This window comes from Cricetulus griseus, chromosome 5 (assembly GCF_003668045.3).
Source record: "Cricetulus griseus strain 17A/GY chromosome 5, alternate assembly CriGri-PICRH-1.0, whole genome shotgun sequence".
Classification (NCBI taxonomy): domain Eukaryota; kingdom Metazoa; phylum Chordata; class Mammalia; order Rodentia; family Cricetidae; genus Cricetulus; species Cricetulus griseus.
Genome location: NC_048598.1, coordinates 150,769,262 through 150,841,350, shown reverse-complemented (window position 1 = coordinate 150,841,350; position 72,089 = coordinate 150,769,262). Strand labels below are relative to the sequence as shown.

At 41.7% G+C, this 72,089-nt stretch overlaps 1 long non-coding RNA gene across 1 annotated transcript; it reads left to right on the top strand.

Annotated features, from left to right (window-relative positions):
* Positions 1-40,555: 40,555 nt before the first annotated feature.
* LOC103160811 lies at positions 40,556-46,547 on the top strand. The gene is made up of 2 exons (XR_003485391.2): positions 40,556-41,822; positions 44,778-46,547. It is a non-coding gene; the product is annotated as an uncharacterized LOC103160811 (long non-coding RNA).
* The last annotated feature ends 25,542 nt before the right edge of the window (positions 46,548-72,089 follow it).

The following is a 72,089-nucleotide window of genomic DNA, read 5'->3' as shown; positions in this document are numbered from 1 at the left end:
TGCCCCCACTTCTGCGTCAGATGACAGTATAGCTAGAAATCATTAGTCTTTCTTATTGAGGCAGTTCTGGGAGTCAAGAGAAACAGGGATGGCCATACCACCCATAGCAGAGAGAAGAGCTGCATAACTCGAGTTGAACAGAAGCATGTCTTACTCAGCATAGGACTTTGTGTGTCAGGGAAGAAAGCATTTGACTACACGAACACTCACAACAGTGCTGGGAGCTGACCTTGAGTCCTTTGCAAGAGCAGAGCCCACATAAACGCTTTTCAAGAACATTTACTAAAACATACCAGTTGTGGGACTTTCTTTCATTGTTTTGTCTTATTTATTGAAATTTTTAAAAAATGTAGAATAGCTGAAGCATAAAAACAAGATACAAGTATTGTTTTCTACAAGAAACAAAGACTTCACTGACAAAGACACACAGACTAAAAGCGGCATGATGGAAAACAATATATTCCAACAAGTGTGGTCCATAAGACTAGCAGGACTAGCTCAACTCATATGATAAAGTTGATTTCAAAGCAAATTACAGGCCAGCAAGATATTACCATGGGTAAGAGTACTTGCCACAAGCCTGATGAACTGATTCCAATCTCCAGAACCCACATGGTAGAAGGAGAAAATCAACACCTACAAGTTGTCCTCTGATCTCCATACATACCATGGCACTCGTGTGAGCGTATGCACACCCATAAATAAATATATAAAAAATAAAATTACTCAGTAAAGAAACATTAAATATTAACAAAAACAAACAATCAATCAAGAAGATATAATAAACTAATTAAAGGTGACTCACGCCTTTAATCCCAGCACTTGGGAGACAGAGGCAGGCAGATTTCTGAGTTCAAGTCTAGCCTTGGTCTATATAATGAGTACAATACAGCCAGAGTTTCATAGTAAGACCCTGGAGAGAGAGAGGAGAGAGAGAGAGAGAGAGAGAGAGAGAGAGAGAGAGAGAGAGAGAGAGAGAGAGGTGGAGGAGGAGATTATGACAATGAAAATGATGATGATGACTTAACAATTAGAGGGACTGGACAGTTAAAAGAGTATATTACTCTCAGCATTGAACGTGAGTCCAGTTCCCAGCATCCACATCAGTGAGCTCACACCTGCCTATAACTCCAATTCTTCTGGATTCAATATCTCTGGACTCCTCAGACACCTGCACACATATACACATACACACATACACATGGTTAAAATTAAAAGTGAATATAACAACTGTAAATGTGTGTGTATTGAATGTTAACCTGGATTTCATAAGAAGGGGCAGAGAGGTCCAGAAGTATAATGGTAGATGAATTCAACATCCCACTCTCATGAGTAGATAGCTCATCCAGACAAAAACAAAATTAACAAAGAAACATCAGTTGGGTCAAATGAAATTAACAGATATCCACAGAATATTAAATTCAGCATATCCACCAAACACATTCTTCTCACCAACCCATGGAACATTTTCTTAAATCACATTTTGACCATGAAGCATATCTTAACAAATATAAAAAAATAATTATTTCAACTTTATCAGAATACTATGAACAAAACTAGAAATCAATAGCAAATACAAATATATGAATACTTATATATAGTGTACTCTTAATTAGTATATTATTCAGTTATTTCAATAATTATTCAATGATTCACCTAAAAATTAGAATTTTTAAGTTCCTAGAAATGAGAATGAAAGCGCAACTTACAGGAACTTTGGGACACAGCTTGGATACTTAAAGGTGAGTTTACAGGTATGGGTCCTGTCACTAAGGTCTCAGGGGTCTCTAACAGCCTAAGAATGTGCCACAAGGTCATAAAAATAAAAAAGCAATAAGCCAAACCCCAAAGAAGAAGTCATCCAGAAATAAAGACCATGGCAGAAAGTAATGAAATAAAGAGGAAGAAACTCAACATAGGGACCTTGGGGGTGGGGGAGGCTTTAGTCTGCCCTCCCCTGCAAGCATGAGAACCTGAGTGTAACCCCAGAACCCATCTTATATATAATTAGGCAGCACCTGGGGGATAGAACACAGATTTAAAGGTGTGTGTGTGTGTGTGTACAACATACATGTATGTGTGAATGTTATATTGTGTATATACTAACATATTAGTATATACTAAATAGTGTGTGTGTGTGTGTGTGTGTGTGTGTGTGTGTGTGTGTGTGCACTGAGCTGAACTCTGGAATCCAGTTGCAGAGAGGGAGCAGTGATGAGCAAAGGGGTCAAGACCAGGCTGGAGAAACCCACAGAAACAGCTGACCTGAACAAGGGGGAGCTCATGGACCCCAGACTGATTGCTGGAAAACCAGCATAGGACCGACCCAGACCCCCTGAATGAGAATGTCAGTTTGCAGGTCTGGTTAATCTATGGGACCTCTGGTAGTGGATCAGTATTTATCCCTAGTACATGATTGGACTTTGGGAGCCCATTCCCCATAGAGGGATATTCTATCAGCCTAGACACATGGGGGAGGATCTAGGCCCTGCTCCAAATGATATGACATACTTTAAAGATTCCTCATGGAAGGCCTTACCCTCCCTGGGGAGCAGAAAGGGGATGGGATAAGGGGTCAGTGGGGGGCAGGGGAGGACGGGAGGGAGAGGGAACTGAGATTGACATGTAAAACAAGCTTGTTTCTAATTTAAAGAAAAAAAATTTTAAAAAGAGCAGGTCTGGTGTCAAGCTACATGTTATGATAGTGCCTTGGAAGTGAAGGCAGAAGGATCATGGGTTTGAGGCCAGCTTGGGCTACAAAGTGAGTCTGAAGCAAATCTAGCTGACCCAGGGAGACTCTGTCTCAAAATAATAGTTGGGGCTGCAAAGACATTTCAGCAGTGAAAAGCACTCACTGCTCCTATGAGGATGTAGGTTTGGTTCCCAGAAGCCACACTGGTGGCTCAACCAATTATTCCAGGGAATCCAACACCAGCATCTTGTCTCCATGGGCACCTACACACACATGGTACACATGCATTACACATAGCCACACACTCTTATAGCTAAAGTTAAAACTATATTTTTAAAAATCAAAAAAGCAATGCTATTTAAAGTAGATATAACTTCAGGCTACAAAATTTCTCCCCTAATAACAAATTTTTAAACTCAATTTTGATAGTATGAATGTGATCAAGAGGTGACCTTAAAGAGGTTATGAATAAATCCATTAATGAAACTTATGAAAATGCATATAAGCAAGGGAAGGAAATAAAGAAAAAAGTTAAAGATTTAAAAGTAGAAATAGTATTAATAAAGAAAACTCAAAGTGAGGTGTAACAATGTAATCTTTATGCCAACTGCCTGAGTTCCACCCACCATGTTAGGGCCCCAATAACAGACAGAGACATATATTAGGTACAATGCTGCTGGCCAATAACTAGGATTTCTAACTGTATATATTTTATAAGACTTATCTTATGCAGGACTCTAGCAGAATGCATCCTGTCTTCCTGGGATCACATGGCAGTTCCAGAGCAGAGAGCAGGAGGAAGAGGAAGAGAGAGACTTCCTGTATCTTCCTGCTTATATTCTGAGTCTGCTTGCTATGTCACTTCCTGCCTGGATCACAAGACTTTACTACATTTCCCAGAATCCTCCTCGACTCCTAGTCCCACCTATCTTGCTTTCCTATTGGCCAACAGTACTTTATTTATCAACCAATAAGACAAACGTATACACAGAAGGACCTCCCCCATCAGTGAGGTAAAGCTGGAAATGAAAACTTTAGGAATCCAAACAAAAACTTTGCAGGTAAGCCTCATGTACAGTGTATAAGATATAAGAGAGAGAATTTTAGTCACTGAAGACAAGATAAAAGCAGATAGAGTGACCCTAAAACTTCCACTGGGAGATCCCCAGCAACCTCAGCAGCTACCTGGGACACAGACATCTACTGCACAGAGAGGACTGAGAGGCAAGTGACCGGCTTGCCATATGAACCACACAGCCTCTATGTCCTAGGCCATGGGCCCTTCCCCCATCCATATCAGCCACACTAGCAGGTCAGCAGAAAAGACTCCTATAGGCAGGCTATACCAACAGCCTCCCACCAAACCCTGCATCCTACAAGGCCCACTCCACCAAACCCACCTATCCTCTGTGACCTTGGTGGCCCAATGGGACAAAGACATCTGCTGCACAGAGAGGGCTGAGAGAGAGGACTAAGAGAATTGGATCAAGAGGCAAAAACACCTATACCAACAGGAAGAAGAGATGGGTAGACATCAATACAAGAATACATTAAACAACCTAAAGAGCAATATGGCAATACCAGAACCTAGTGGTACTACATGAGGAATACCTGAACATCCCAATGCAGAAAAAGCAGAAGATGATCTTAAGAATAACTTGATGAAGATGATGGAGGCCCTTAAAGAAGAAATGAAGAATTCCCTTAAAGAAATTGAGGGAAAGACAAACAAAAAATGGAATAAATCCCTTAAGGAAAACCAAGAAAAAAAAACACTTAAACAAGTCCAAAACTTGAAAATTGAAATGGAGGCAATAAAGAAAACACAAATGGAGAGAATTCTGGAAGTGGAAAATCTGGGTAAAAGAACAGGAACTACAGATGCAAGCATAACCAACAGAATGCAAGAGATAGAAGAGAGAATCTCAGGCATTGAAGATACGATAGAGGAAATAGATTGATCAGTCCAAGAAATCATTAAAGCCAATGAAGTAATAATACAAAATGTCCAGGAAATCTGGGACACCATGAAAAGACCAATCCTAAGAATAATAGGGATAGAAGAATGAAAAGAATACCAGCTCAAAGGCACAGAAAATATATTCAACAAAATCATAGAAGAAAAGTTTCCCAACCTAAAGAAGGAAATGCCTATGAAGATACAAGAAGCTTACAGAACACTAAATAGACAGGACAAAAAAAAAATTCTTTTACCAAATAATAATCAAAACACAAAATACACAGAATAAGGAAGGAATATTAAGAGCTGCAAAGGGAAAAGGTCAAGTAACATATAAAGGCAGACCCATCAGAATAACACCCAACTTCTCAATGGAGACTCTCAGAGCCAGAAGGTCCTGGACAGACATTATGCAGACTCTAAGAAACTGTGATGCCAACCCAGACTACTATACCCAGCAAAACTTTCAATCATCATAGATGGAGAAAAAAGATACTCTATGACAAAACCAGATTTAAATAATAACTATCCACAAATCCAGCTCTACAGAAATATCTAGAAGGAAAACTCCAATGCAAGGAGGTTAGACGTACCCAGGAAAGCATAGGTAATCTGACACCAGTAAATTCTAAAGAAAGGAAACACACACACCACCACCACCACGAAAAAAATAACAGGAGTCAACAATCAGTGGTCATTGATATCCCTCAATATCAATGGACTCAACTTGCCTATAAAAAGACATAGGCTAACAGAATGATATGAAAACAGGATCTGCTGCATACAATAACCCACCTCAAATTCAAAGACAGAAATTTCCTCAGAGTAAAGGGTTGAGAAAAGACTTTCCAATCAAATGTACCTAAGAAGCAAGCTGGTGTAGCTATCCTAATATCTAACAAAATAGACTTGAAACTAAAATTAACCAAAAGATATGATGAAGGACGTTTCATATTCATCACAGGAAAAAAATCCATCAAAAACAAGTCTCAATTCTGAACATACCTGCCTCAAATACAAAGACACCCATATTTGTAAAAGAAACATTACTAAAGCTTAAATCATATATCAAACCCCACACACTAATAGTGAGAGGCTTTAATACCCACTTGAAACAACAACACAAATTCTAGAAAGCCTACAAACTAATGGAAACTGAATAATGTCCAACTTAATCACCCCTGGGTCAAGGAAGAAATAAGAAAGAAATTAAAGATTTCCTAGAATTCAATGAAAATAAATGTATGACATACCCCAAATTATAGGACACTATGAAAGCTAAGAGGAAAGTTCATAGTACTAAACACCTACATAAAGAAGTTAGAGAAACCCCACACTATCTAATTAACAAAACACCTGAAAGCTCTAGAAGAAAAAGAAGCAAACTCACCCAGGAGGATTAGATGACAAGAAATAGTGAAATTGAGGGCTGAAATCAATAAAATAGAATCAAAACAATAGAAAGAATCAATAAAATGAAGAGTTGGTTCTTTGAAAAAATCAACAAGATAAACAAACCCTTATCCTAATTAACCAAAAGGCAGAGAGAGAATATTCAAATTAACCAAGTCAGAAATGGAAAGGGGGCATAACAACAGACACTGAGGAAATCCAGATAATCATCAGGTCATACTTCAAAAACCTATACTTCCCAAAACTGGAACATTTAAAAGAAATGGAACAGTTTTCTAGATAGGTTCTACATACCAAAATTAGACCAAGACCAGATAAACAATTTATTTTTTTATTTAAATTCTTTAATTACTACTCATATTTACATATCCATCCCCCATTCCCTCACCCTCCCATCTTCCCATGTTCCTCACCAACCCACCCCCAACCCTGACTCCTCCCCAGGGATAGTGAGACCCTCCACCAGGGACCTTCAAAGTCTGTCATATCATTTGGGGGAGGGCCTAGGCCCTCTTGCTGTATCTAGGCTACAATAGTATCCCTCCATAGGGAATGGGCTTCTAAAGTCCATTTGTTCTCTAGGGATAAAGGCTGGCTCCACTGTTACAGGTCCCATAGACTGTCTTGGCCTCCTAGCTGGCACCCACATTCAGAGGGCTTGGTTTGGTCCAATGCTGTTTCCCCAGCTTTATGACTAGGGTCTCCATACTATCAGTAGGTCAGGTCCACTGTTTCTGCAGGCTTCTCCAGCCCCGTCTTGGCTCCTTTGCTCATCCCTCCTCCCTCTCCACAACTGGATTCCAGTAGTATGGTTTAGTGCTTACCTGTGGGTGCCTGTTTCTGCTTCGATAATTTAAATAGACCTACAACCCCTAAGAAGTCATTAAAAGTCTCTCAACCAAAAAAAGCCCAGGACCAGATGACTTCAGTGCAGAATTCTATCAGAATTTCAAAGAGCTAACTCCAATACTCCTCAAAATAGAAACAGGAGGAACATTGCCAAACTCCTTTTATGAGACTACAGCAACCCTGATACCCAAACCACACAAAGCTGTAACAAAGAAAGAGAACTACAAACCAATCTCCCTCGTGAACATTGATGCAAAAATGCTCAATAAAATACTGCCAAACCAAATCTAAGAACACATCAAAAAAAAAAAAATCACCCACCATGACCAAGTAGGCTTCATCCCAGAAATGCAGGGTTGATTCAACATATGGAAATCTGTCAATATAATCTACCATATAAGCAAACTAAAAGATAAAAAAACCACATGATCATTTCATTAGATACTGAAAAAGCCTTTGGCAAATCCAACACCCCTTCATGATAAAGGTCTTGGAGAAAATAGGCATGCAAAGAACATTCCTAAACATAATAAAGGCAATATCCAACATCAAACTAAATGGAGAGAAACTCAAAGTGATCCACTAAAATCAGGAACAAGACAAGGCTGTCCACTCTCTCCATATCTACTCATCATAGTATTCAGAAGTTCTAGCTAGAGCAATAAAACAACAAAAGGAAGTCAAGGGGATACAAATTGGAAAGGAAGAAGTCAAACTTTCACTATTCACAGATGATACAATAGTTTACATAAGTGACCCCCAAAACTGCCCAGGGACTCATATAGCTGTTTAAAAAAAAGCCTTCAGTAATGTGGTGGGATACAAGACTAACTCAAAGAAAGAAAGAAAGAAAGAAAGAAAGAAAGAAAGAAAGAAAGAAAGAAAGAAAGAAAAAAAAAAAGAAAGAAAGCAATCAGAGCTCCTATATACAAAGGGGCCATACATATAAAGGGGCCAAGAAAGAAATCAGAGAAACATCACTCTTTACAAGAGCCACAAATATAAAATATCTTGGGGTAATACTAACCAAACAATTGAAAGACCTGTATGACAAGAACTTGAAGTCTCTATAGAAAGAAATCAAAGAGGATACCAGAAAATGGAAAGATCTTCCATGCTCTTGGATAGGTAGGATCAACATAATAAAAATGACAATCCTACCAAAAGCAATGTACAGATTCAATGCAATCCCCATCAAAATCCCAGCACAATTCTTCACAGACCTGGAAAGAATAACACTCAAATTCATATGAAAAAAACAAAAAGCCCAGAATAACCAAAATAACCCTGTACAATAAAGGAACTTCCAGAGGCATAACCATCCCTGACTTCAAACTCTACTATAGAGCTATAGTAATAAAAACAACTTGGTATTGGCATAAAAGCAGACAGGTGGATCAATGGAATCGAATCAAAGACCCTGATATCAATCCACACATGTATGCACACCTGATTTTTGACAAAGAAGTCAAAATGGTACAATGAAAAAAGGAAAACCTCTTTAACAAATGGTGCTGGCATAACTGGATGTCCACATGTAAAAGATTGCAAATAGATCCCTATCTATCACCATGCACAAAACTCAAATACAAGGGGATTAAGAACCTCAACATAAATCCAGCTACATTGAACCTGACAGAAGAGAAAGTGGGAAGTATCCTGGAACAAATTGGCACAAGGGACCACTTCCTAAATATAACAAGAGTAGCACAGACACTGAAAGTAACAATCAATAAATGGTACCTCCTGACACTGAAAAGCTTCCGTAAGGCAAATGACATAGTCAATAAGACAAACAGCAGCCTATAGAATGGGAAAAGATCTTCAACCCCATGTCTGACAGAGGGCTGATTTCTAAAATATATAAAGATCTCAAGAAACTAAACATCAAAATATAACATAACCCAATTCAAAATGGAGTACAGAGCTAAACAGAGAATTCTCACCAGAAGAATATCAAATGACCAAAAGACATTTAAGGAAGCACTCAACATCCTTAATCATCAGGGAAATCCAAATTAAAATGACTCTGAGATACCATTTTACACCAGTCAGAATGGCTAAGATCAAAAATGCCGAGGACAGCTAATGTTGGAGAAGATGTGTGGTCAGGGAAACATGCCTCCACTGCTGGTGGAAGTGCAAACTTGTATAGTCATTTTGGAAATCAGTATGGTGGTTTCTAAGAAAATTGGATATCAATCTACCTCAAGACCCAGCAATACCACTCTTGGTCATTTACCCAAAGGACGTGCAATCATGTCACAAGGACATTTGCTCAACAATATTCATAGCATCATTTGTAATATCCAGAGCCTGGAAACAACCTAGATGTCCCTCAGCTGAAGAATGGATAAGGAAAATGTGGTACATTTACACAATGGAATACTACTTGGCAGTAAAAATGATGACCTCATGAAATTTTCAGGCAAATAGATGGAACTAGGAAAAAAAAAACATCCTGAGTGAGGTAACCAAGAATCAGAAAGACAAACACAGTATGTATTCACTCATAAGTGGATATTAGATGTAAAGCAAAGGACAGAGTACAATCCACAGCTTCAGAGAAGCTAGGTAACAAGGAGGACCCGAAGAGGGACACATGGATTACCCTGGGAAGAGAAATTAGAGGAGATCTACAGAGCAAACTGGGGGAGGGAATGATAAGATGGGGAGTGAAGATGAGAACAGGAGGGAATAAGATGGCCTAGGTGGGGAGGAATGCATTGGAAGAGCAATGAAAGGGATATCTTAATAGAGAGAGCCACTATGGGCTTGGGGAGAAACCTGGCGCTAGCATAATTCCCAAGAATCCACAAAGAGGACCCCAGATAAGACTCCTAGCAATAGTAGAGAGGATGCCTGAACTGATCTATCCCTGTAATCAGATGGATGAATACCCCAACTAAAATCATAGAGCCCTCATTCAGAAATTGATAGAACCAGATGCAAAGATCCACACCAAGAACCAAGCCAAGCTCTGGGAATCCAGTCGAAGAGAGGGAAGAGGGGAATATATGAACAAGAGAGATCAAGATGATGATGGAGAAATCAACAGAGACAGCTGAACCAAGCCTATAGAAACTCATGAACTCCAGACCTCCAACTCTGGAGACTCCAAGGGACCAAACTATGCCCTCTGTATATGGAAGACAGTTGTGAAGCTTGAACTAGCTGAGGGGCCCCTGGTAGTAGGACCACTATACAAACCTGGTACATGAACTGGCTTATTGGAGCCCATTCCTTAGTGTGGGATGCCATGTTCAGTGGCAGAAGAACCACAATATTGTATCAGCACATGAGCTAGCTTGTTGTAGCCCACTCCCCATGGTGGGATGCCACGCTCAGTCTTAAAGCATGGGAGAGGGGCCTGGCCCTGTACCAACCTATTGTGCCAGACTATGTTGACTCCTCATGGGAGCGCTTGCCCATGAGGAGGAGTGGACTGGTGGTGGGCTAAGGAGGAGTCGAGGGAGGGATGGGAGGAGTGGTGAGAGAGAGAACTGTGGTTGGAATATGAAATCAAAAAATAAAGAAATGAAAAATTACACTGGGAACTCCTACAACTTATCAATACTTTCAGCAAAGTAACTGGATACAAAATTAACTCACAAAAATCAATAGCCCTCCTACATACAAACAACAAACAGTCTGAGAAAGAAATCAGGGAAACAACACCCTTCACAATAGCCTTAAATAATATATAACATATTGGGGTAACTCTATCCATGCAAGTGAAAGACTTATATGATTAAAAACTTCAAGTCTTTGAAGAAGGAATTTGAAGAAAATATTAGAAGATGGAAAGATCACTCATGCTCATGGATCAGTAGGATTAACCTTGTAAAAATGGCCATCCTACGAAAATCAATCTACAGATTCAATGCAATCCCCATCAAAATTTCAATACAATTCTTCAGAAAAAAAAAAAGAATCGCTAAAACAATCATGAGTAGTAAAAGAACTGCTGGAGGTATCACCATTTCTGATTTCATGTTGTACTACGAAGATATAGTAGTAATAAAACTGAATAGTACTGACATAAAGACACTCATTGATCAATGAAATTGAAACTTAATTGAAAACCCAGAAATAAATCAACATAAATGGAGATATGATTTTTATAAAGAATCCAGAAATAAACACTGGAAAACAGACAGCATCTTCAATAAATGGTTCTGGTCAAACTGGATGTGCATGCAGAACAATGCCTGACCTTGCCTTGGTCACTAGGAGGTCAGATGCCTGCCTCGTAGCAAGGAACCAATCAGAAATTAGCTGGTGGTATTATGCTCTATGACTCTGGGTGTGCTTTACAGACAAGTACACAGCAATGATGCACAGACCATAGCAATGGCCCTGGGAGGGCCTATGGGCCATAACAACCAGTTGACCAATCAACACAGGGCAAGCCCTCCAAGCCTGGAGGCACAGCAATCCTGAGCCTGTGTGTACCCCTAGACACTCCCCTTAGGCTGCACTATAAGATCTCTATACCGTGGCTTTGCAGCGTCTTTCCTAGCCATCTGCCATGGTGGATGGATGAGAGGCCCGAGCTAACACGGGGTTAGCTCGTTAAACAACTACAATAAAACCCTTTGCTGTTTGCAATAAATAAATAAAACATGGAGGTTAAATATAGAGTAAGGGAGAGACTCATAACCCTCAATCCTAATGGGGATGTCTCCACCAAATTCCTCTCCTCAGGGCTCAGGGAACCCTGGAAAAGGATGCAGAGGGGATGGAGGACACAGGAAACTAGCTCTTCTAAACACAGCTAGACCAACACACCCAAGGAGTCACACTGTGGCAGCATGCACAGGACCTACATGGGCCTAAGCCAGATGGGGTCCCAGCACTGAGAGGGAAAATGGGCACAGCCCATTTTCTAAGTTGATAACCACTTGCAAAGGAAAAATTAGTTTTCCCCAAGGGGTATACAAAGCACACTGAAGTGCAGGCCCATGCCCAGCAGTAGAGGGCCAACACAAAATGAACTCAGTGGTGTTTTTGAAGGGTTTGTTTGTTTGTTTTACATTACATGTCTTTTGTGTGTATATTGTGGTTTCTGCATTTGTGTTTCTTGTGGGATCCCTGTGTGTGAACATATGTCTCTGCATTTATATGTGTACACTGTGCTTTTCCTTTGGCTCTTTTCCTTGTTTGTTTTTCATATTCCTATTTGTTTTTATTTTATTATTATTTTAGAGGCCTATTTTTCTTTCTGTAATGAGAGAAAGAAAAGTGTAGATTTGTGTAGAAGGACTTGGGAGGAGTTGGGGGATGGAAAAACACTACACGGGATATATCACATGAAAAATGTATTTTCAAAAAAGAAACAGAAAAACAAGTAAAACTTACAAAAATAAAATAGAATTTTTTTAACATTTTAGCATAGGAGTCGATAAATATATTTATATTCATTTTAACACTGCAGAATGTAAACATATATCAAAATGTTATAGCCCACGGTACCTCACAGGCTAAGAAACTGGACACCTCAGCAGTCTCAGTCAGATACTGAAAGCCTGCGAGTTTCTTGGAGCATTGGCAAGCACAAAGAACCTGGCGTGTGATGGAGACAGCGGCAGCAGACCCCTCCCTCATGAAGCAGCAGCCAAGGCAACCATGTACACATTGCCTTTTCCTCAGACTTTTTTCTCTTGGCTGCCCATATTGAGTGTGGATCTTTCCCTCTATCACCGTCCCAAATGTCAAGCCTCTGAAAATGTCCCTACAGACACGCAGATCTACTTCACATCTCTTAAGCCTGCCAAGTTAGCAACCAAGCCCACCACATACTTCAGAGGTTCCTCTTTTTTTTTTTTTTCTTTTTTGTCTTAGGACAAAAGATTTTCCATTAAAAAAGTCTTTAAGTAATTGTCATTCTCCTTCACAAAACTAAGTGGTACGTTGTTTATCTATCCATATAAGTGTAGGAAATTTTCAATGAATACAAAGTATTTTTAAAAGATACAACTATAAGAATAAAAGCTACCACTCAACAACATGTTCACAAGTTAAACATTAAAATGGTTACTTTTAAAAATTATATCTGATCAATTATTTATGAGCCTTTCTCAGAATAATTAGTGCTTTTAAATCACCTGTGTGTAATGCTAAAATGGTTTGAATTCAATTCTATTAACTTTTTAATGTGTTTACTTTATGTGCATGTCCGTGTGTATGAATGTATGCCTGTGTGTGCAGGAGGCTGAGAATGTCAGGGGAGAACATCTGTGATCTTCTGGAACTGGAGTTACAAGCATTTGGAAGATGCCATGTGCTGGGAACCTAACCCAGGTCTCTGCAAGAACCACCAAGTGCTTTTAACCCCTAAGCCATCTCCCAGCCCCCAGTTCTGTTAACTTTTTAATTTTATAATTATACACAAACAAATGTTGATTATGTATCTTTGACTTTAGGAAAAGCTTGGGTAAGGTGACCCTTATCATGCTAGGATCACAAGCAAAGTCACAGGAATCTGATTTCCACACTGGCATCCCTGTTAGTAATTAACATGTACTCAAAAGTCATCAACTACATGGGTCAACCTTACAAGAGAAAGATGAGGAGTGTGACTGATGCTTCTGTTGTGTCATGGTCTCTGCTAGGTCCTCCCCATGTAAGTTCATTTAAGCCTAATACAAACACTAAGGAGCTAGAGTATGTCTTCCCTCCTTTACAAATGAAGAAATTCAAGTGCAGAATTCAGACCCTGTCTAAAGTTACTCAGAAAGTAGTGGCAGTTGAACTGAACATATTCAAGTCTACAATCTTCCATTGGACATGAGAAATTAGAGTACAAAACACTGGGTGACTAAGACACCTCTTCCTCTACCAGGGGACATAAGACTGAGGTCTTGTTCCGCTGCATGGCTTAACGGGCTCTGGTCCTACAAAACATGCGTCATGGAAAAACTGATGCGGGTAAAGGCAGTCTGAGCCATACCCCTCCTTTTACTTTGCTTCGAAGTGCCCATGTACTTACATTCATTCATTCATTCATTCATTCATTCATTCATACAAATAAGCATGTATTAAACATCACTACTTTAGGATACTCAGGACACTAGAGTTACAGAGATGGAAAAACGGATTTATAACTTCCCAAAGATTGGAGCCAGTTCCATGCTTATCCATGACAGATGAGATAAACCATTGTCAGAAATAGAGTTCTAAATCATAAGAGTTGCAGTTGCGAGAAGATTTTTGTCAACAATGGGATCTTTCTTAGGTTCAGTTAGGTCAGTCAATATCATAACAGAAAGTTGTAGGCCCTAAGAAAATGCTTTGGCAATAATGGAACACAGTTTGACCTCCCAGTGTTTAATTGGCCCTGAGTCCAATCTTCCAGTGGTTACCCTGCCAACTCTGAGAGGAGCTACCAAGAGGCAGCACTTGTTCTGAGCATCTTTCTTCAGTCTAACACTCTCCAGATGAACTGTGTCAGTCCCATGCAGTTCCTTCCATTGATGGTAGTGCTTCTGTTGTGTCAGCTCAAGACAACCCATCATTAGATAAATCATCACACAACCATCCTGTGGAACCCTGTGCCATCACCAAAAGTAACAATCACCTTTGCTACCTTGTTCTGTGATGGTATCATTGCAGCTTCTTAAACTGATGGTTGTGGCCCCAACTGAATATGGAGGGTGTGAAAAAATTGGCCACAGAAAAGGGGGATCTGAATGCACAACAGACAAAAATGTGCAGCCAAATACATAATGAGTCCAAGGTATGACTGGGAAGCTTGCCAGGGTGGCATCACACAATTTCACTGCAGCCTTGACTCTGAACGGTCAACATGTGTACATTGCACTATACACCATCATGCCACACACTACCAATGTCCACTGCCTGAAACACCTCAGTTCAGATACAAGACTACTGTATGTTCTTAACTACCATGTTTTCATTACACATACAAAGTCTCCTGTTCTTATAGAACATGATAGAAAACAAAGAAAATATTTCCTACCTTCATGTCGTCCTTCACATTGTGTATCAAATTGGTATAGTTTGGATTGTATCGGATTAAAATATTTGCTGGCTTCAGTTTAATTAAAAAAAATAAATCACTGAATGAATTTGGTCTTAGCATTCCTGCTAATGGAGGATAAAGAGCCTGAACCAACCATCTTCTGTAACCAGGCAACTTCCAGTGGTGGGACTGGGATACCAATGCAGTCCCAAAACTTTACACCAACAACCTATCCTGCATGCAAGATGTGCTGGGATAATGCCAGTGCGGTGCTTGTAGGAGAGGCCAATCAATGACTGATCTATTTTGAGGCTCATGACTCAGAGAGGAAGCCCATGCCTGGATGACCAGGAACTGCCTGGATGACCAGGAACCAGAGGCTAGATAGTCCCAAGACCTAGAATAGAAAAAAATAATCAATAAAATGATTCCTAATGATATACTATATTATACTCATAGATAGGTGCCTAGTCCAGTTGTCATCAGAGAGGCTTCCTCCAGCAGCCGATGGGAGCAGATGCAGAGACTCACAGCCAAACATTAGATGGACAAAGATCCCAAACTGGAGATCCATCAGGTCCCTCTCCTTGGAGCTCAGGGAACCCCATGTAAGAAGGAGAGGAAAAATTATAGGAACAAAAGGGATCTAGGACACCAGGAGAACAAGGCCTACACATTCAACTAAGCAGGGCTCATAGGGCTCAGAGACGGAAGTGACAATCACAGAGCCTGTATGGGTCTCTGCTAGGTCCTCTCATATGTCTTATGGTTGTGTAGCATGGTGTTTTTTAGTACTCCTAACAGTTGGAGTGGGTATCTCTGACTCTTCTACCCACATGGGACCCTTTCCTTCCTACTGGGTTGCCTCGTCCTGCCCTGATATGAGGGTTTGTACCTAGTTTCATTGTAACTTGTTATGCTATGTTCAGTTGATATTTCTGGGGTGCCTGCTCTGTTTTTTTTTTAAGGGAAATAGAAGAGGAGTGAATCTGGGAGAGAGGGAAACGAGAAGAGTGGAGGGAGTGGAGACTGCAGTCAGGATGTATCAGTTGGGTTGTACTGTATGAGAGAAAACTAAATTTGAGCAAAATCACTGAATGAATTTGGGCTTGGAATTAAGATAGAATTCCCAACAATTTATAAAGTGCCCCTAAATGTACTGCTTCCATTTTATACTTCACATTTATGCAAAGTGGCACTTTCAGCACTAGCAACTATAAAATCAAAATATTGATGCTGGATGGCCCACAGCATGAAACATTCAGCCAAAATTTAACTCTTTGTGTACTTATACAAGTTTGCTTTTGCCTTTAATAAGCTAAAATTGTGGATATACCAAAGAATTAGTTTAAAATAAATTTCTTCATGGTTTATCATCAGTAAATGGTTGATTTCTATAACTATGATACATACTCAGGTTCACTTAAAAGTTTCTTAGGCAGAAAGGACTCACCATCCTGGTCTACATGACTAAGACACGTGGCTAATTTTAACCATAGAGGAGAGGTGCAGAACACTAAATATGGTGTATTTTGGTGTGTGCATACAAGTTAGTAATATTCTTTACTTCCTAAAAAGGGAACCAGGTGCCAGGGGCACATGGATACATAAGGAAAAGGAACCTTAGCACACTAAGTTGACTTGTTAATCTGATGGACCACTGATGATGCTTATCTTATCTCTCAGAAGCATCTATCATTGTCATCTGCTCTTGACCTCATTCTATGGCCTTCTTGACTGCAAAGTACCAATAGAGTCATTTGATCTATTGATCTATACTCTATTCCCACCAATTTCCAAGGCTTCAACATTGTGGATAAAAATCATGATAAGAAAATGCCATGGCAGGTATAAGTGAGAAAATGACACAAAATTAAATTAAAAAAAGAAATCATTAGATTTTTTTTCTGTAACACCATTTAGAAACACACAATTCTACTGTGTATTGCCATTAGTGAAAAAATAAAAAGGGATTGCCTAGCACTCATAAAGTACTGAGTTTAAGCTCCGGCATCACACACATACATACACACACGCATACATACATACATACACACACACACACACACACACACACACACACACACACACACACACACACCAGTTAATTGCCAGCTGATCATCTGCTGAGCATCTGAAAGTAGGCCACCTGAATTCAATTCCAGCCTCATCCCCTATTAGCTGTGTTGTCTTGAGAAGGCTACTTATCCCCAAATAAGGAAGGGAATGCCCCCACACCTTGCTAGTTGTATGTGGATTGGAGAACTCCTCCGTGAACTATGCTAGGTCCCATATCTGAAGTTCAGAATCTGTTCACTGCTGTTCCTACGTCCCGTTCCACACTTGCCATGAGAAAAGAACACTGCCACCCACCTGAGCATCTGGTAACAGTGCCCAGCACAGGTCTATAGACCTGATATGAGGTGGCTCCTTTGGAATGGTTCCTACCAAGAATCAGAAGTCAGATTCTTTGTCATTGCCACCTTTGACCTCTGTGTTCAGACTCCTGCCTAAGACTTTTATAGAGACACAGAGACTTGACATTCCTGTTGTTCAAGTTGCCCACGATAGTGTGTGTGACACATGGCCCAGACAGCGAGGCAAGATTCTGTGTCCTATTCTGAACCTCTCTCAAGATGCCACCAGTGGGGTCCATGGAGCAGCCTTTGTGTTTACACAGCATGCTGCTCCAGCTGAAAAGACACGGCTCCTTCACAAGCCCTCCTGAAGGCAGTGGTTCGGACATCTGAGTAGGAGGAGGCATTCCAAGTCATCTGAGAGCTGCTGTAACAGGAAGGGAGCAAACAAGCTGGTCGCTTTTCTCATTCCTCAGTTGTCATGTGTGACTTGCTCTGATTCCCTTCTGGCAGGGCAAATGATGTGACCACTCTCCTGTGGTCTACTTGCAGAATGCATGCCAGCTGTCACCTTTCTTCTGGCTGCCCTTGGGACCACATCTGCCAAAGTCTACACCCCACACATCTGCCTTGGCCCACTCTGCATCCTGACACATCAAGGCATGCTCCAGGCTCAGCAAGGCCAGCAGTCAGCCTCACCAGCCCTGGCGCACCACATCCTTAGTTGGGGGAAATGGTCAGTGACCAGTGACCCTGCTGCTACTTCGGTGGGATCCAGCCGGAGACAATCTTCTGGCTCCAGAAGCTTGTTTGCAAGGGTTTCTAATGAAACGCTTGTGATAGGAAGGAAAGCAATTCAAAGACAAAATGGACCTGAAGCTTCTGAAAACAACAAATTTTTCCCCCAAAAGTAAAAATAAACTTCCACATCAAAGGGACCTTTGTCCGTTGTTTCTCAGGCGAGCACCCTTCTTGCCTAATACTTTCTCCTCCTCTACCTCTGCAAGATTGCTCCCTTCCCCACCTTTCAGATTTACAGGGTATCCTAGTTAAAGTGTCAACTTGCCACAGCCTAATCATCAGAGAGATAGTGTTAATTGAAGGATTACCCAGGTGAGATGGGCATTTGGGGATGTCTGATTGTTAATTGATGTAGAAGGGCCCAGCACACTGTAGACAGCTCCAGTCCCTAGGCAGGTCCTGAGCTATATAAGAAAGCTCCCTAAGCATCAACCGGAGAACAAGCAAAAGGAACACTCCTCCACGGTTTCTGCTTCAAGTCCCTGCTTGAGTTCCTGCCCTGACTTTCCTCCATAATGGACTATAAATCTTTTGTTGAATTAATCATTTTCCTTCTCCACTTTTTTTTGTCACAGTATTAGTGTTTTATTGCAACAACTGAAAGGAAACTAGAGGCCACTGGCTGGCAGATTCATTGCCAGTATTCTGCTCAGGGAGATGCAAACCAATTCTCAAATATTCCAATTTAGTTTATCTTCTAGCCCAAATATCCCTGTATGTTCTCATCAGGGACCTACGGCATTGAACCATTTGTCCCATTGCTACATTTAGAGACTTTAGAAAGACAGACAGACAGACATTGACTTTCTGTGTAGTTCAGGATGGCCTCAGGATGCCTTGGTTGGATTTCATATTCTGTTTTTAATAATTGTGATGAAATTATTGTATTTTAAAAGAAAGGGGGAGAGGGTTAGTAAGAGCCCCTTTAAAGCAGTTTGGGAGCCATTGCCCTCTTAGAAACTTCCTCAAACAGGATCACAGAACCTTGGAAATGTAGCTTCACTACAATTGGCTCAGCATAACCACCCACATGAACCTTCCAACACCTCCACCAACAAGGTCCCTGCCCAGAACAGTACCCCGACAGGGTCTGAGTTATGAGCCTGAGCCATTGTTGGATAGTTGGACCTGACTCACGAAGCACGAGAGGTCCACTTCCTATATGCCCAGCAATCAGACTTCCAATGCAGCCTCTTCCACCATCCTGCCAAGAGAAGTCTGTCATGAAGAAAATGCTTACAACTAGCCACCAGAAAGCAAGAGATCTGAGAACTGTGGCTGAGCACACAAAGGCAGCAGCCTCCTTACAGCGGGACCCTTGCCCATTCTCCAAAGGTCTTTACAGCTGTGTCATGGGCTCTGTTTGCTGAAGAGCATCTCCTGTGTCATGTGGCCAGGGCATGTGCGAGGACACATTTCCCAGATGCACACGATACCTGGGTCCTACAGCATCCTCCAAAGGAAAAGCTCAACAGGAGGCTGTCAGCATGGGAAACACAAATCCAACCTTCCTTTTGCCTAGGTGGTGTTTTCTTTGGGGGCCCATAGAATCACTGAAGTGACTCACAGTGGACTTGTTTGCAGAGGCCACAACACAGCTAAGCAGTTCATGTACTTAAGTATTTTAAAGGCCATTTAAACATATGCTACTGTATGTATAGTGTCTTAAATTAATTTCTATTGCTATGATGAAACACTGTGACCAAAAGCAAATTGGAGAGAAAAGGCTTTATTTCATTTTACAGCTTATAGTTCCATAATACAGGGGAGTCAGGAAAGAAATTAATGCAGATATCATATAGGAGCACTGCTTTTTGGCTTTCTCTCCATGGATTGTTCACCCTGCTTTCTTATAGCATCCAGGCACCACCCACGGCAAGCTGGGACCTCCCACATCAATCATCAACCAAGAAATGCCCCAAAGACTTGCCCACAGGTGTATCTGGTGGAGGCATTTCTCAACTGTGGTTCTGTGTCACGTTGACAAAACACCAGCTATCACACAGAACAATACGATTTACATATTAAACGCTATATAGATTGATCTAATTTCATTTTAAATGGAAAAAAGAGAGACAAAAATTTCAGGTTATAGGAAAAAAAGAAGATGGTGGCACCCTCTACTCCCTGACCCCAGCCAAAGAGTTCTGAGGAGTCTGCATTAGCCAGGAAATCAGTCTGTGGAGTCCATAAGAATTCCAGAACAACTAAGAGTTAGGTGAATATCTGAGTTCAAAGACAGCCAGAGCTACACAGAGAAACCTTCTCAAAACACACACACACACACACACACAGAGAGAGAGAGAGAGAGAGAGAGAGAGAGAGAGAGAGAGAGAGAGAGGGAGGGAGGGAGGGAGGGAGGGAGGGAGGGAGGGAGGGAGGGAGGGAGCCAACAAATCTATACCCTGTGCTGCTGAGTCTCAGCTAGCAGGCTGCAGGTACAAAAGTCTTTTTTGATAAGCCATGTCATGCTGGCCCTAATGACAGGGAGATGTGTGGCAGTTTGGGGCTCCTGCAGAAACAGGTCATTGCTGAAAAGGACTGGTCCTAAGCCCAGGTCCCGGCATGGAGCTGCGTCAGCTGCAGCCTGTGCTGCTTGCCCTGCTGGGAGACTAAGAATGCAGGACAAAAGTGTCACCCACAGGCTACAAGCACAAAGGTTGAGGCTGGTGAGTCTCCTGGGGGTGGCAGACATCAAGGGCAGGGAGGTGTGCGGCAGCAGGAGCTCTCATAGAACCTGCCCCAGATGCACGGCTTGGCTGCACCATCACCCAGACTCTGGGCAACAGCAGGCTATCTGAGAGGAGTCTCAGTGATGATCCAGTTTTTATGGTGCTTCAGAAATGCTGAGGTGGGAAAGATACATGACCGCAGCAGTGAGTGGGCAAGGCAGGTGTGGGAGAAGCCTGTGGTGGACAGGGGAACACATTGTTGCCTAGTAGGGCTGACAGCATGGTATGCAGCAGTCTGGAGCTTGCACTCTGACTCAGCCCCTGAACTCTGCCCAGCCCCTCAATTACCCTGGCTATGAGCAACATGACAGGATGTCCAAGATGAAGAATGATTCATTTTCTAGACTGGACCTCTTCAAAAGACCTTTAAGGCCTGTGCTGCCCCTGAAGGCCACCTTGGTATCTGTAGTAGGTTGCTCCAGGCTGTGTTGAAGTCCCAGGTTCATATGAACGTCCATGGTGCTGCTGCAGCCAGGGTCTGTGTTGATGTCCAGTGGCCTGTGTTACCCCTAAAGGCCATGCAGATGTCCATGGTCTGTACAGCAGCCTGAAGCCATGTTGATGTCTGTGGGCTGTTCTGCCACCAGGGGCCATGCTGATGTGAGTGAACTGTGCTGCTGCCTGAGACCATGGTGATGTCCAGGTCCATGCTGCTGCTGACAGCCATGTCTGAGTCTGTGATCCTCCTGCAGCTGCGGTCCATGGGCTGTGATGCTGCTGAGGGCAATGATGTATCTGTGGTCCATGCAGTGGCAGGGGGCCATGCTGATGTCCATGTTGAGGTCCTTGGCATGTACTGACACCAGACACCATGTGGATGCCTATGGTTCGTGTCACCAGAAATCGCGTAAGTCCATGGTCCTTGCTCCAGCTGACTGTAAAGGGCAAGTAAGCTACTTTTGCAATGTCCCTGATTACCTCAGACACACAGTTGAGAAAGAGGGACATAGAAGAATTCTGTGACAACCTCGCCCCCCCCCCCAAATAACAGCCTGGACAGAAAGCCATTGAAGAGAACTCTTAAAAACTGTGATAGTTAGGCTAAAGTGTAGCTCTCCACAACTGATGGCTTCTGGCAGGGGTACGGGAAGGGAAGGACTGTTTTCTTTAAGGGGCTGGCCCCTAGAGTCTGAGCATGCTCCAGAGAGTATATGGACAACACAAATTGGACTCTTCTTCTTCTTCTTCTTCTTCTTCTTCTTCTTCTTCTTCTTCTTCTTCTTCTTCTTCTTCTTCTTCTTCTTCTTCTCCTTCTCCTTCTCCTTCTCCTTCTCCTTCTCCTTCTCCTTCTCCTTCTCCTTCTCCTTCTCCCTCTTCTGCTTCTGTTTCCTTCTTCTCCTCCTCCTCCTTCCTCCTTATTCTCTGTGGGGAGAAGTTATAAGGGTGGGGGTGTGGACCCGGGAGGACTGGGAAGTGAGTGTGCTTAGGGTTCATGATGTAAAATTCCCAAATAATCAATGAAAATATTATGAAAAATTTTCAGGTCATAGATCCTCTCCCTCCAGAACAAAAAAAATGTAATCACTTTTTTTAAGTGAGTAAATGTGAAAAACTGTACTCCATAACTATTCATGCCTAATTCCTATTGCACTTTCACAGTCACTGCTTCAGAGGAGGAGCACATGCTAGATTTTTTTGGAATGTAAAAATGCTTCTTGCTACATCAACACAGAGGAAATTAAATGCACATATCCAGCATGGGTAAGAGTGGGGTGAAGTAGGAGAGTATGTACCCAATCTCATGACTCATGTGTCCTTTTGTCTATTCTTTGTTCCTTCCCCATCACTAAATACTACTCTCTCTTAGTTTTCTTTATAAATTTTAGACTACATGCATATTTCTACCTATTTACATGTACATTATAAGCTAGGATACACATATGGGGGAGAATATGTGTTTGTTTGTTGTTTTAGTTTGTATTACCTTACTTAAAACTATATTTTCTAGGTCCATCCATTATACTTTAAATTTCATGGTTTCTTTTTTTCTTTACAGCTGAATAATATTCCATTTTGTGTGTGTACCACATCTCATTATCTGTTTATCAGCTGGTGGACATCTAAGCTGGTTCCATTTCCTGGCTCTTGTGAATAAAGCAGCAATAAATATAGATTTGAAAGAATTTCTTCTAAGGCACCGGATGATGGAAAGACCTTCCATTCTGCTGGATTGGCAGAATTAATATCACAAAAATAGCTTACCAAAAGATTTCCACAAATTCAATGCAATACCAATTAAAACTCTAATGTCATACTTCACAGTTCTAGAAGAAATAATCCAAGGATTTATATGGAACCACAGAAGACCACAAATAGCCAAAGCATCCTAAGAAGAAAGAACACAGCTAGAAATATAACAATACCTGACCTCAAATTATAATAGAGCACCACAGTGGCAAAGACAGACTGGTACTGGTATAAAAACAGACCGGTGGATGAACAGTATACAATAGAAGACCCAGACATAAACAAAGGCCATGGTGCTAGAAACACTATCATCCAGGGTATGGAATCACACCCATATCTTTAACTCTATACAAAAATAACTCAAAAGACCTTAATTTAAAACTCCAAACACTGAAACTGCTGGGGGAAGGATGGTGAATACTTTTTAAGACATTGGGGTAGGCAAGAAACTTCTGCTACAACATTAATAGCACAGAAACTCACCCTAAGGATAAGGAGATGAAATGGCATAAAGATAAAAAAGTTTCTGCCTAGCATAGTCAACTCTCAGTGGGCAAGACAGCTCACAGAGTGGGATAAAATGTTTACCATCCATAATTTACAAAGAACTACAAAAATTAAACACCAAAAATAAAAAGATGGTATTCAATAAATGGGCTATTTAAATGAACAAATGGGTCTCAAAAGAAGAAACACAAATAGACAACATTTTTTAAAAAGTGTTCGACAGCCCTAGACATGGGGGGGGTATGTAAAAGTATGAATGTAAGCTAGCACACTATAACCAGACAGTGGTCATTGGAAAGCAACCCAGGCAATAATCATGTTTACAACTACTTGTTGAGCATCTAACATGGGCCAAGAATCAGGTAAGCATGTTATGTGTGTGTCCCCGGGTAGCAGCTGGGCAGGAAAGCTGACTGAGAGGTGGGGAGTGTGGAATGAGAAAGCCACCCTTGAGCCTTGTATGTACCATGCAGCTGAGAACCACTAGGCTATACTGAGCACCCCCTTAATTTCTCTGTGCATGTGCAGTAAGTGAACATTCACCAATAACAAGTGTCAGACGTGAGTCACAAACAAGGGTCTAGAAAATCACCACACAATGAGGAGGAAGCCAGGCCTCTGGGGAATATCCATAGGTCTTAGAAACAAGCCTCCGGGTAAAATAAGTTATATCACACAAGCTCTGGGCTCTGAAGGCCACACTGGATGTTACCACTGTGACGTCTGCTTGCCTTCCAACAAGACTGGAAACAAGCCGGAAAGAGGGTCCTTTGGGCTAGAAATGGTTCAGTGAGAAGATGGCTATCTAGTTTGCTTTCTGTTTCTGCTATAAAAGCTACAATTGAAACAATTTAGGGTGGAAAGGGTTTTCTTAGCTTATAGCTTGTGTCCATCATGAAGCAAATGCATGGCAGGCAGTCAAGGCAGGAACCTGGAGCCGGAACTGAAGCAACAGCCATGGAGAAGTATTGTTTACTGGCTTGCTCTTCAAGGCTTGCTCAGTTTGCTTTTATGCAACCAAGATTCACCTACTCATGGGTGGTACCACCCACAGCAGGAGGGGCCCTCCCACATCAATCTTTAATCAAGAAAATGTCCCACAGAAATGCCCACAGGTTAATCTGATGAAGGCCATTCCTCAATGAGATTTCCTCTTTCTAGATGAATTTAGCTTATGTCATATTGACAACAAACAAAAACAAAACTAACTGCCACAGTAGCCAAGGAGCTGGATGATAGACACTAAGGTAATTGTCACGCCAAAAGACCACACTGCCACTGTAAGTATACTTGACAAGAGAGCCCACAACCTTGGGCCCAACAATGAAGTATCATAGAAACTACAGGAACAGTGCTGGGAAGCCTGAACAATTAATACTCACTTTTCCTCCTGCAGCCTTCATCCCAACTCACTGAAAGAGTTACTCATATGTCCATTTTACAGATGAGAACGGAGGCATAGAAAGTTGTTTAATAAAATGACTAGTATAAAAAAAAACAAATGTCAGAGCTGGGGTTAGAAGGCAGGACTATAACTCCAAAACCCATCCTTGGCTGTGCTGCTGCTCATGGAGCAACATTGGAGTTGTGTGGCCAAAGGCCCAAGGATGTGGAGGAGATTGGACATTAGTGTCACCTCTGTGAAATTTTTTTTTTTTTTTGGTTTTTCGAGACAGGGTTTCTCTGTGAAGCTTTGGAGCCTATCCTGGCACTCGCTCTGGAGACCAGGCTGGTCTGGAACTCACAGAGACCCACCTGCCTCTGCCTCCCAAGTGCTGGGATTAAAGGCATGCAACCACCAACGTCCAGCCACCTCTGTGACTATTTATGAAGAGGGATGGAGTCTGATACCATGGCAATCCTTGATTCTTTGTACAGAACATATTTCACCCTATCCTAGTCAGGAGAGGTTGGCTAATCAGCTTCAGATTACAGCGAAGCTGTTCCAGTAAGAACCCTGGTACCTACCCTTTCTCCAGTCCTTTCTGAGGAAGACACCACCCTAGTTACACAAACTTACCCTAAGAATGTTCTGGAACACATGACCTACTAGTCCAGCCATTGGTGATTGGACCAGAGTGGCATCTATAAGCTGAGGCAGGGTAATCTGACCTTAAGGGGAACCCTAGGATGGGTCATGCCTGAGCCAGCATGTCCGTCCTTTTCAGGAGCATGAAAACAAGATACATAGAAAGAAAAATGAACTATGTATTGGAAAAAGTAGAATGCTAGGCAGAGGGGATCAGGACAAAAGCCCAGCCTGGCTGAGTCCACTGATGGGAGAGAATTAGTTTGATTTAGGGAAGCCCCGAACTCAAGAGAGGAAAGTCTGTACTGCTCAAAGCCAAGCATCATCATTGACCTCCCGGGATTGTGCCATTTCCAGACTCACAAGTCCCATGACAAAACTGTTCCCCGGGCTTCACTACAACCTGGGCCTGTGCAAAGCCTCACAGTGAAGTTCCTGGTTTCTTACGTTTGTTTGGATGAGGCATGGATCACCCTAGCAACCATGAAACCACGAAAAGATTATATAGAAAGCAGCAATCAGGTCAGGCCAGTTTCTGTTGGGATGAAATACCTCAGGAATGGCCACTTCTTCCAATGCAATCTTGAGACAAAGTGAAAAGCAAATGACAGACACGGGCAGTGTGATTTGTGGTGAGCACTTCTGGTGTGTCTTTTCCACACAAGGTCTGCTCTGTTAGTGCTCCTGCTTCTCACCCAGCACTTTAACACATATATCTTGTCAGCTTAGCCATACTCATGACACTCTCTTTGTCTGACAGTGAGATTCTAACACTCATGGAAACTTGACAGAAAATGAGCAAGTTAAAAAAAAATAAGAATAACTAGCTGGAGCATTTCCCTACCATCTCTCTGCACCACCCCCATTTTTATTAGATCTTTGAGAATGCTGTACAATGTACTTGGATCAGAGTCGTCATTTCTTCCAGATCTAAGCGAATCCCACCCATCTTTGTGTTTTCTACTGTCAAGTACCATTGGGGCTGCCCACATGCTCTCTGATGTGTGGCCTTCAGTGGCCAAGCCACCAGGGCAGCAGCCTTAAGGAAAGCTTACTCTCCCTTTCCAAGCAGCTGTCAGTTGCCAATAGTTCCCTAGCTAGAAGGGGGACTTCATGCCCACCTCCCTCTCCATGCTGGAGTCTTGTCTGTCTCGAGCTTGTACAGGACTAAGGTCATCCATTAATAAACAAACAGACCAAAACAAACAACCCAAACAAACAAAAAACTAAACTAAGAAACCCTAGAGTTAAACAGCAGCCTAAATCAAATGGATTTAACATATCAATGGAACATTCTACCCAAACACTAAAGTATACACATTCCTTTAGCAGTCCACAGAAGTTTTTCTAAAACTGACCACATATTAGTACACAGAGAAGGTCTCAACAAATACACAATTTGGAATCATGTCTTGCATTATATTTGACCTTCATGGAATAAAGCCGGGTACCAACAGCTTCAGAAACTACAGAAACTTATAGAAACTAAGAACATTCCCGCCATCTCTTTCTTGAGGTTATTATGATGTCTTTGGTGGTTTTAGTCTGCATCTCTGGACCAATTTGTGTTCAAAGTCAAAAGTGACCTGGCACTTCTTCAGGCACTACAGCATACTCCAAACTATTCAAGGTTTGCCATCAGAGAAGTCACTGGCCTCTAACATCCAAGTTACAGCTACTGGTTTTGACTCTTACACTTGTATTTTTTTTTTCATGTCTGGGACATCTTTCCCTTTTGGTAGGAGGAGGGAATAGAATCCAAGGTGTTGTATATTCTAGGCAAGTCTTCTACCACGGAGTCACATCCCTAGCCATGCCTGGGACTCCAGAAAACTAGGAGGCTAGGAAAAATCTCAGTGGTCCTTGTGCTTCAACTCTGACTTAATATAGTATTAGGAAGGCCTGAATGTATCTAAAACGTCATTTAGAATAAATGTTTCTTTGGGTAAGAGATCATTCACACATTTTATCCTGAAGTCTTCTGTCAATCAAGTCTCAAAAGACAATGTGTCCCAGAATATAAATGGCAAAGCTAGACACAAAACAACTTACCTATTCAATAAGCCATATGGAGTAGATTAAATGACAAGCTCTCCCAGAATACTGCCAAACTTTCATCTCAGGCATGATACCTGAAGCAATAAAAAAAAAGACCTTAAAATGATGAAATGACAGAGAGAAAAAGAGCAGAGAAGCCTAATAGATGTACAAACCATAGGACCAGACTCTAAAACCATGAATTTCATACAATATCTCCAAAATGCATCCATCACCAGGTCACAGTGCAGCAGGCCACTACCTGCCTGTCTTGTTTCTGGCTCTTCCTGATCACAGTCTCATCTCAGATCCAATTATCCATAAGAGACACAGGTTCTATGATGCTGGTAGACCATAAAGCATTGAACACCAGCAATGAAGCATGAACAGCACCGACCTGTGTTTGTCCGTGACAATGGAGCTATTCTCTTCATGTTTTGCAGGGTGTGTTTGGAGATTTCATTGAGCTGTGTGGTCTTGGTGGCTGTCTCCTCACATCCTCCTGCTGAGAGGCATTCTCCAACAGAGACATGAATGACTTTTAAGCCAAAATCTAAATGTTAGTTTATGTAGCTGAAAGTTTTCTTTTTTCCAAATGGTTTTTACTAGCCAAACAAGTTCTATTTCCAGACTTGGCCACATCATTATCTAGTGTTTCCAATGTGGTTGAAAACTAGGAGATTGCACTTTCAACTGTTTCACTAAAGTTCAAAGTCAACACTAACATGCATAATAAGAGCTAATTTTTAGGGAACAGATTTCCACAGAGGTTAGATGCCTTTCAAATAGAGATCTATTAGGAGTGAGGTTGGGGAGGTAAACAGTGAGACCTTTACTATCCTGACAGCTACTGTCGCCCTGCAGGCAAGCTCATCTTTCTGCTTGTCAGGAAGCCAAAACCTTGGAAAATATGCTAATGGAAGGCAAGGATCACCCTGAGGGAGCTGGTGTTAACTGCCAACTTGCCAGAGTCTAGAACCACCAAAGAGATAGGCCTCTGGGCACGCCTCTGGGCACATCTATTGAGGGTTATTTTGATTTTGTTATTTGAGCTAGAAAGACCTGCTGTTGGTGGCCCTATTACCTGGCTGGGATCCTGGATGATCGAGAGGGAGGCAGAGACAGGAAGATATAGAGACACAGAGAGACAGTGATACAAAGACAGAGAGACAGAAATATACAGAGACAGACAGTGGGACAAAGAGACAGATACAGAAACAGGAGACAGAGAGACTCTGCATTCTAACTCTGGTTGGGATGTGACCAGCCGTTTGAAGCTCCTGCCATCTTAACTTCACCTCCATGTTGACCTTTGAACTATGAACTAGAACCAACCATTTCACCCTCAGGTTGTATTTTGTCACAGAAAAGGGGAAGATTGGCACATACTCTTAAGAAGTTTGCATTCTTGGGAGAAGAGGGGATGTGGAGCTGACATATTAGCTAATCCACTAAAATAATTATAGTTTGGGGGCTGGAGTAATGGCTTGGAGATTAAGAGCACTGACCGCTCTTCCAGAGGACAGGTTCAATTCCCAGCACTCACATGGCAGCTCACAACTGTCTGTAACTCCAAGACCTGACACCATCACACAGACATACATGCAGGCAAAACACCAATGGACACAAAGTAAAAATAAATTATTTTTTAAAATTATAATGTGTGGTCCTGTGGCGGGTGCCCGAGCCTCAGGTGAGTCTGTGCACTGCTCTGCTCCCCAACCTCCTCCATCAACCCCTGCTGGATTCTGCCTGAAATTCTCCCCCCCACACAAGAGTGGACCTGCCCAGACCAGAAGGCCCACCCTGAGTCTGGACACACCTCACCCCTGTCCACCCATCACCCTCTGCCATCCAGCTGCCGCCAGAGGCTGAGCCCTCTGCCTGCCACCGGAGAGAGGGAGAGACCCCTCCTGCACCCACTGGAAGAGGGATGGGAAGAAGACAGAGTAAGAACACACTCAACAACAGAAAGACCAATATGACACCACCAGAATCTAGGGACTCCACAGCAGCAAGATCTGAAAAGCCCAACGCAGAGGATGAAGAAGAAATGGAGCTCAAAAATTATCTTAGAAAGATGATAGAGACCTTTAAAGAGGAAACAAGAAAATCCCTTAAAGAACTACAAGAAAAAACAAGCAAAAAATTACATGAAATGGAGGAAAAGACAAACCAAAAAATTCAAGAAGTAAACAAATCTCTTAAAGAATCTAAAGAAAGCCAAGAAAAAAACAACCAAACAAGTGAAGGAAGCACTGGAAACAGTTCAAGGCATGAAAGCTGAAATAGACACAATAAAGAAAACACAGAATGAGGGGATGATGGAAATAGAAAGGCTGGATAAATGATCAGGAACTAAAGATGTGAGTATAACAAATAGAATTCAAGAGATGGAAGAGAGAATCTCAGTTGTTGAAGACTCGCTAGAGGATATATAGTCATCGACCAAAGAAAACCTCAAGTCCAACAAATCCCTAACACAAAATATCTAGGAAATATGGGACACCATGAAAAGGCTGAACCTAAGAATAATAGGTATAGAAGAAGGTGAAGAAATACAGCTCAAAGGTACAGAAAACATATTCAACAAAGTCATAGAAGAAAACTTCCCCAACCTACAGAAGGATATGCCTATGAAAGTACAAGAAGCTTACAGAACACCAAACAGACTGGACCACAAAAAGAAGTCCCCTTGACACATAATAATCAAAACACCAAACTTACAGAATAAAGAGAAAATATTAAGAGCAGCAAAGGAAAAAGGTAAAGTAACATATAAAGGCAGACTTATCAGAATCACCCGACTTCTCAATGGAAACTTTGAAAGCCAGAAGGTCCTGGATAGATATCCTACAAACACTAAGGGAGCATGGATGCCAACCCAGACTACTCTACCCAGCAAAACTTTCAATCACTATAGATGGAAAAAACAAGATATTCCATGGCAAAACCAGATTTAAACAATACATATCCACAAATCCAGCACTACAGAAAGTTCTGGAGGGAAAAACTCCAACCCAACAAAGATAACTACAGTCACAAAAACATAGGCAATAGATAATACAGTTTTACCAAAAAAACGAAAAGGAACAGGAAGGCAAAATCCACAGGTTCGCAATGTTCCCTGGTCATGCTTCTCAGTGTTAGTGAGCTGAGACACGCGGCAGGCATTCTAATGACAGAACCCTGTGCTTCTAATCTTATAGGCTACCTCTCTAGTCTTTCAAGTCCCCAGCATCATCCTCCATGGTCATTCATTAGGGTCGTCAAATGCATTTACATGTCCATATTTAATATTACAATTGTTACCAAATTTTGAGGAGTCCCATCTGGAGTACCACATGTTACTAGCAAAACTAGAAACCTCCTGTCCCCTATCGCTTAGGGTTCTTAGTCTCATTAATAAGAGGATTTAGGAATAGTCTAGAAGGATACTTGAAGATGATTTTATTAGAGCTTAAAGGAAAATCAGAGGGCAAGCAAGCTGTGAATCTTAGCAACTGGCCAGAGCAGGAAAGATGGAGAGGATAGAAAAAGCCATGTCCCTTAGAGTTAGGCATGGAAGTTTGGCACAGAGCCACACAACAGAAAGACTCTACCTTAACTTCAGAAAGCAGTAAAGAGGCCTAAGTACCAGGCAAGAATATTCAAGCTCTGGTTAGCATCCAAGAGGAAGAAAGGGAAAAGAAGAAAAGGAAAAGTTGTGCCTGTACCAGTGTGCCCAAAATCAGACAAGAGGGGCTACTCATGTTGGCATAGTAACTTAAATGGAAATGACCCCCAAGCTGAATGAATATTTAGCTATGGACAATTTTAACAATGACCATGGTAGTGAGAAAGAAAGTAAAACAACTTTCACTAAGTTAATTCAGTGAATTGCCTGATAGCCGTATATCGGAGTACACAGGATATACTGTTGATAACCCAACCCAGCCCATCTCTCAAAGCAGCCAAATAGGGAGAGAAAGAGAGTCAAGCAAAGAGCCAAAGGGCTCTGTGGGAACTGCACTGAACACAAGTTAACAGAGATGGTGGAGCAGTACCTGAGCGGGACACCACAGTGGGGTCCAGTGCTTACACAGAACAGGCTCAGGTCCATTTATTTCTTCTATTACCTTTGCTGCAGCCTATTTCAAGGCCTATCACTTCCATGAATACTTGAATCTGTTACTAAATGACCTTCCATACTCTGATCTCTTTTGCTTCCAGGGTATCTTTTAATATGTCACTGGGCTTATTCACATAAAATTGAAATCTGATAATGACTCCCCACTGCACTGAGCAGTTGGGCAGTGTGCTGAGTATTTATATGAATTATTTCATTCCACCCTGTCTTCCTAATGAGAAAACTGAATGACAGTTAAATAATTCACTTAAGTCACAAAGCTCATAAAGTTAGTAGCAAGGCAAGTGGCAGAGCAGGGTTTCAAAAGCAGCTGTGTCTGAACACAGCTTTTGTCATAACTACTACCATACATTGTTCCCTCCGAAAGGCAAAATTCTTACATGTGCAGAACTGACTTAAAAAGAAAAACAGGGTTATTAAAAAAATACTAACTGCAGCCCTGCTTCCACTTAAGATGTAGAAAAGCACAAGAGGTGATTGTTTCCACCCTACAATATGGAGAGACTTAATATTTCCGGTTATAAGAGTTCAGCTTCTGTTGAACGTATCAGATCACAAGGGCCTAAAAAGCTGTGGGCAGATCACAGACATCACAACATCCCCGGGGCCACTTGCAGAAATGGTAGTGTCCAACATGTGGTTTGACATGATGCTATCATCAAGTGTGTTGGGCTATACTCATAGCCATCTTGGGATGCTTGTGACCAGGGCTACATGTTAGGCATGGCTGGAGACTAACAGCACTCAACCCAGAGGAGGTGATGTCTATGGCAGATGCAAATAAACAAACCCCACTAAATTGTTACCAAGACAACTTCAGATCCTCATATTTAGAGCCTGATGGATGAAGTACTACCTCCTTGGATTCACTGCAGTCTCTCCTCTTCTACAGGGTCTAGCATCCAAGGACAAATCACAAATGCCATGGAAAGTGAAAACCAAAACACATTTTCAAGATGGTCATGGTGGTGCAGGCCATTAATCCCAGCACTTGGGAGACAGAAACAAGCAGATCTCTGTAAGCTTGAGGCCAGTATAGTCTACATAGTAAGCTCCAGAACAGCCAGAGTTCCAGACCCTGTCTCACCAAAAACAGAGAGAAAATGGTATAGAACCATCAACAGAATCTGATTCATCACGTTTAAGGATGGAGGGTGAAAGCAGCTATAATTAAGAACCGGATGGAATAGTGAACACCACCTACAAATAGAGAGGCCCAAAACATCAATAAACATTCATTTTGAGAACTCAAGGGAGAATTCTTGGAATAAAACATGATATGAGAAATAAAACATTTCTTTAATGGATTTATTAGAAGACCAAACATGGCAGAGAAAAGAATCGGTTATCTTGAAGACAGGTAGACAGAAATATGTAAACTGGACCCTGAGAGTGCTGCACATCCCACAGATTATGATATGTGATGTCTTTGTTTTCACTACATGCAAAATATTTACTAATTTCTCCCAAAAGCTCTTATTTGTCCCAGAGCTTATTTAGAAATGGGGTGCGTCCTTTCCAAATCTTTGTACATTTTCTAAATGTCTTTCCGTTTTTGACTTCTGATTTAATTCATAGAGTTCAAAGAATACACTATGTATGATTCCAATTAATTTAAAAGTTGGTTTGTTTTATGGCCTAAAATATGGTCCTTCTTGATGACTGTTGCATGTGCACTGGAGAAAATTTAGCCTGGTACTTTCTGGTTGGAGTGTTCTGGTGCTGTCAGTGAGGAGACGTTAGCTTCTGGTGTTCTAGGCATCTATGTCATTGCATCAAATGTCAGAATGAGAGCATCTTTCGTTCTCCATACAGAGTTGTAGATTTGCCTGTTTTGCTTTTGGTTTCTGTCAGTTGTCCTTTATGTATTGATGGGGGAAATACTTCTGTGTATGTTTATAAATAAAGTACTTGCTTGGCCAATGAGACAGCAGGTTAGGCTGGATTAGGAGTCAAAGAGGATTCTGGGAAATGTAGTAGAGAAGTGGTGTTCCAGACAGGAAGTGACATAGCAAGGAGACTCATATTTAAGAAGAGGAAAAAGGAAGTGTCTCTCTTTTTTCCCCTCGGCTCCTGCTCCAGCGGCACGATGTGATTCACCAGCAAGGAGGGACGCCAATAAGGCCTCCGATAAGATAAGTCCCATAAAATATATAGATGTATGGTAATTGAGACTGAGCTAACAAATGAGAATCCTAGTCATTGGCCAAGTAGCTTTGTAACTAATACAAGTCTCTCTGTGTATTCATTTGGGCCTAACTCTGGCAGGCGGCTGACGTAAAGCTCGCACGTGGCGGTGGGGCTCAGGCGGCTTTTGGCAAAAAGATTTATTGTAACAATGTATTTTAAAGATTTTTTTGAGAGAATGCAAAAATAGTATTCTTACACACATTTTTTCAGTTTTCATTTTGAGAGGGGTCTTATAGCTCAGGCTGGCCTCCACATTGTAATTCTCCTGCCTCTACCTCCCAAGTGCTGAGATTTCAAGTGTGTGCCAACATGTCTGACCAGATGGTATATCTTATAACTATATAATTTGGTTTCCTCTCATGTCTTTTGTCCACATATTTCTGTGTGTATGTGTATGTGTGAGTGTGTATGTGTATACATGTATGAGTGTGTATATGTATGGGGGGGTTGTGTGTACACCCATTCTGTGTGAAGGCCAGACAGGATCTTTCTGCTGCACCTGGAGCTAGGCTGGTGACTAGCCAACACCAGCAATCCTCCTGCCTGTGTGTCACTCAAAACTCCCCAGTGTTGGGGTCACAGTTCCTGTTCCACCGCTCCCACCTTCTGTGTGTATTCTAGGGATTTGAACTCATGCTTGAGCAGCAAGCACTCATCCACTGATCCATCATCTCCCATTGTGAACAGTGCTTTAGTTTTAACCTCTATGTATATTAATCCCATGTCAAATACTTATGTTTTTTGCTCTCAGTAGTCAATAGTATTAAGTGCTTGTGTTCAAAGAGAAGAAAGGACTTTAATTGATGAGTGAAGCCCCAGCACTAGAGCCTGGGGAAGAGGAACTGGATGAAAGCAAAACAAGCAGAAGGGAAGAAGTGATGAAGAACAGAAAACAATGAAATGAAACAGAAAATCCATGAAACCAGAAGCTAGTTCTGTGAGATTTTCAGTGAAATTTATTAACATTTAGTCAAATTTATCAAGAAAGGAAGGTCTCAGAGCACAGCTTGGTTCTCCAGTGCTGGCCTAGTGTGCACAAAGCCCTGGATTTGAGCCCCACCGCTAGTGGGGAGGGAGGAGAAAATATGAGTTGTCAACATCAGAAATAAAGGTCACTACAGATTTTGAAGATGTCTAAATAATAAGAAAAATTAGTAAAAATCTTAGGCCAACAAATATGGCATGCTGTTGGTTGGTTTTACTCTAGCCCCATGTTGGAACACCAAAATGTTGGTTTTTCACTCTTTTGGCTCTTTACTCTTTGGGGGGCTTACCACTCAGCTCATAAATAAATACACATGGAGGCTTATTATTATTTATAATTGCCCTGCCTTAGCTTGGCTTATTTCTAGCCAGCTTTTCTTAACTTAAATTATCCCATCTACCTCTGGGCTTTTATCTTTCTCTATTCCTGTACAACTTTCTTTACTTCTGACTCCACGGCTGGCAGTGTGGCAAAGTGGCTGGCCCCTAGCACCCTCTCTCCTTGTTCTTGCTCCTCCTTTTCCCAGATTTCTCCTTCTATTTATTCTCTACGTCTGGCAGCCCCACCTATCCTTACTCCTGCCTTGCATTGGTTGTTCAGCTCTTTATTAGACCATCAGGTGTTTTAGACAGGCAGAGAATCACAGATTCACAGAGTTAAATAAATGTAGCATAAACAAAAGACACACATCTTAACACCATTAAATAAATGTTCCACAGCATAAAAAATATAACACACCTTAAAATAGTATTATATAACAATGACAGATAAAATATATGATTTACTTTAAAAAGCAATGATATTGACTACCCATGAACAGTTAGAAACTGAAAAACAATATCATATGTCAACAAATAATAACACATGAACCACTTAAGAATAAATCTAACAAAATAATACAATATATGTGCATTGAATATTACCCATTATTGAAAGAAACTAAAGATATTAAGGGATGGGATGATAAATTATATCATGGGTCAAGCAATTTAACATTATTATAACACACCTATCCCCCCAGTTGATCTACAGAATCCATCCTTCTGCTACATATAAGAAACACACCTCAACTTCAAAGACAGACAGTACCTCAGAGTTAAGGGTTTGGAAAAGATTTTTCCAATCAAATGAACTCAAGAAACAAGCTGGTGTAGCAATCCTACTATCTAACAAATTAAACTTCAAACTAAAATCAATCAAAAGAGATGGAAAATTCCATCAAGATGAAGTCTCAATTCTGAACATCTATGCCCCAAACACAAAGGCATCGACATTGGTATATGAAACATTACTAAAACTCAAGTCACACATAAAACCTCACACACTTATAGTAGGAGACTTCAACATGCCCCTTTTACCACAAGACAGAACCACCAGACAGAAACTTAACAAAGAAACAAAGGATCTAACAGAAGTTATGACCCAATTGGTATTAACAGACATCTATAGAACATTCTATCCAAACACAAAAGAATATACCTTCCTCTCAGTGCCACATGGAACCTTCTCTAAAATTGACCACATACTTGGCAACATAGCAAACCTCCACAGATACAAAAAAATTGAAATAACCCCTGTATCTTATCAGATCACCACGCTTTAAGATTAGAATTCAACAGCAATACAAATTGCAGAAAACCTACATATTAGTGGAAATTGAATAACACCCAATTGCACCATTCCTTGGCTGAGGAAGAAATTTAAAAAGAAATTAAAGACTTCCTAGAATTTAATGAAAATGAAGACAAAACATATCCAAACTTATGGGACACTTTGAAAGCAGTACTAAGAGGAAAGTTCATAGTACTGAGTGTCCACATGGAAACTGGAGAATACTCACACTAGAGAATTAATAGCACAATTGAAAGCTCTAGAACAAAAAGAAGCAAACTCACCCTGGAGGAGTAGATGCCAGGAAATAATCAAATTGAGGGCTAAAATCAATAAAGTAGAAACAAAGAAAACAATACAAAGATTCAACAAAACAAAGAGTTGGTTCTTGAGAAAATCAACAGGATAGACAAACCTTTATCCAAACTAACCAAAAGGTAGAGAGAGAGAGCATGCTAATTAACAAAATCAGAAATGAAAGGGGGGACATAACAACACACTGAGAAAATCCAGAGAATCATCAGGTCATACTTTGAAAACCTGTACTACAAAAAAATTCAAAAATTTAAAGGAAATGGACAATTTTCTGGATAGATATCACTTACCAAAATTAAATCAAGAACAGATAAGCAATTTAAATAAACCTATAACTCCTATTGAAATAGAAGCAGTCATCAAAAGTCTCTTAACCAAAAAAAAGCCCAGAGCCAGATGGTTTCAGTGCAGAATTCTACCAGAAATTCAAAGAACAGCTAATACCAATTCTCCTCAAAGTGTTCCACCCAATAGAAACAGAAGGGTCATTGCCAAACTCTTTTTACAAGGCTACAATTACCTTAGTACCCAACCCACACAAAGACACAACTAAGAAAGAGAACTACAGACCAGTCTCCCTCACGAACATCGATGCAAAAATACTCAATAAAATATTGGCAAATCTAATCCAAGAACACATCAGAAAAATCATCCACCATGATCAAGTAGGTTTCATCCCAGCAATGCAGGTATGGTTCAACACATGAAAATTCATCAATGTAATCCACCATATAAACAAACTGAAAAAGCAAAACCACATGGTCATCTCACTAGATGCTTAAAAAGCCTTTGACAAAACCTAGCGTCCCTTCATGATAAAGATCTTGGACAGAACAGAAATAACAGGAACATATCTAAATAATATAAAAGCAATATATAGCAAACCAACAGCCAACATCAAACTAAATGGAGAGAAATTCAAAGCGATTCCTCTAAAATCAGGAATAAGACAAGGCTGTCCACTCTCTCCTTAGCTCTTCAATATTGTACTTGAAGTCCTAGCTAGAGCAATAAGACAACAAAAGGAGATCAAGGGGATACAAATTGGAAAGGAAGAAGTCAAACTTTCAGTATTTGCAGATGATATAAAAGTTTACATAAGTGGCTCCTGAGCCCTACTCCTGCCCAAGGTCCCCATCACCCCAGGATCTCTCTGGGCCTGTGCCTGCATAGAGTGGACCCACCTACATACAGTGGACCCACCTAGTCTGCATAAGTGACCCAAAAAACTCTATCAGGGAACTCCGACAGCTGATAAACACCTTCAGCAAAGTAGCAGGATACAAAATTACCTCAAAAAATCAGTAGCCCTACTATATGCAGATGATAAACAGAATGAGAAAGAAATCAGAGAAACATCACCCTTCACAATATCCACAAACAACATAAAATATCTGGGGTAACGCTAACCAAAAAAGTGAAAGACCTGTACATCAAGAGCTTTGAGTCTTTAAAGAAAGATATTAAAGAAGATACCAGAAAATGGAAAGATCTCCCATGCTCTTGGATAGGTAGAATCAACATAGTAAAAATGGCAATCTGGCCGAAAGCAATCTATAGATTCAATGCAATCCCCATCAAAATCCCAACACAGTTCTTCACAGACCTTGAAAGAACAATATTCAACTTTATTTGGAAAATCAAAAAAAAAAAAAAAACCCAGGATAGCCAAAACAACCCTGAACAATAAACGAACCTTTGGAGGCATCACCATCCCTGACTTTAAGCTCTATTATAAAGACAGTCCTGAAAACAGCTTGGTATTGGCACAAAAATAGACAGATAGACCAATGGAATGGAATTGAAAATCCTGATATTAACCCACACACCTATGAACACCTGATTCTCAACAAAGAAGCTAAAATTATACAATGAAAAAAGAAAGCATCTTCAACAAATGGTTCTGGCATAACTGGACACTGGCATGTAGAAGACTGCAAAGAGATCCATATCTATTGCCATGCACAAAACTTAAGTTCAAATGGATAAAAGACCTCAACATAAATCCATCCACACTGAACCTCTTAGAAGAGAAAGTGGGAGGTACCCTTGAACAAATTGACACAGGAGATCACTTCCTGAACATAACTCCACTAGCACAGACACTGAGATGGACAATTAATAAATGGGACCTCCTGAAACTGAGAAGCTTCTGTAAAGTATAGGACACAGTCAACAAGACAAAATGGCAGCCCACAGAATGGGAAAAGATCCTCACCAACCCCACATCTGACAGAGGGCTGTTTGCAAAACATACAAAAAATTCAAGAAGCTAGTCACAAAAACACCAAATAATCCAATTTAAAAGTGGGTTATAGAACTAAATAGAGAATTCTCAGTAGAGGAATCTAAAATGGCTGAAAGACACTTAAGAAAGTCTTAGCCATGAGGAAAATGCAAATCAAAACAACTCTGAGATACCATCTTACACCTGACAGAATGGCTAAAATCAAAAACACCAACGACAGTTTATACTGGAGAGGATGTAGAGAAAGAGGAGCACTCCTCTACTGCTGGTGGGAGTGCCAACTTGTACAGCCACTTTGGAAATCAGTATGGCAGTTACTCAGGAAAATGGGAATCAGTCTACCACAAGATCCAGCAATTCCCCTCTTAGGCATATACCCAATAAATGCACATTTATACAACAAGAACAACTGTTCAACTATGTTCGTAGCAGCATTATTTATAATAGCCAGAACCTGAGAGCAACCTAGATGCCCCTCAACTGAAGAATGAATAAAGAAAATGTGGTACATTTACACATGGAGTTACTACTCAGCAGGGGAAAATAAAACAACAACAACAACAAATGAAATCTTGAAATTCTCAGGCAAATGGATGGAACTAGAAGAAACCATTATGAGTGAGGTAACCCAGGCACAAAAAGACAAACATGGTATGTATTCACTCATATATGGATATTAGACATAGAGCAAAGGATTACCACCCTACAATCTACACTGCCAGAGAAGCTAAGAAACAAGGACTCTAAGAGAGACATACATGGTCCCCCGGAGAAGAGAAAGGGGAGAAGAGCTCCTGAGCAAACTGGAACATGGGGGTAGGGGAGAGGGAGATAGGAGAAAGAGAAGAAGAAAAGAGGAGGGGAGAGGAAGACATGAAAGAGATATAAGATTGAGTTGGGGGAAGAATAGAGGACAAGAAAAGAAATACCATAATAGAGGGAGCCATTATAGGTTTAAGAGAAACCTGGCACAAGGGAAATGTCCAGACATCTACAAGGATGACCCCAACTAAAAATCTAAGCAATAGTGGAGAGGCTACCTTAAATGCCCTTCTCCAATAATGAGATTGATGACTACCTTAAATGCCATCTTAGAGCCTTCATCCTATAGCTGATGGAAGCAGAAGCAGACACCCACAGCTAAGCACTGAGCCAAACTCCTGGAATCCAGTTGTAGAGATGGAGGAGTGATGAGCAAAGGGATCAAGACCATGCTGGGGAAACCCACAGAAACAACTGACCTGAGCAAGTGGGAACTCATGGACCCCAGCCAGACATCTGGGGAATCAGATTCTGAGCGACCCAGAGCCCCTGAATATGGTGTCAGGAGGACTGGGCAGGCTAGGGGGCCTCTGTTAGTGGATTAGTATGTATGGACTTTGGGAGTCCATTCCCTATGGCTCTCTCAGCCTAGACACATGGGGGAAGGCCTGGGCCCTGCTCCAAATGACATGACAGACTTTGAAGATCCCCCATGGAAGGCCTCACCCTCCTTGGGGAACAGAAAGCGGATGGGATAGGGGATCAGTGGAGGGCAGGGGAGGAGGGGAGGCAGAGGGAACTGGGATTGACATGTAAAAAAAGATTGTTTCTAATTTAAATTTTAAAAAGGTCAATTACAAAATAATGTTAAACTAAAGAATGCCAGGCTGCCCATAGGAGGTGATGCTATGAGATGATTGCTGTTGCTGGGCAAAGTCTCTCTAGTTTCCACCACCATCCTCAACCGCTGGGCACCTGATATCAGCCCTAGCTCCTGCTGTGTCTAAACAGGGAGGGCTCCCTTCTTCAGACATGAAGTACACTTGGGGTCCCTGCTTCTTAGCATCTCTATGCAGACTCAGGAATGAATACATGAGTGGCAGAGCCTCTATCATGTAACAGTACTTAACTGCAGATGAAACTGGGAAGGAAAGCATTCCACACAGTCTATCTCCATAATGAATGAACTCTGCCTGTACAGCAATGAACTCCACTGACACAAGAAGCACAAAACTTGACATTCATTTCCGTTAACATTAAATATTAGCAATTTTAGGTGAATGGTCAGTGTCATAAAACCTGGACTCAGGGTCCAGACCTCACCTGTCTTCCTGATCTCAGGATTTCTGCTTCATTCAGGAACCGTCCCATTGGCTCCAGCAGTGGAGTAGCTTCAAATGTAATCTCCAACTGGCAGAGATGCTCACACTCCTGTCAAAGCCCCAATCCTTGGGCAGGATGAACCAGGTGCTCACTGCACTATGATCAACCATATTGTCAGTGTGGGTTATGGGAATAAAAGCCTGGTAGAAACTTTCTTGACAGTCAAAGGAACAGTTTTCCATGCTTACTAAAAAAAATAACTAAAAATAAAAACTACTCACATGGTGTGATGGCTGTTCTTGGTTGTCAACTTGACTATATCTGGAATGAACTACAATCCAGAAATGGAGGGTACACTTGTGATCTGAGTCTTGGGGCAGAAAGACAACATGCCTTTTATCTGGATCTTGAGGCTGAAAGACACAGGTTTTTGATCTGGATCTTGAGGCAAAATGACACACACCTTTAATCTGGGCCACCCTCAGCTGGAAGCCTATTTAAGGGCAATGGAAGAAGGAAGGGTTGGTTCACTCTTTGCCTGATTGCCCTTGCCTTCCCAGCACATCCATCCCTTCACTGGCATTAGCGGCTATCTCTTTGGGATCTCAGCATATACAGAAGACCAGAAGAGACACCCAGCTTCATGGGACTGAGCAACCACTAGGTTCTTGGACTAGGCATTCACAGCTAGCCATCATTGGACTGCAGCCTGTAAGTCACTCTAATTAATACCATTATACTTATATTCTATTGAATATATGCTATGGATATAGTCTGTGTATCTATTCTATAAGTTCTGTGACTCTAGAGAACCATGATTAATACAGATAAGTGTAGTGGTTTGAATTAGATATTCAAACTCGGGCTCGGATATTTATACACATAATCCCTAACTGGTGGCGTTGTTTGGGAAGTTTAGGTGACACAGCCTTGCAGAAGGAAGTACATCACTGAGAGAAGACTCCCAGAGGAAAAAGCCAGGCCCACTTCTCCTTCAGTCTCTACTTCCTTGCTGTGTCTCTGGCTCCTACTGTCGTGTATCCTCACCATGATAGATTCTTATCCCCCTGCCCAAATAATCTATTCCTTCTATAAGTTGTTTTGGTCATGGCATTTTTAACACAGCAACAGAAAAGTAACAAGAAATTGGGTGTTTCCCTGGCTAGTTTTATGTCAATTTGACATGTGCTAGAGTCATTTTGGAAGAGGGAACCTCAACTGAGAAAATGCTTCCACCAGACTAGCCTGTGGTGTGTCTTGTTGATTGATGATTGATATGGGAGGACCCAGCTCATTTTGGGGAGGTTCCTGCCTTCAGTTCCTGTCCTTCCTTGTCTGGGTGATGGACTACAAACTGTAAACTTAAATAAGCCCTTTCTTCCCCAAGTTGATTTTCATCAGTGTTTCATCACAGCAATAGAATTCTAGCAGGTATCTGTCTATAGACCCATTTTTTCTAGAAGTTCAACTGGAGGATCATTTAAGCCCATGGGTTTAAAGCCAGGTAGACCCTCCTCCTAATGGGGAAGAAGTTACAAAGTTGTCAGGATTTTCCAAAAGGTTTGAACCAACAGATGACTTTTCACCCCAAATCCTATTCCTCCCAGTGTCCTGAAGAGTCTCCCTGTATAATTAAAATTTAAGATCTATCTGAAAACTCCCACTAATCCAAGAAAACACAGTAAACCAAAAGTATGCCCTAGATCCCTAATGGGCCTGCCTTAGTTAGGGTTTTTACTACTGTGAAGAGACATCATGACCATGGCAACTCTTATAAAGGAAAACTTTAATTGGAGTGGCTTGCTTACAATTCAGAGGTTCAGACCACTATTATGGTGGGACAAGGCAGAGTGCAGAAAGACATGGTGATGGAGTTGAGAGCCCTATACTTGCTCAGGCAACAGGAAGTGGTATCTCTCACTGGGCATGGCTTGAATTTATCTGAAACCTCATATATGCTCAACCACCTCCACAGTGGCACACTTCCTCCAAGAAGACCACGCCTCCTAATAGTACCAATTCCTTTGTGGGCCATTTTTTTTTTTCAAACCACCACAGGGCCCAAGGCTGAGTCCAGTCAAAGTCTGACCTGAGATGGGACCTTGACTTGTGGCTGAAATGTGCTGTAAATGCTTCTCACTGATAACTAGCAAGGTCAACAAAATCACTTGCTACAAAATGAACAGAACACAGCAAACAGATCCAGCTGCTCTGAAACTCAGTTAGCTGCTCCATCCTCACTCACCAACCCAAGCTACTACCTGAGACATTATAAAGGGGGATGTCCAAGGAAGAGGATTCCAGGGGAGGGTATTTTAGGATGGCTCAAACAGCAGGCAGACCCCACTGCCTCCCACATTTACATAGCCAGCTTGTGTCACTAGTCCCTACCCAAAGAGAATTTGCTCATGAGCTGTACCTAGCTTGACTCTGACCTGCTCTTTCCCCCCTCACTATACTGACATACTTATTTTTACAAAGATCCCTTCATGACTACCAGTTGGCTTCCTTGTTTAAGGCGGCTGCATGCCCTTTGTTCTCTCTCATCATTGATTTTTTTTTTCTAGAGCTCAACCTTCTGAACACATAAGAATTCAATTTTTGTTTTTTGAGGAAGGGTTCATGTAGCCAAGCTGGCCTCAAACTCGCTATATAATTGAGGATAATCTTGAACTTCTTATCCCCTGCCTCCATCTCCCAAGTGCTAAAATCACTAGGCACGCTCCATTACACAGTTTATGCAGTGCTGGGGATTAATTAATTATGCAGACTTAGCAAGCAGTCTGATTTCTTATTTGTGGATTTCATTTTTTACATCCTCATTTTTTAAAAGATTTATTTATTATGTATACATTTTTCTTCCTCATGTATCCCTGCAGGCCAGAAGAGGGCACCAGATCTCATTACAGATGGTTGTGAGCCACCATGTGGGTGCTGAGAATTGAACTTAGGACCTCTGGGAGAGCAGCCAGTGCTCTTAACTTCTGAGCCATCTCTCCAGCCTCTTCACCCTCATTTTTATGGTTTCTTAAAAGTTTGTGGTGAAGTTTTCACCTCCCCAAAACACACTATATCTTCCTTTTTTTTTTTTTTTTTTTTTTTTGGTGAGCTCTGGGAACATTAATTTTTCAACTGTCAGGTTAGATACAAGGGGCCACTCATGGCCAAGTGGTAGCAAGCAACAGGGACTCTGAGAATGTGAGATGTTCATCCTGAGCTGAACAAATCTGGGTGGGCATGCCAAAGCCAAGGCAAGAGACACAAACTGGGTAACTGCTACCCTGGCCCTTAGCCCTCCTCCTATCTGCGACAACAAATCTGTTCTGCTTGCTAGATCACCCTGCTTGTCCTCCTGGAGGGCCCTGACAACAGAAATGCATGACTTACCAGCCTCCAACAATGGTTCCTAAGAGCCTTTGAAGCAGAACATTTAAAAAAAAAAATCACAAGGGAGAAGGACTAAAATCATTAGCAAAGGAAAATCCCCAGAGGGACCCTTGCTTTCCCAAGCAGTCTCTCCAGGCTTGGGAGCATGTACCATACCCAGCTTGTGCCCAGAGAGAAAAAACTTTATGACCTTACAAAAAAGTTACATAAACAACACTATCCCCTTTGTTGGCTTCTTTTTCTCCCCCCTCTCACTTTTTTTTTTTTTTTTTATTTTAGGATTGTTTTGAAATAGATAATTTTACTGATCCAGCAGCCAAGAACTGTTGCTGTGTCTTGAGGATCCGTTGGAGGCCCTTTGGCAGGACTGTTTGTTTGCTGAAGATTATTCATGCCTGCTGGGGACATAGAAATGAACCCAGGGTTGGAGATCACTGCACCTGAATAAATCTGTTGGAGCTGTCACATAGGAAGTTCTCAAGGACATCAACCTCCTCACTCATTAGCTCTCTGTTTCTTCAAATCAGAGCTCCCCCTTGATGAAGATACAAGGATGGGTGTCTTTACAGTCCTGGGGACCAACTAAGTGGTACACACAAAGGGGATGCCAAATCTGCCAGGGTCTAGAGTCAGGAAGGCAAAAGGAAAGCGAGAGAGGTGAGCTGCCGGGCAAATCTCTGCAAGACCGCTCATTGCTTAGAGGCTGTTACGCCAGTAAAAGGATGCGCCATAAAAAAAGAGATGAAGAAAGCCACAAGAGGACAGTTGTCTCAGACATGCACATACCTCGGAAAACTGATTAGTTCCACGTCTAACATTCCCTCCTGGATCTTCAGACTCAAAGGAGATGTTTCCAGATGTTCCAAGTGACCCAGAGGAAATGGTTACAGGATCCACGCTATTCTGAGGGGAGGCTACATTATGCAAAATAATAGGACGCAACCTGGCAGTCAGGGGACTCGCACTTGGAATGAAGTTTCTGCTTTGATGTAAATCTGCTTGAAACACAAGTATAGAAAGTTCTACAGATACAATCTCCTCAGTCCGAACACACAAAACAAGGAACTTCAAGAGAGACAACCAAAACTAAACTTTCCTCAGATCCCACATATCCCACTGAGGGTCTTTGTGCAGTGGATCTCTGAAAAAGAATCTACTAAATCTCAAGGCTATGTCAGCTGAGTTTGCCTAGTCTAATTACAGCCACTCAGAATAGTAATTCGCATATTAAATGTCCTTTTCCTAGCAAAGAGATAAAAAGGAAATCTTTGAGAAATTGTCTGTAGCATTTAATGACAGATGTTTTTAACTCCACACTGTCCATGTTCAATTCATCTTTTCAATAGCCTCAACATTAACCCGAGTCCCTTAGAGTAGATGATGTTCAGGCCCCATCCCAATAACAAGTACAGAGCCTGACTCACAGTGGTACTGGGCGAGTTCTAGTACAATTATCCTCAATATGAACAAAGCCCACAATGTCACAACCACTTTCTAGACTGTGCCCTTCCTGCAAACTGCCCTGCAGAGTTGCTTTCTGAGCAGAGGGGATTGTTTTGAAATTGGCACATCAGGTTTTAAGAATGTGGGGAGGGTCTATACTTGTTAATTTACAAGAACACATTGATTTTATTAGTTTTGAGCTGAGAATCATCCTGGGAACACAAGAGGAGGCAGAAATGAGGCCATGTTGATTCTTCAGAGACCCTGCCAGCCAGCAGCTCCTGTACCACAACACGACAGCATGCTTCCCTGTTTGTATTGGAAAACGATGAGAGCCCGCAGAGTTTGTCTTATCAGTTTCCAGGTGGAGGCAGTGGGCCCAGCCACTTCAAACAGAGAAGTGGGCCAGGGGGAGGCACAACGGAGTCATGAAACCCACTATAGCCTGCTGGGACAGAGGCTTTGTGGATACAATACCTGACTGTTGCCTGTACCTTTACTGTCTGGGGCTCCCACTGATGTTTGCAAAGAGCCTGCTTATGCTTAAGAAAGTCTTTTTATCCTGGTGGAGGAAATAACTGAAAACAAAAGCGCCTCCTACCTCTCTTCTCTCTGTCAAACCTATGTTAACTCTTTGTGATTACATTGATGAATCAGAGGGAGGGAGGGAGGGAGGGAGGGAGGGAGGAGGGAGAAGGGAAGGGAGGGAGAGAGGGAGAAAAATCCAAGCACATGTCAGGCATCCGAAGCCGATGTGCCTCCCAGGGGAATGTATATCTGCATGAGCTTTTTGTTTTGTTTTGTTTTGTTTTTTGTTGCTGTTGTTTTGTTTTTTGAGACAGGGTTTCTCTGTGTAGCTTTGGAGCCGATCCTGGCACTTGCTCTGGAGACCAGGCTGGCCTTGAACTCACAGAGATCGGCCTGCCTCTGCCTCCCGAGTGCTGGGATTAAAGGCGTGCGCCACCAACACCGGGCAATCTGCATGAGCTTTAAGGCTGTTGTATGCTGCCCTCACATCCCACTTCCTCTCCTGAGTCCAAGACAGTTTTCTCCTCTGTCCCTTCCACAGACCTCATTAGACAAAGTAAGAACGAGGACAACCCTGAGTAGCGTCAGAGAGTGACATCTTTTTGCTCCTCATTTCTTATTGCATCAAACCTCACAGCTGACCAACCGGTTTCCCCCACACTGTACTCCTGGATGTCAGCTCGTCTGATGTCTTTTAGGTGTCTGTGCTGCGGCTCCTACCTCCTGACCTCCAGAAGCTTCAAAACCTACATCGACCTCAAACAGACAGGTGTTGTAGCCCTCAGGTAACCAAGCGATGGGGTTGAATTTAGCCGAAGTTCCTACAAGATACTGTGTCCTGAGCCAATAGCTCCCATATGTGAACTACCCCTGAATTCCCCTCTCTGGATTTCATGCAGCTACTGTGCTATATTCTACAGGAGGGAGTCAGGCAGACTCCTGTCTGTTTCCATGAAGTGCTTGTCAGGGTCTGGAAGCCATATTCCCTTCCTCCTAGGAATTTCCGGGGAAATGTTTCCTGGGTGCATATATGAACACTGTAACTTAGTATGGATAAACACTGTAACTTCATACTACAAAATAGCTGGGGTGATAGGACCCTTGCTACATGACAGAAAGAAGGAAATGGCTAGCAACGACATCAGGCCTTTGTGAAACTTTTCAACAAAGCTGATCCTGATTAAATGTGCCCCACCAGTTCCCAAATCTACCAATACATACTTTGAGATCATATTCACTGCCCTACCTATGTCTCTATGATGCATTTGCCAGCAGAGAAATCCTCCCCAGCATTATCTGATTCCACCTGTTCCAGGACAGTGTGCTGCAAAAGGCTTTCATAATTAAGATGGCATCTCCAAAGGAGGTATAAGTTTGACTGCGCATTCCCACACTCCAGGGGCACAGCTTTATCCTTAGACCAGTAAGGCTGTGCGTCTAGCAGAGGTTACTCTGTTGGGTTGACTGTACACGGAGTAGAAGATAAACAAGCAGTCTAGGTCCATTTAGCGCAAATCTTGATAACAAGGTCTGACACCTAAGGCCGGCTATGGCCACCCAGCTCATGTCAGGACTTGGTCAGCAATGCTTTTTGGTAACTTGGAGCTAAACAGCACCACTGAACTCTGCCACACAGGCAGTATACTGTCCAAAACACATGGGTCATCCAAGAAACACAAAGCCAAATGAAGAGCGCTGGCAGACAGCATGGCGCCAGCTGGCCATGGGGCTCCAGACCAACATCAGTTTCGATAAATCAGTGACATCTAACTTCCCATCCTGCAGGGCGGAACTTGGGACCTACCACAGATGTCGCCTCTGACCACCTCCTCACTTCCTCTAGAGCTACTTTTCAGCATCTGTGAAATTTTAAATTCTGGTACAGATTCAATGCCACCAAAGGCCTATGATGCTATTGGTCTACCAACACCAGAGCCATAACTGAATGTAAGGCCACAGACAGGATGCACAGCCATATACCACACAGATCATACCAGCAGAAACCTCTGCTTATTACTGGCTTGGGGAGGGTCTACAGGAATCTTCTGAGAGGAGGTTACAGACATGAAACACACACACATGCGGTTACCGGTTAACACAGCACCAGTTTGACTTTGTTTTCTTACAAAGGGAACTCCAAAGTTTAGGCTGCAGTTCATGGTATATTTTTAAGTAGTGGATAAATCTTAAATACCATTGTTCTATTTAATTTATATTTCCCCCACCCTTGTCCTCTACCCCTCACTCAGACAGCTAAAAGAAAAAGCAGAGATCAACCTGAACCAATGATGATACTATACATTATGGGGGAAAGGCTAAAGAACACAACTACACCATTTGGTTCTTTTCCTTGAGGTAACTGATTGCAACATAATAAGGATTCCTGGGGCATGGTAGTGCATGCCATTAATCCCAGCACTTGAGAGGCAGAGGCAAGTAGATCTCTGTGAGTTCGAGGCTGACCTGGTCTACATAGTAAGTTCCAGGCCAGGACAGCCAGGACTATATAGAGAGACTCTGTCTCAAACAAACAAACAAACAAAAAACAAAAAATAAATAAAACAAGCAATCATAATAAGAATTTCTATTCAAGTGTCCCAAGACTTCACTGCCAGGTAAGAACTAAGGAAAATTATTGAAAACTAAGGTGTTTAAGCTGCTTTATTGGCAAGGAAGACACTGCCAATGAAAGCCACAACTCCTATCTCAACATGGGAAATTAAAGACTTTCAGTGCAGTGCTTCTGGGAGAAAAAAAAAATGCAGCATGAAGACATTGGTGCTCTAGTATATTCAAGTGGTCTACTAAACAATCACAGGCTGGGCGTTGGTGGCGCATGCCTTTAATCCCAGCACTTGGGAGGCAGAGGCAGGTGGATCTCTGTGAGTTCGAGACCAGCCTGGTCTACAAGAGCTAGTTCCAGGACAGCCTCCAAAGCCACAGAGAAACCCTGTCTCGGAAAAAAAAAATCATAGGCCCTAACCAAACCACAAAGGTTTTATTTGTAAAATATGCTGACAGAGTGAATCATGAAGTCACTCTGAGAAGCCCATGTATGCTGTATTACTAAATAAACCAAAGAAATGATAGCAATGCTAACGTATGGTGAAAAGACCAAAGACCTTGGTGAGCTTCGAGCTCATTGGCAGTCATTTGGTTCAGCTGCATCGTGGAAAGAACACAGTCACACCTATAGATTAGGACAAGTCTCTCTCTCTCTCTCTCTCTCTCTCTCTCTCTCTCTCTCTCTCTCTCTCTCTCTATGGCTGGTAACAAAGTAAGCCGTGCACATCCTTGGTCGTCTGAGGCGACCTTCCCACTACACTGGCTTGGCCATCCTGCCTAAACTACATCTGGTTTGTGGAAAACTTGAAGATGGTCCAGAGAAGAGCAACAAAAGTGTCTGGAAAAAAATGGAAGAAGGGCCACAAGGAAAGATGAAAAACAAATGGAACAGAGAAAACAATTCTGCCAGAGACGTGGTGGCTAGGTGACGGTTTCCACGATGCCCCTAAGAGTACATGCCTCTCCACACGTGCAAAGGATTTTAGAAAGCATCATAACCGTTTGGAAGCATTAAGTTCAAGGCATAAGTACATTTATTACATTGTTGAACACCACCACTATCACGTCCACCACCCTCTCTTTTCGCCTTGGAAAGCTGGAACCATCCTTCCAACTGCCCCTAGGCTCTGGCAGCCACCAGCTCACTTTCCATCTCCTCAAAGTTGACAGCTCAGGGTACCACATAAAGTGGAATCACAAAGGATTTAAGCTTTAGCAACTGGCTTATTCCATTAGCATAATGTCCCCACGTGCGAGTATTCTTCTTAAGAAGGCATTTAACAAGCATTAACTGAGGGTCATGACCAGCTGCTTCCCATCTTCCTTAAGAACAAAGAAACCCAGTTTAAGTTGTAGGGTTGGAAAAGCTGTCGTGTGGACACAAACTCCTTGGGAAAAAAAAAAAAAAAAAAAGACTATGCCTTTTCTCAACACTCACAAAATGGCCACAACAGGAACATGCTCGCATACACAAAACTGACCTGCAGGATAAATTAAAATTGTGAAATTCCACAAGCCCTCATTGAGCCGTTGCTTGTAATAATGTGGACTGTTCTGAAGAACATACCACCCTCGTCTTTGAAGATCATACAACTTACTCAGAAACAATTAACTTTCTCCAAGTACTTATGGTGCTTGTCATTTTTACCACAGTCCACGGATCACAAACAATGTTCATATTAAATGCCAATTCTTGTAAACTGTGAAAGGCTGCCTTCAGCCCTGGAATGAATCCTGAGTTCAAGAATGAACACAGAAAAGACATCACACTTATTGCTGGTTGTGGGTCAGTAAGAGACAAGCATGGTCGAGTGTGACAAAGCCATATTCCTGCGGCTCCTGTCCAGACTCTCACCGTTTGTGAGAGTGGGATACACACCTGAATCTCAACCTGGCCCAGCTCAAGCTCCTGCCCACTGCCCCTCCTCCACACAAGGTCTCTCCACCCATATCCCCTTCTTTCCTACATAATTCTCTTCCTTTTTTATAATTACTATCTTTACCCGCACAGCCGTTCAATCCTAGACCCTCCCCTCTTCTCTTACTGTCTACAGTCAGTCACTATTATCCCATGTAACTTTCCTTCCTTAGTCTGTTTTGTTATCTTTCCTCCATTCTCCTGTCAGTGCTCTCTGTCTCCAGATTTCATCATTTTTCACCATGGCAACAGCCACCAACCTATAACTGAAGTTCCTGTGCTGTTCCAGGAGCTTCCGGCCTCCTGTAGAAGAACCCTCTAGCCGACCAATCTGCTTGTCTTTCTTCTGTGCTTGGGATTCTTCAATGGTTCCCTATAGTGTACGGGGTGGAATCTAAGCACCATAAGGGCTTGTGAGGCTTTGGGCTTGGCCCATGAGAACAGCCTCTTCTACCTCTGTTCCTTTCCACTCCAGTTTCCAACAATAATAAAGTCTTCCAATTCCTGGGACAAATGATTTTCTCAACCACAGCCATGTCTGTGCCTCGTGTCCTTCCCTTTGCCGGCTCCCACTCCTACACCCCTGACATGGGGTGTCCTAGTTCACAGCCACTACCCTTCAAATCCCAACCAGTTCACAGCCACTGCTTCAAATCCCAACCATCATGCAAAGTCCTCTGCATTACTAGACTCTTCAGGCTGCAGGTAGCACACATACTTCCTGACTGGCTCGAGCCAAGAGGAGTGTGTGAGGTTTCACAGCTAGGAAGCTATAGTAGTTTCAGATGTAATCCAATGCGGCATCTGCCCATGCCCTTTCCTGGCTGTCATTCCAAAGGGATGTTCCTTCTCCCCCCACCCCATTTGATTTTTTTTAATTTAAATTAGAAACAATCTTGTTTCACATATCAATCCTAGTTCTCTCTCCCTACCATTCTCCCCCCACCACCGCCCTATCCCACTCCCTATCCACTCCCCAGGGAGAATGAGACCTTCCATGGGGGATTATAGAAGTCTGTCACATCATTTGGCACAGGGTCTAGGCCCTCCCCCATGTATTTAGGCTGAGAGAGTATCCCTCCATGGAGGAATGGGCTCCCAAAGTCGATTCATGCACTAGGGCTAAATACTGGTTCCACTTCAAGAGAGCCCACAGACTGCCCAGGCCTCCTAACTGTCACCCATGTTCAGGAGGCCTGGTTCAGTCCTATGTTGGTTCCCCAGCTGTTTGGTTGGGGTCCATGAGCTCCCACTTGCTCTGGTCAGCTGTTTCTGTGGGTTTCCCCAGCATGGTCTTGACCCCTTTGCTCATCACTCCTCCATCTCTACAATTGGGTTCCAGGAGTTCTGCTCAGTGTTTAGCTGTGGATCTCTGCTTCTATTTCCATCAGCTACTGGATGAAGGCTCTAGGATGGCATTTAAGGTGGTCATCAATCTCATTATAGGGGAAGGGCATTTAAGATAGCCTCTCCACTATTGCTTAGATTGCTAGTTGAGGTCATCCTTGTGGATCTCTTGGACATTTCCCAAGTGTCAGGTTTCTCTTCAAACCTATAATGGCTCCCTCTATTAACGTAGCTCTTTTCTTGCTCTCCTCTATTCATCCCCAGACTCAATATTCCTTATCCCTCAGGGATGTTCCTTCTTAATGTTTCTGTTCTACTCTAAATTTCAGTCAGTTTGCTTAGACCTGAAGCATTGGTGCATACCTGTGATCCCAGCTCCCCAGGAGGGTGAGGCATGAAGATTGCTTGAGCCCAGGCAGACTATCTAGGTAAAACATCAAGATTATACCTCATTACAATACATATATGCTTAATTTCTGAAAATGCACTTCAAGAATACCTTTTCAGACATCAGATGTGTTAATCTAAAGCTAGAAATTAGATTTTAAAATATCCAACCTATTACTAAGTTACACCAGTAGTTAGTAGCATTTGATGGGTTACTTTATTGTCACAAATGAGCAGTACAAGAAAGAGCCTGCACTGATTGAGCAGTTAAAGGACTGACTTCAACCAATACATCTATGATCTTTCTAAAGCAGTCAGAATAAAGAATAAGTCGGTCCTAAAGACAACCCTGAGCCTCTCCACCATATGGTCTAAATGCCCCAAAGATGTCATCCTTTCAGTAAAAAATAAAATAAAAACTTTCAGAACAGACAAATAACCTCTGCAAAATCAATCATCTGACCCACCCAAGGCAGGGAGAAGCCAAGTTCACTTGTAAAACACTGGTGTGGGAAAATAAAAAGCATCCCTTTTCTTGTCTGTTTTCAAGTTACTACAGAAACGGATCTTCCCAAGAATCTCTTCTGTCTCCTACACCAGACATCAGAAAACCAGAGCCTGTGAGCCAAATCCAGCCCAACACCTGGTTTTGTAAATAAAGTTTTATTGGCACACAACCACACCCATCTGTTTATGCATTGTCCAGGCTGTCTGGCACAACAGCTACAGAGGGATGTTGTTAGAAGACTGATTCAGAAAGCTAAAGACATTCAGCACCTACACTTCTACAAAAATGCTTGTCGATCTAATCCTCACAAATTTAGGACTTTTCCTTATTTTCCAGTGACCATGAAGAGGGGCTATCTTTGTCACAGATTCAATGTATCTACAATAATACAGGATTACCAACTGTTCAAAATCAAGTTATAAATTCTTTGAGGTCTTTTACTGAGATGTTAGATTCCCTTCTTGCCTTTTTTTTTTTTCTTTTCCACAACCTTTGCTAGGAAATGAGAGATAGAGACTGACAAAAGAGATAGGAGATCCTTATCCACAGATCAATAGACACCTGATGTTTCACAAAGATCTCAAAAATACATGTGAGAAGAAAGATGGCACTGTAACCCTGGATACTCACATGTAGGAAAATGAAGCCAGAGCCGTATCTCTCACAATGACTGAAAACTCATTCCGAATGTATCAAAGACTTCAACATGAGACCATGAAGAAAAATATAAGGATATCCCTTCAAGACACGGGCCCAGGCAAGGACTTTCATAGGAAGACCCATCTTCTCATGTAATAAGGTTCGTTTTCCCAACTGACGATGGGACTTCATGGAATTAAAATGTTTCTGTATAGCAAAAGAAATAGCAAACCAAGTGAAAAGACAGCCTATGGAGTGGGAGAAAAATCTTTTCTAGCTAGTCACCTGACAAAAGCTGAATATCTAGAACATGCAAAGAGCTCAATAAGCCTGTCGACAAATGGGTCAGTGGAATGAACAGATGGTTGTCAAAAGACAAAATACAAATGGCCAAGCATTCATAATTAATAATGTCTCCATGTCTTTACTTGGGAGCTGGTTGGTGGCCCAAAGAAAATTCCAGCTACACTGAAGAGACACCATGACCATGGCAACTCTTATAAAGGAAAACAATTCATTGGGGCTGGCTAATAGTTCAGAGGTTTAGTCAATTATTGTCATAGCAGGAAGCATGGCAGCACACAGGCAGGCATGGTGCTGGAGAGGCAGCTGAGAGTTGTGCATCCAGATCAGCAGGCAGCAGGGGAGAGAGAGACTGGGCCTGGCTTGAGCATTAGAAAGCCCAAAACCAACCCCAGTGACACACTTTCTCTGAGAAGGCCACACCTCCTAATCCCTGTCAATAGTGCCACTCCCTAAACACCAAATATTCAATTATATGAGCCTATAGGAGTCATTCCTAGTCATACCTCCACAGTGAGATTTCTATGCTGGGTACAAAACTCAATCGATAATTAGGATGGTATTTTCTGGTAAATACAAATATAATGTACATGCCCCACACGTTAACAACCTCAAAGCCAAAGAACAGAAGCCTGTAACAGACAATGCACCTATGCATATAGATATACTCCAAGATTATAACTGTTCAAATTGGAGTTTGGGGACCTTCTGACAGTAAGAAAACATTGCTCATTCATGTTAGTTACTTGTCACATTGCTGTGACAGAGGCATCTTAATGGAGGGGGAGACTTTATCTTGGTTCACAGTCTGAGGGTACAGTCTACTGTGGCAAAGAAGTCAGGGAGCCAGGAGTTTGAGTCCCCTGGTCACATAATGTCTAGAGACAAAAAGCCGAAAGTGATGATACAGTGTTTGACTCCTTTCTTTCAGTCCAAGGCACCAGTCCATAGTGTTACTGCCCACATTTAGGGTATCTCTTCTTGCCTCAACTAACCCAATCTCGGTTCCCACATACAGGCCCAGAGATATGTTTCCATGGTGATTCTCAACCCCATCAAGTTGACAATCAAGATCAATACTTACAACATTCAAAAGAAACATGCAATTGACTTTAGAGTTGGAGGTTTTCCTGGCCTAGTAGTTTGAAGTACAGGGCTTTTTCTGAATGACAAGCAAGCACAGTTCCTGGTCACATGAGGGAAACACACTCTACTGTGTACTGTGCTGCTGAACTGCATTTGTTTGGTAGGTCAGGTACTGAATGCATTTTCAATTTACAATGGACGTATTGAAACAGGACCATCATACTTCACTCTGGGAGCATCTATACTCGATTTTCAAGATGGCACTGCAGAGTAATGGGCAGAATGCTTATCAGTGACTCAATTGGAAAACAAAACATAAAAATGGCTTCACTATTACTTTCTAATACAGTCATCCCTCAGTAGCGGTGGAAGAATTGGCACCAAGATATCCAGATTCTCAGATACTCTGCATGTAGCCTCTCACAAACTCTAGCATCTCTGGATGCCTATCACTCTAACACAATGCAAATACTGTGTGCATAGTGGTAATGCAGCAGAGACAATGACAAATGTGTGATCCCTGCAGTTCCGGTCATCAGCTGGCTGTCTCTAAATCTCTAGATCAGTCATTATAAGAAATGTCTCCATTGCCTTTGGAGTGGCAACAATAAGGACATACAAAAGTATTAACCCCAAAGGAAAAGAAAGGATAGCTGGTATTGCTTTGAAACTAGTGACTTCTACTCATTAAAATCTGTTCTGAGGGGCTGGAGAGATGGCTCAGAGGTTAAGAGCACTGGCTGCTCTTTCAGAGGACCCGGGTTCAATTCCCAGCACCCACATGGCAGCTCACAACTGTCTTGTTACTTCAGTTTCAGGGCATCTGACACCTTCACACCAATACACATAAAATAAAGTTAAATAAAATTATTTTTAAAAAAAATCTGTTCTGAGCACAAAAATATAACCATTTAGAGAGAACTGGAGGAAAAGCTCATATCTAAATACAAAGCATCTACAACTCAAAAAAGAGAACAAACAGCTCTAGAAAAGTAGGCACTATACCTAAATTCACAAAAAAGATAGTAAAACATGCAATCGATTACATTACAGAAATGTAAAGTTAAATGATAATAAAATATTGCTGAACACATACACACATGCATACATGCGTGTGTGTGTGTGTGTGTGTGTGTGTGTGTGTGTGTGTGTGTGTCCTTGAAGTACACCACCTGATTTAGTTTAGAAGTTTTTTCTATAGTCCAGTGTCTTTCTGCAGCTGTTTGTCCTTTCTCACTAGCATTAAGAAAGTTTAATGTTAATAAAGCATTCTATAATCTGTGTTTGGGGGTCTTCCTCACTGCAGGTGTGCAAAACACACTCTAAAAGGTAACTGGGTTACTCTACCCTAGTGGAAATATATACCCCAAATTTGGTATTATAGGTCTGAACTAGAATTGCAAATTTTATCTTCCCTATCAGTTTGCTATGTGAAATATCATAGACAGGGAAGAGCTTCAAATCTCATCCCACCAAGAACAAAATACTAACCAATAGGACTATTTTTCCTCTTCTAATAAAAATAGATTCTCTTCTCACACGCTATGTCCTTATTACAGTTCGCCCTCCCTTTACTCTCCCAGTTCCTCCCCACCTCTCCTCCCATCCGGATCCACTCCCTTTCTGTCTCTCACCAGAAAGGAACAGGATTCCAAGAGATAACAACAAAACATAACAAAATCAAATATAAAATAAAACAAAAACCATCACATTGGAGCTGGACAAGGCAAACACCAACAGTAGGGAAAAAAGCCCCAAGAGAAGGCACAAGAATCAGAGACCTGCGTGTCCTCAGGAGTCACATAAAAATGCTGAACTGAAAGCTATAATACCTGTGAAGACGTATAGACTGTGTAGATCTATGTAGGCCCTGTTCTTGCTACTTCAGTTCATATGAGCTTTGCTTAGTTAATTTGGAGGACCTTGTTTTCCTGGTGGCCTCATCCCCACTGGCTCTTACACTCTTTCTTCCTCTTCTTCCAAGGGATTCTATGAGCTCTAAGAGGAGGGATTTAATGGAAACATCCCATTTAGACCTGTGTGTTCCAAGCCAAGCTCTCTCTCTCTCTCTCTCTCTCTCTCTCTCTCTCTCTCTCTCTCTCTCTCTCTCTCATAATGTCTTGCTGTGGCTATCTGTATCTGTTACCATCTGTAGCAGGAAGAATGTTCCCTAATGATGGTTAAGTAAGGCACTGGTCTATGTGTATAGCAGAATATCACTAGGAGTCATGTTACTGTTACTTTTTTTTAGACCCAGAGTGTTGGCTATCTAGGCTGTGGTTCAATCTTGGAGTGGATCTTAAGTCAGATCAAACATTGGTTGATTATTCCCACAATGTTTGTGCTACCATTGTCCTAGCACATATTGCAGGCAGGACAGATTGTAGATCAAAGGTTTTATGGCTGGATTGGTGTTGCATTTCTCTTTTAGTAGCCTGCAAAGTACCTTTCTGCATTATTCAGTTTGACCAGCATCCTTTGTCAAAGATGCTGTCCTTTTTCTAGAGTCTATTTCTGGCTTCTTCAATTCATTCTGGGTCTTCAATTCAATTGCATTGAGCAACAAGTGTTTCTATGCCAATGCCATTCAGTTTTTATTACTATACCTTTGTAGTACAACATGAAGTCAGAAATAGCAATATCTCCAGAAGTGCTTTTATTATTCATGATTGTTTAGTTATCCTGGTTTTATTGTTGTTGTTTCTATATGAATCTGAGAACTGTCCTTTCAAGATCTGTGAAGAATTGTGTTGGAATTTTGACAGAAATTGCATTGAATCTGTAGATTCTGATAGGATGGCCATTTTTATAATGTTAATTCTGCCCACCCATGAGCATGGGAGATCTTTCCATCTTCTGATATCTTCTTCAATTTCTTTCTTCAAAGACTTGAAGTTTTTAATCATACTTGCTTGATTAGAGATACCCAAGATATTTTATGTTATTTTGTGAAGATGATGTTTCCTTGATTTCTTTCTCAATCTGTTTGTATATAGAGGGGCTATTGATTTTTGTGAGTTAATTTTGTATCCAGTTACTTTGCTGAAGGTGTTTATCAGCTGTAGTTCCCTGAGGTCACTTTTGTATACTATCATATCATCTGCAAAGATAAAGATACTTTGACTTCTTCCTTTCCAATTTGTATTCTCTTGATCTCCTTCAATTTTTTATTACTCTAGCTAAGACTTCAAGTACTCTTAGCTTTATAGAACTGGTGTCTTCTTTTATAATCATACTTCTGCCAGGATTTCCTGGTGAGATTTTGGGCATTTTCAGATTGCCTTAACTAACTTTAGCAGTCAAATCTACAAAGATCAATGTCATTTTCAATGACTTGATTACCAGACCACTTCTTCTTTGTCTTCTCAATGACAAAATCATCAATGGTATGATAATCCACTTGGGTGAGGTCACAAACATTCATGATTCAACTGACCTTCAACAGGCACTGAGGAATATACTACTCAATTATTTGATTATAACAAGCACCAAATTTCCTTATTAGAGTTCTAGATCATTCATTTATCTAGGATTTCGAGTCCTTATCCAATCAAATGAGTTTCTCTTGTAGAGAAAACCAGTATTGTACACTTCACATTTCACCCTCTTCTTGTGTATAGCCCAGTGATATAAAATTCCACATGCTTTGCTAAAGATGATTTAGGCATGTGTTGTCTGAAATCACAATTTCATCCTCTGCCCTCTGCTCACCCCCTGGAGTCCAGGTGACCAAAACACTATCCCAGGGGTGTTGTCTGCAGCTCTTCATCAACTGAGCTTATCCTGTAGCCACTATTCTTCCACCAAACCAGCACAGCCACAAAGGCTGCAGCTCAATTCATGGAGGAAGTCTGTTTCTGATTTTTTAGTTTCCAGTCTTACATACCTACTTCCAAATGGTTTTTCTTTAGTTTGAATATTACTCAATTACATTTTAGGATTGTTCTGTATGTTTCTCCACACAGGATCTAATTAGGCAAATCCTACTAGTTTTTCAATGTCCAACTCACATACTTTCCTTCTCCTTCCTAGTCATTTTCCTTTCCCACCTTCCTTACCCCTCTTCTGTATACTTGATAATGATAACTGTCTTAGGTTTCTATTGCTGTGAAGAGACGCCATGGCATGGCAACTCCTATAAAGGAAAACATTTAATTGGGGGTGGCTTACAGTCTCAGACATTTAGTCAATTAGTATCACAGTGGGGCATGGTGGCTTACAGCCAGACATGGTGCTGGAGAATGAGCTGAGAGTTCAACATCTTGATTCACAGGCAGCAGCAGGAGTCTGTCCCACTGGGTAGATACGAGATCTCAAAGCCTGTCTCGACAGTGACACACTTCCTCCAACAAGGCCATACCTCCTAATCGTGCTATTTCCGATGGCCAAACATTCAAACAGGTGTGTCTATGGGGACCATACCTAATCAAATCATCACAATAGCTGTCCATGGCTTTAGCACTCTCTAAAATCTCTGGACACTAACAGTATCTCAACTTTCCAGTTATTTTCCTCACCTTAACTTTTCCCAAAGTTTATCTAATATTGATCCCACCTAGCTTCACCCACCTACTTCCAGTCCACTCCTAATATTAGGAACTGAAATCCAAGTATATACATAATACAAACCTAGTCTGTTTATCCTTCAATGGTTACCAGAGTCAAAGGGAATACTGCTGTAGTGTGGTATTTGCATAGTGGCATATCCAGCAGCTGTGGTTGCTCCATGGGTACTGGTTTACTCTGGGAGTAATATAGAGCCTACACTAGACACCATGAGCCTCAGTACTGAAGACATAACCTCTGAACTCTGCAATTAACTCTACTGTACCCTACTCCACTTGAACATTGAAAATACTTCACCTGAAAGAATATGGTTGAGTTGTTGGAGAGATGGCTTAGTGGTAAAGAGATCTTGCTGCTCTTTCAGAGTACCTGAGTTTAGTTCCCACGACCCACATGGTGGTTTATAATGACTCATAACTCCAGTTTCAGGGGATCCAACTCTCTCTTCTGGCCTATGAGTCCAAACAAAATAACACCAGATTTATAAATATCAGCCTAGTGATATAAAAACATGAGAAGACAAGTGTACGGAGAAATCCTGTTTAGAGTACCACTGACCAGGCCCGCTTGGGCATGGTCAGAATTACACAACAGAGTTTAAGAAGGAGGGAGGCACACACACTCTTTCTCCTGGCTGGACTGACTGGGAAGCATTTCAGGGTCCATCCTGCTCTGGTGCAAACCTGGTCAGTGGCTGCCTTGCGTGAGTACTTTTCCCCATTAAACTACCATTCATCAACCTATCTTTGACTCCACTTTGTAAACATCTATAGCCAAGATAACATAACTCCTTCAAAAATCACTAATCTCACAGTAATGGCCTTCAATGAGAATTGATTAGGAAAAAATCCCAAATGACTCAAAAGAATGCTTATAAATATGTTCAGAGAAATCAAAGAGAACACATCATACAGAGAGAAAGATAATGGGGAAAAAAGAAAGTCAATACAAGATATAAGAAATGAATTCAATAAAGAGACAGAAGTACTGAGGAAAAGTCAAAGCGAAATACTGAAGATGAGAACATAGTCACTCAAACAAAAAGCATTGTGGGAAGCCTTGTCAATGGGTCAGATTAGGGAGAGGACAAAGTAGCTTAGCTTGAAGACAAGGTGGAGAAAGTTGCATATTCCAACAAGACCAAGATAAATTAGTAAGAAGGCACTAAAGGGCTTTCAAGACATTCAGGACTCTATTTTTAAAAATACATGATGCATGGGTAGAAGACAAATTTCATTCCATCCCAGAATCAATAGTGGTAGGTTAGAGCTGATTTTTGCAAGGTGCCTCCTGATCTCCACATACATAGTGTGATATACACCCATGTGTGTGCGTGTACACACACATACACACACACACACACACACACACACACAGAGAGAGAGAGAGAGAGAGAGAGAGAGAGAGAGAGAGAGAGAGAGAGAACTAAAGGAAGAGGTAGAGTGCTGTGGAACTCTCTTTTAGGCATGTTCTACTTGGCTGTCTGTTGCTCTGATAAAACACTGACCAAATCCAATTTGGGGGAGAGAAAGGTTTCTTTGACTCATAGGTTACAGTCCATCATCAAGGCCTTTGATTAAAGAGAAGCCAAAGCAGGAACCTAGAATCAGCAACTACAGCAGAGGCCATAGAAGAATGCTGCTTACTGGCTTGCTTCCTCTGACTTGCTCATCTTTGTTATGCAGCCCATATCCATGTGTTTATTGATGGCACATTCCCCAGTGCCATCTTACATCAATTAGTAATTAAGGAAATGCCCCTCAAATGTGGCCAAAGATCATCTGATCTACGCAATTCTTTAAAGTTCTCTCTTCCTAAGTGACTCTAGGTTGTGTTCAATTGACAGCCGAGGCCAACTATGGCAAGACCATTGCACTCATGTACACATAACTATGATCACCTGCACAAGACCTGAATAAGACTGGGCCAATCAACATTCCTTCATGGAGTGGGGAGTTTCACAAAGTCCCACCTCTTCCTAGGGATCTATGGACAATTAGTAACAGTTGAAGGAGGGAGTGTGTCTTCTTCAGTGGTATAGCCACTGGTATAGCCTGTGCACAGATGCCCTTAATGGCTATGTAGTGCAGACCAGTCTTGAATGGTGGTCTGCTTCAACTTCATGAGGTGTGCAACCATACTTGGCTTTAGTCAACATGTGCCTTTTTGTCCTGATTACTAATAAAGAGAAATGATGCTCTGGACCACCTGATGGACAACCTGTGGAGAGCTTCCTCCAACACATGGTCTGCTTCTGCATGACTCAGGTCTTCTGAATCTGATTCACAGGGCTCCTCTAGCCAACCTCAGCCTTGCTCTGTAGTAATGAAGTCAGAACTACCAGCATCCATAACCAAGTATCCCCCAGACCATACTATAGGCCACAAACTGTAGCAAGCTTTCTCATTGGACTATCTTTGAACTGCAAATAATGACCCAGAAACTTAATATTAATTATGAAAGCTTGGCCTTAGCTGAGGCTTTTCCCCAACTAGTTCATATATGCTGGCTTACATTCCTTTTATAGATAAGAAGAAAAAATGGCCAATAATTTTACATGAAAAAAATGTACATCTTCAACAGTCAGGGAAATGCAGATCAAAGTACATCAAGGGCCAGCAAGATGGTTACAAGATGAAAGTACTTGCCATGCTGGCTGGATCCCCAGACACACTGCAAAGAAAAAGAATAGACTGGTAGAAGTTGTCTTCTGACCTCCTCATGCACACTGTGGCATTCGTGTGCATACATATGCACACACAACATATACATTAAATAATAATAAATAAAACAATTTCTAAAAAAAAAAAAACTGGTAGGGGAGGATGGGAGGGAGAAGGGATCTGGGATTGTCATGTAAAACAATCTTGTTTCTAATTCAAATTAAAAAAATATTAAAAAAAGAAAAAAACCTACACTGAGATTTCCTCTCACCCAAGTCAAAATGGATGCCACCAAGAAAACAATTAAAAACCCAACAAATGCTAGCAAAGACCAGGGGTGGAGGGGTAACTGTATGTTGTTGGTGGGAAGATAAATCAAAATAAATTCTGGAAATTAGTATATAGGTTCCTCCAAAGAAATTTTGGCTGGACGTGATGATGCACACCTTTAATTCCTGTACACAGGAGGCAGAGGCTGGCAGATCTCTGAGTTCAAGGCCAGTCTGGTCTACAAAGCAAGTTCCAGGACAGCCAGGGCTACACAGAGAAACCCTGTCTTGAAAAGAAAAAAAAAAAAAGGTATTGCTTAAGTGTGTGACAATGCTCACCATGGGCCAGAAATGTGAAAATTTCTGAAGCACAGGTGTGCTAGACTGGCACAAGCTGGTGAAGCTCACTTGTTAGTGGTGTTGTGGAGAAACATGAATTCTTACTTATGGCTGGAGTAAATAGAAATTAATATAGTGGAGTAACTCAGTAACACAAAAAATGCATCTGGAGATATACACTACCTACTTGGATAATAAACAAATATCGATATAGTGGAATATTATATTGAAATCAAAATGTAGGGATTGAACTGTAGTTATTTATAAACATAAAAAAATCAAGAGGCAGAAAAATATATATGACTTATGAATAATTATACAATTTTTAAAGATACTTCTTTCCTATAGTATTTACTAATGCACAAAACACTGGATTTCATTTTAACATCATCATACGTGCACCTAACATACTTGTATCATATTCACCTCCCAGATTATACAAACAATTATAAATAATAACTCACAGTTGTACTTCTGCTGCAGGAAAGCAAGGTAGTCTATCAGTGAGAATAACCAGAAAATTCCAAAATAAGTTTTGAAATGTTGAAGGACCTTTGGAATTCTCCCACAGCAGCATGGACTTGGCCAGGAATCAGAAGAGGGAATCCAGAGAAGCAAGCCCAAAGTGATGTGCTAACTTGGAAAAGGCAGCTACGACTCAGTGACACTAAGCAGAAAATGGCAGTCTGAGATGCTGACACCGGGCAAAGACCATCTGACCTGGCCTAGAGGTCAGAGCCCACAGAGAGGAGGCTGGAGTAAGTCCACAGGCTACTGGGTAAAATCTCAGAAGTTTCGAGTCAGGAATAAGGGCAGATAAAACTAGAAGCCCAGCAGGTGCAAAAACCTACTTTTTAGTCAGATCAATATTTAAGAAAATCAAATTGACCAGTCCCCACTGAACTGGCTGGCTGGGGTGACAATGGTGGGCGGTGGAGAGGGGAGCATGTTCTCTCTAGACAATAAAATCATTCAAAGCCTGAAATTGCCCCTGCGATTTCTATATATGATACCTAGAACATAATCAAAATAATCAGCAAATGGGGGACTATTAGAGCATATTAATGTACAAAATAATGGGTTTTGCTATGGAATTTCCATACTTGCATATAATGAAAAAAAAGTACTGACCAAAAATCCTAGAGGAAAAACAGGCATCAAATAGAAACGCGCTCCAGCACTGTTATTGAAGGTATCAATATGGGCCTTAAATCTCTACAACTGGGCCGGTGAGATGGCTCAGCAGGTAAAGGCACTTGGTACCAAACCTGACCCAATCACCTGAGTTTGATCTCTGGAACCCTCGTGGTGGAGGGAGAGAACCAACTCCAGAAAGTTATCCTCTGACCGCCACACCTGCACCATGGCACATGGGCACATGAACAATAAGTATCATGGATTAATAACATTAGCATCACTGCAATTCATATGCTAAGGAATGGCAAGCCAAGATGGGGGATCTAGGTAGAAGGTCAGATAAGACTTTGAAAGAATAAGAAGTCTAGAGTGGCAGAAACCCCATTGTCAGGCAGAAGAAACCTCCTTTCATATTGTTTGTCCCCAAACAATACAGGTGCTGTTGCCCTGGGTACCTCCCAGATGTCGAAGGTAAATCCCTATTGCTAAGGAAACCACATAGGTTAGACACAGAGGGCTTGAGCTGGAACTGACCTGAAAGCTGCCTTCCTGCAGTCTAGCTTCTGTAGTACAGGAGGCTCTGCGCAAGCTGCAAAGGGAGGGAAGCAACGATAGTCCTGCCTAGCTGTGAGGCCTGTGTACACCCACGGTGAACAGCATGGCAGGCTAGCCCAAAATGGCGCTTTTATCTTGATGGTAACAGACAGGGGTTTAATTGGGTTTAAGGTCCTCTCAACAGGAGGGAAATCGTGCCTGGTAATGGACACCTAACCAACTTCCTTAAGATAGTGAGGCCATGGATCTTAGAGGAGAACCTACAACCAACACTGTATCAGGCTTTCTTTTGGGCCACCAACCAGCTCCCAAATCATGACATGGGACTTATTATTAGTTATGAATGCTCAGCCTTATCTCAGCTCTCATTTGAATCTGCTTCTCTTTATCTATGTTTTCTCCTCAGGGCTTTTTACCCCTCTCCCTCACCTCTCTCTCTCTCTCTCTCTCTCTCTCTCTCTCTCTCTCTCTCTCTCTCTCATTCTCCCTCTCTCTCTCTCTGTATATTTTATTTTCTTGTTCCCTCCATGGCTGCTGACTGGCTGGCTTCTGGCCCCAGACATTGTCCTCTCTTTCTTCCTTCTCTCTCTTCTCTCTCCTGCTCCTCTCTGCCCACCAACCCCACCTATCCTTCTACGGCTTAGCTATTGATGGGTCCGTTTTTATTAGCCCAATCAGGTGCCTTAGGTGGGCAAGGTAAAACAAATGCAACACACCTTTACATAATTAAATGTAACATAAACAAATGTAACACATCTTTGCCTAGTTAAACAAATGTAACACATCTTTACATAAAGTAATATTCCACAACACAACACTTCACTAAATCAGCTTGATTCCTTACTGCATCGTAAATACTTCTTATACCCACAGATGAGTGTAGCTCTCGCCCATTATCCAAGAGGAGTCTCTACAGTAAATTTAGATCACTACAAAAAGCTATATCTGGTCAAGATACACAAAACATCTGATCATGGGGTTCCCAGCCCCAGTGGGTACACATATAACACAGTCCCAAACCTAAGGCTCAAGGAGTATTGCAGGAGAGAGAGAGTAGAGAATCAGGAAGTCTTCTGTGAGATTGTGTCTTCTAGAGATGTCAGGCAAGCCACTCTCAAGATACTATAATGACATGGCTGTGTAAATAAGACCTGAACAATGACACCACCGAGGGACCTTCTAACATAGAAGGGGGAAATCTCAGGAAGCTCCACTTCTACACAAAGAACTATAGGCAGTAACTACTAAAAGAGGGAGAATTAGTCTTTCCCAGAGAGGTGGCCCCTAATTGGATATCCAATACTAAGTGGTCAGCCCTGGAATCAGATGCACACTAGCAATACTAAACAGACTCAGCAGGTTATATTTATATACTTATGTGTGTATATGTGTATATATGTATATATACACACAATATGTATGTAACAATATAAGCTGTGCAAACTTGATGGCCTGAGTTTGATCCCCAGAGCAATATATGTAACAATATGTATATATTAACAATAACATAATATAATTAAAGAAAAAGTCTCTGAGTTTGAAAGAGATCAAGGGGAGATACAGGAGGGATTGGAGGCAGGAGGGGAGAAATAATGTAATTACATTTTAATTACAAAAAATAAAGCCAGGTGTGGTGGCGCATGCTTTTGGTCCCAGCATTCATGGGGCAGAGACAAGCAGATCTCTGTGAGTTCAAGGCTAATCTGGTTTATAGAGTTAATTATAGGACAACAAGGACTTCATAGAGCTCTTGTCTCGAAAAAAAAAAATCTTTGCAAAAAATTAAAATAATAGGAAGTCAGGAGATTCAAAACAACTTTTTCTGAAATTAAGAAATCCATGGAGCCAGGAATGGTGGTGCACACCTTTAATCCTAGCACTGGGGGAAGTAGAGGTATGCAGATCTCTGAATTCAAGGCCAGCCTGGTCTACATAGTGAGTTCTGGGACAACCAGAACTACATAGTGAAACCCTGGTTTGAAAAAAAAAAAGAAAAGAAAACCAAAAGAATTCAATGGGTTGGCCTAACAGCAAATTAGATGAAGCTGAAGAGAATAGCAGTAGCCTGAAGAGAAGTCAAGAAAAAATAAGTCCCGAGTGAAAAGTGGAGAAGCAGGAATTATAAATTCACAAGATACGTGAGAAACATGTAGGAGACTGCACGAAGGTATACAATCATACTATAATTACAATCTAGAACACCAGGGGAGGAGCGCTGAGACAAGAGATGCTGGCTCAAGGGCTTCCAAAACCAACAGAGGGTTCAGGGAGTGCTTACATGCCCTCCTAAGATAGCTGGGACCAAAACAGAATAACAACAGTTGGCATACAAAATCAAAAACTGAAAAAACTAAGATATATTTTCTAGAGATGTGGAGGGATATGGAAGCAGTGCAAATTTTAATCTATTTATTTTTTAATATTTTATTTATTTATTATTAGAGAGAGGGGAGGAGAGAGGAGAGAGAGAGAGAGAGAGAGAGAGAGAGAGAGAGAGAGAGAGAGAACGACTTTTGGAAGTCTATTCAGCAAAAGCTTTTTCCTTTGAGCCACCTTATTGGTCCCAGAAAAATGTCGTAAAGAGCAAGGAATTAGGATTAAAACTTCATTTCTAGAGAGAATGATGGGTTGTGGTCAGGAGTGGAGACAGAAGTGTCTGTGGTGCTGGTAGGGTAGGGTTCCTTAATCTGAGTGGTGATCCCCTAACTATCCTCTTATTCATTAAGCTGTGTGCAGGTTGTGTGCACATTTCTGCATAGACTTACATCGAGCAGAAATAGGACAAAGCCATGCTTCACAAGTCATGCTGTCGAGAGGATCCTCAGTGACTCCTTGTTAACAGAGTACTCTCTGAGGAAACATTTTCATCCTGAGGAGTTTGCTAGCATTTTCATGGTGTTACTTAATCTGCAGAAGCTTCTCCCCAGAACAGAGGACTATCCTTGCAGATCACACAAACTGAAATTTAACCAAAGCCTGCATTTTCAAAATTAAAAGAACAGTTGGTGGGAGAAAAAAAAACCTACCCATTTAATTGCAGAAACAGCACCATATGCTGTGGATAAAAGATAATATTTTGCAGTGTGGGAGTGAAATTTTTGACTGCTTTGACACTCAAATCTGTTCACTTCAATGTCTTCCTAAGAGCCATTTATTTTAGAACATCAAAACAGATTCTGAACTACATTGTTGCTGTTCTTAGTTGATCATGCTTAGTTTACCTATTCTTTCCCAAACCATTTTCCATACACACACCAACCTTGGGATGACAATATGTTAGTAGAGTGTTTGCATGAAGAAGGCCCTAGGTTCAATCCCCAGCACAGCATAGAGCAGTCATGGGTGACACAGACCTAAAATCCCAGAACTTGGGAGGTGGAAGGAGGATCATAAATTCAAGGTCACTTTTGGCTGCATAGCAAGTTCAAAGCAAGTCTGGGATACTTAAGACCATATCTCAAACAAACTTGTACAGTAACCATCAGGCTCCACTCTAAAGCCTGTGCTACAGTGGGTCATGATGTGATGACTATCTTTTGATTTCATCTCTAAATCTGATCTGGTTCCAAGCCAGTCCAGGCTCTTAAGAGCTGCCCATGTCTAAGTTTGCCCAGTACATGTAGCTTGTCGATGGCATCATGCCATCCTCTTGTTTTCTACTTTAGCGGGGGCAGACAGACATAAAAGGAAGAAGACAGAATTGCTAGTCACAGGTCACCTTACAGAGCAACTCCACCACAACCAAGATATCAAGACCTAGAGAATGGTCAGACTCCTGGATTCTGATGAGGATGAAATATAGCTTGATATCTCAAAAATAAGCAGCTCATACTTTCCTCCTGCCTATGTATGACAAAGCAACTGTAATTTCATGATGCAAACTAGTAACTTCTATGAGCTCCCTTGTTTCCCCAGTCCAAATTTCTGCTCTCACCAGGAAGAATATCCCCAAGCAGCCATCCACCACCTGCTTAGTTTATTTTTGTTATTTTGTTTGTGGGGTGTGTGTGTGTGTGTGTGTGTGTGTGTGTGTGTGTGTGTGTGTGTGTGTGTGTGTAGACACCAGTTCACAGGACAAAATGCTTCCTTGAGACTGAACCATTCTGTGGCCTCCTAAGATGTAAAAGAGGTTTCTTCTGTCTTTTGTAAAAATGAGATTGCTAAGAAACTGTAGTGTTTTTCATGGTCTGATTTAGTTCTCCATACAGTATAATAAACCGTTTTTGAACTATTACTATCTTGTGAAATCTAAAAGACTGGGGACCACATTTTCTGAATCATTTTCTATCTTCAGCCTTAATCATCCATTTGGGATTTTCTGGTTCTTGGTCAAATTTTAGAAGATCAATTATGTTTACACTGACCCAACAATCTCTGGTTTAGGGCTTGTTATAAACTTAATCTGCCCTATCTTTGATGGGTGATGGCTCTATAAGATGCCATTATCTCTACCCAATGAGCTACCCCTAGTAGCTCACCACACCACTATGTCCACATCATATAGCTGGAGAGGCCAGTCCCAGTGAACAGGGACACACCATGCCTAGAACTGTGACAGAAAATGTCATCATTGTTTCTGTTCCAGAGAAACCTCTTTTGTTCCAGAAAAGCAGTTTCCACAATTTCAAGACAGAAATCTACCTATAACCACATCAGGAGGGCAGCAGTGGCAACAAAGATTACAAAAGGAGCCACTCAGACACTGTCTTGCACCTGCTATACAGGGCCTCTTGATGTTTGTACCTCCTCTTCAAGTTGGACAGTTTGAGGAAGGGTTGTGCTTTCTTCAACATGTGTTATGCAGATAAGTATGGCCCAAAATAATGCAACACTTCAGAACTCTTAAGCGACATTGTTGTTCGAGGCCTGACTAATCTCTATACCATTGCTGTTTGGGTACATGTGTTGCTGAAGTGAGCACTCTAGACCTCTTCTTAATCTGGGTTCAGGTTTTTGGGTGGAATCATAGGATATTGCAACCAACCAGCATGGACTGACACCTGCTTTAACCAATGCTTTACCTTTGGTGTATACAGTCACTCCCCTCTTTGTATGTTATGCTTTGAATCTGAAATCCCACCTCCAGGGTTGTGTTTAAATGTTTGTTTCCCAACTGGTGCTGTTGTCTTAGATGCTGTGAAAACTTCAGGGGGTGGTGTTTAGATGACAGAGCGGATTACTGTGGTGGGACTTTAAAGGAACCACCCACTAGTTCCTGTGGTGGACAGCTGTCATCCACTATACACACTCTCTGCCATGATAGTCTACCCGAGCATGTAGGGCTAAGAAACTAATAGCTGATCCCTCTGAAATGGTAAGAACAAACCCATCTTCTCTTACTTGAGCTGTTCTGATCAAGGAAGTGTGAAAGTAACTCACAGGCACTACAACTCTCTTTAATGAGCAGGTGTCGGGACAAAAAAAAAAAAAAACAATAATATTAAGCAAATGATCACACATGGTCTTGTTTTTCTCCTCTGGTCACCATTCCTGTTACTTTCCTTGGCACTTGCATTTCCCAGAATGAAAAGCCCTAAGTATGGGCCTCTTATCCTGACACTCAGTTCTTTTCTTCGTTTCCACTCATCCTTTCTGGAAACTTCTGTCTTCAGAAAGTAATTAGGAATCTTTGCTGATGACTTTCAACACATGAGGTCTGAGAGCTTAAAGCAATGCTCTTCCAACAGTCTCGCAGCCATCTGTACCAGAGTGGCCCACCATCAGCTCAAACTCTCCAGTCTCCACACTGAACTCATTTTCTCCTCCGCCAAACCAGCTGACCCTCGCAAATTCCTCCTTTCCATCCAGCACTTTCCTGGCGATCAAAACCTCATTGTTCTTTCAAGCCTTTTTCTCTTTCATCTTCTAGACCCAATTGCTCCTCAAGCACTCTCATCCATTTCTCAAGACAGACGAGACTTTGGGCAGCAGGCACATGGGGAGCCACCGATAGCACAGGGATGTGGTTAGCTTGGCTTTGAATACGTGTCTGATTGTGATGGGCACGGTAGACTGGAGTAAGAAGTAGGCACTCAGCTACATTTTCAAAGTCTGAGAAACACCGAGTTGGTTCTAAGGCCTGGCACTTAATAGCTGTGAGATCCTCAGACAAATAATTTGCTCTCTCTGTGCTCTGTGAAGCCTGGCAATAATCCCACCCTATAGGAAATATTAGCTCTTTCCCTTTCCCCACTCCTACCATCAAACTCCATCTTCCAACTGCTGTATTGTCACTAGCAGAGTTCCTGACTTCCGATTCCTGTTTCCTGTATCACAAACAGTCTTACATTCAAGGAAATACAGCCAACCATATCACTGTGGTTCACAGGCTCCCTACATACCTACTGGTTAATGTATATATTTGTACATATGGCACTAAGAATCATTAAGTCTGGGCTGGCGAGATGGCCCAGAGACTTGGTAAAGGTGCTTACCATGCAAGCCCAATGACCTGAGTTCCATCCCAGAACACACATACAGGTGGAAGGAGAGAGCTGACTCCACAAGGCTGAAGTCTGCCCTCCATGTGCATGCTACGGCACATGTGAGGCTGAGGCACCACTTGCTGTAGACACATCATTTATCTTTTGATGTTATTGGGACACACTTCTAAAATAGCAGTCCCCAAAGTGTAACAACAAATTGCTAACTTTTTAAATGTTAGTACACCACCATATTGAACTCAAACTTTAGTAAATGAAGTTTTGTAAATGCCACTGAAATCTAATCTATGATCTCATTCTTTCCCTTTTGCATGGGAGGTGTCCATTTAAATGGCATATTCTTAAAACTTTATTCATAAATATGACATAGATACTACTTATATTTTAATTATCTACCTATAATCTCAGCACTCAGTAGACTAAGACAGGAGAATCAGGAGTTCAAGGCAAGCCTTTGCTACATCAAGATTTCAAGGCCACTGAGCAAAGAGTTGGTTCTTTAAGAAAATCAACAAGATAGACAAGCCCTTATCCAAACTAACTAAAAGGCAGAGAGAGAATATCTAATTTAACAAAATCAGGAACTAAAAGGGGGACATAACAACAGACACCAAGGAATTCCAAAGAATCATTACGTCATACTTTAAAGACCTGCACTACACATAATTGGAAAATCTAAAGAAATGGATAACTTTCTCAATAGATACCACTTACCAAAGTTAAGTCAAGATCAGTTAAACAATTTAAACAGACCTATATCCCCCAAGAAAATAGAAGCAGTCATTAAAAGCCCCCCCCCCCCACACACACACAAAAAATCACCCAGGGCAGACAGTTTTAGCACAGAATTCTACTAGATTTTCAAAGAAGAGCTAACCCTAATACTCCTCAAATT